This window comes from Lygodium microphyllum, chromosome 26 (genome assembly GCF_053477565.2).
Source record: "Lygodium microphyllum isolate KBCC chromosome 26, Lygodium_microphyllum_v1.1.10, whole genome shotgun sequence".
In the NCBI taxonomy this organism is placed as follows: domain Eukaryota; kingdom Viridiplantae; phylum Streptophyta; class Polypodiopsida; order Schizaeales; family Lygodiaceae; genus Lygodium; species Lygodium microphyllum.
This window is the reverse complement of record NC_141160.1, coordinates 74,266,578-74,338,666: the sequence shown is the minus strand read 5'-3', so window position 1 is coordinate 74,338,666 and position 72,089 is coordinate 74,266,578.

Here is a 72,089-nt window from a genome sequence, read left to right as displayed (position 1 = left end):
AGGGAGAGGGAGAGGGGGAGGAAATGGGAAAGGGAGAGAGAGGAAGGGAGAGGGAGGGAGAGAGAAAGAGAGGGGAAGGGAGAGGGAGATATTAAACATAATAGGAAAACGAGAGAGGGAGAGGAAATGAGAGAGGGAGAGGGGGGGGGGAGACGAAAACAAAATAGGAAAATGAGAGAGGGAGAGGGAGGGAGAAGAAATGAGAGAAGAAGAGGAAGAGAGAAAAAGGAAATGAAAGAGGGAGAGGAGAGAGAAAAAAGAGAAAATGAGAGGAGAGAGAAAAAGAGAGATGTTAAACATAATAGAAAAAGAGAGAAAGAGAGGGTGTGGGTGAGGGAGGGAGAGAAATGAGAGAGGGAGAGGAAGAGAGAAAAGGAAATGAGAGAGAGAGAGAGAGGAGAGAGAAAAAGAGAGAAAAATCATTAAACCTAATGGGGAAAGAGAAAAAGAGAGGGTCAGGGTGAGGAAGGGAGAGGAAATGAGAGAGGGAGAGAAAGGGAAATGAGAGAGGGAGAGGAGAGAGAAAAAATGAGAGAGGGAGAGGCTCGGGGAGGGGGGGGGGGTCGCTCATGAATATATGTATATATAACGTGAGTTCAAAACAAGGGGTTTTTAAAATAGTATTTTATACATTTTTTACATACATAAGGGTGTCATATAAAGGGGTTACTTACAGATTGAATAGAAAAGGGTTGTGTTTTATTCAAGAAAAATTCACAGATTAGGATATTTATAAATAGGCCATTAACGCACGTTATATAGAGAATATATATATAGTGAAGCCCCCGAGGGGAGAGGAGAGAGAAAAAGAGAAAAAATCATTAAATCTAATAGAGAAAGAGAGAAAGAGAGGGTCAAGGTGAGGGAGGAAGAGGAAATGAGAGAGGAGAGAAAGAGAGAAATGGAAATGAGAGAGGAAGAGGAGAGAGAAAAAGAAATGAGAGAGAGAGAGGAGAGAGAAAAAGAGAGAAAAATCATTAAACCTAATAGGGAAAGAGAGAAAGAGAGGGTCAGGGTGAGGGAGGGAGAGGAAATGAGAGAGGGAGAGAAAGAGAGAAAGGGAAATGAGAGAGGGAGAGGAGAGAGAAAAATAAATGAGAGAGAGGAGAGAGAAAAATAGAAAAATCATTAAACCTAATAGGAAAAGAGAGAAAGAGAGGGTCAGGGTGAGGGAGGGAGAGGAAATGAGAAAGCGAGAGAAAGAGAGAAAGGGAGAGAAAGAGAGAAAGGGAAATGAGAGAGGGAGAGGAGAGAGAAAAAGAGAAAAAAATTATTAAACCTAATAGAGAAAGAGAGGAGGGTGAGGAAATGAGAGAGAAAGAGAAAGAGAGAAAGGGAAATGAGAGAGGAAGAGGAGAGAGAAAAAGAAATGAGAGAGAGAGAGAGGAGAGAGAAAAAGAGAAAAATCATTAAACTTAATAGGGAAAGAGAGAAAGAGAGGGTCAAGGTGAGGGAGGGAGAGGAAATGAGAGAGGGATAGGAGAGAGAAAAAGTGAAAAAAATCATTAAACCTAATAGAGAAAGAGAGAAAGAGAGGGTGAGGGTGAGAGAGGGAGAGAGAGAGAAAGGGAAATGAGAGATGGAGAGGAGAGAGAAAAAGAAATATGAGAGAGAGAGAGGAGAGAGAAAAAGAAATATGAGAGAGAGAGAGGAGAGAGAAAAAGAGAAAAATCATTAAACCTAATAGGGAAAGAGAGAAAGAGAGGGTCAGGGTGAGGGAGGGAGAGGAAATGAGAGAGGAAGAGAAAGAGATAAAAGTAAATAGGACCTTACAATAAGCTCATCCTAAGCTCATAAGGGTTAGGCCGATCCTCAACAAACCTAAGGGATATCTGGCTAGAGAGCCCTAGCATACTTGTGCCTCCCAGCATAATGTTCTTCTTGCAAAGAGACCTCTCATACATGGGGCTTGTCCTAGCCTCCACCACGCAAATATACAACGAAGGCAATCAGCCTATTAGTATGAAAAACATTCATTTTTCATAACGTAATCCAAAAAATAACTTTGGATATTCCATAAAAATCAATCTCTTCTTAAAAAGACATATAGAAAACTAAATAACATCATTCATATATATGCTTCGCAAAACTAAAATAGCATCACCACAAGATCTCTTAAGAAACTCATATTTAACTATCAATTTTAATTAATAAATATAATATAAAATCACTTATAAGGAATGACACTCTTTTATTATTAACCCTCTTTCTTCCTCAGAATAGTCTTAGGAACAAATTTATGCTCTAACAAGCATATATTTGAGCATAATAACTATTTTAAGGTTTATTCCATGAGTATTAATAGTATATATGTAACCATCAAGCTAGAGATCATGCTTTGGTATCTGTGGAGATCCCAATCTCATGCCCTCATAGAGATTGTAGTGTGCAATAGTGTGGAGAGAAGATGGGTGAGTTGTAAATGGTAAAGGAGAATTCTATTGATGATGGAGAGAAGATGAGGTGAATCGCCAATCCTATTCTTAGTGAGTGCAACCTACCCATAGTCATGATCGTCGTGGTTATGGTCGTGGTCGTGGTCGTGGTCATGGACATGGTTGTAGTCATGGTCGTGGTCGTAGTCATAGTCGTATTCATAGTCCTGGTCGTAGTGGCCGTGGTCGTGGTTGTGGTCATGGTTGTGGTCGTAGTCATGGTCGTGGTCATCGTAGTCATAGTCGTGGTCATGGTTGTGGTCATGGTTGTGGTCATGGTCATGGTCATGGTTGTAGTCGTGGTTGTGATCGTCATAGTCGTAGTCGTAGTTGTGGTTGTGGTCGTGGCCGTGGTCGTAGTCGTAGTCATAGTCGTGGTCATAGTCATCATCGTAGTCATAGTCGTGGTCGTGGTCATGGTGGTGGTGGTCGTGATCATAGTCGTAGCCGTGGTTGTGGTTGTGGTCATAGTCGTCATGGTCATGGTTGTGGTCGTGGTCGTGGTCGTGGTCGTGGTCATAGTCGTGGTCGTGGTCGTGGTCGTGGTCGTAGTCGTAACGTAGAAAAAGAGAGAGAGATCATGGAAGGAGAGGATAACAGTTTAAGAAAAAGAAAGAATGATAACAAAAAAAAATTGTTTGTTGTAATGTAGACAAAATGGAAAATGATGAAGCTCTTGTTGTTCAAGGTCGCGAGGCATATCTTAATCAGCGTGTTCCATGTCCTTGCTCTCAATGCAAGCTGGCCATTAGACGAAATGTCAATTGTCTATAGACCACATACGACGATTTGGTGAGTTTCAATTTGAGATCATTGATCAGGCGATTGCGAATTTTCAGCAAATGGTAAGAAAAGTTAATATCAATCATGCATTATACTCACAAGCTAATTGAATACCATATACAATAAGATTGGGTCTCGCTGGTAAATTTTCTATCCAGGGAGGTGATGTCTCATCCCAAGGAGGAGTGCATTCTTTGCGGCCAATCAGAAGAGTTCGTGGGTGTGCGATGAATGGAGTGCATGAGCCAATCCACCAATTGCAAGGTCAATCTATACCATAAATGCCAGAGGAGACATGCAACCTTCCAGACCTACCTACAATCCTGGAGCCTAAGATGGAGGCAATGATTGATGCATTAATTCCCATGGATGTCGAGACTTCTGATCCGCTTAGAGAGGAAGCATCCATATCACTATATGATGAGTGCCGAGTATCTCGCGTGAAGACACTGCTTGCACTCTTAAGTGTGCAAGCAAAATACGGGTGGAGTGATACGAGTGTGACCAAGTTGTTCAGGTACCTTGTACATACGCTTCGTTGATTTTTTTTCAGCACTATTATTAAAAATATTTGTTCTTTTTTAAGGTGTTTATGATTTTTTTCAAGTTATTGAAATATGAAGAGCACCTTGCCACGACACAATATCAACCACGAACCGGCTAAGAGAGGCTGCAAATACATTTGCTGGCCACAAAAACCTGCAAGAAAACTCTCCTTCTCACTAAGAATCCATGCTCTCCAAACACACAAGAGGAAGGCACACAAAAAAGTGGAAAATTCTTCCATCCTCACCCTCACTACAACGAAACGAGGCATAGACGTGCATGTTAGACGCACAAAGTCAGACGCATCTATCATTGCGTCTATATGTGCGTGTAAAAGAGCGTGTAAATAGACACGAATTTTGCGTCTATATATCCACGTAAATAGACACTAATATAGATGCACCTTGAGAGGCGTAATTATTTAACCACCTGAATTGGACTTAATATAATAAAAAACCAGAGTTAATAATTATTTAACCACCTGAAATTGATTCTTGAGTATGCACATGTGCGCATGATAAAAACCATAGAATTAAGAATACACATTGAATCATTGAATAAAAAAACAAGAGTCAATAATTATTTTTGCATTGCTCTCTAATGAATGGCAGTTCCTCCAGTTGACAAGCCTAATATAAGTAATTAGCGGCAAGCGACAGAAACCTTATTATACAATTAGTAGCAAGCATTGCAATATGTATCTCATAATTTCTCTACTTGAAGATGATAAAAAATACTTTCTCTTTATTATGAAAAATTCAATTTAGCTTTAAACTTGACTATTGATTATTGAGTATGCACGTGTGCGCATGATAAAAACCATAGAATTAAGAATACACATTGAATAATTAAGCAAATTAAGTATGCTACAGTGAATGATCCATCTCATCTTCAATGAGATCAGCCCTTGCTAAACTATCTACTTCTAGGTCTATGTTACCAAGAGGTAACGAAACAAATACGTCTATCCCACTATCAGATGTGTTGCTATATTGCTCAATAACTTCATCAATATCATCGAAAATCACATTATTATCTTTTTCTACATTTCCTTGAACATCCTCGCGAGGTTCATCTTGTACTATATCACGCATATAATCCATTATGGTGTCATCATGTACATCATCATTAATTGTTGGATTGTCATCTACTATCTCTATGTCGGTAATATTACCATATATTGGTTTTGAACGATTAGATATAGGGATGACATACTACCATCGGTTATTGTTTACCATTGGATGATGCACAACCTATATTTGAAGAACAAAAGCAAGAAACTTAAATACTTATTATATTGTGTATATGTATCACATGTATACATATAAAAAAAATAGCTTTTGCATATATACCTGCTCGCATTGTTGAGGTAGTACTAATGTGTCATTCTTGTTTTGGTGAAATTTTGTAGAGTGAATGATTACAAAATCACTTGGATGACGTCTAATTGTGCAATGCTCACCATTTGTTACGACTTCTTTAAACCACTTCACATCCAGTAAATATATAAAGAATCGTCTGAAGTCAAGCTTTAGAATATCTTGGATCAAGCCACAATAACCTTCCATGGTACCATTGGCATCCTCGAAGTGAGCAAGGATACCACAATCTTGGGTATTTCTCTTTTCATCTATACGTTGAATTCGAAGATGTTTATCCTCACACCAAATAGCATTAAATAATGTGCACTAGTAGTAAAAGATTAAGATCAAACATGTCAATTATTTATATAAAATAAAACTTATAGAAACAAATTAATTGATAGTATGTCTCACCTTTGATAAGCAATCTCATACGTATTTCCACTCTTCTTGAGATATATTAATTTCCTCCTCTTTTTCCATTCTCTCCATTTCCTCATGTAACCAATCTATATCAATATGACGTGGGAGCACATTTAAATGATCTGAAAATGAGACATTACGTCCATATCTGGTGCGAAATGCTTGTCTTTAGCTTTTTCTTCTTGCCCTTGTTTCATTATAAAGTGTAACCCATTTGCTCATTACATCACTATTGAGCACACAAAAACTATTTAACTTACGAAGTTCTTCTTTTGTTAGCACTTTACTCATTCCTTTTCCTTGAGGTATTATAGAGGTCATCCTCAAGTCTTTATCATCTTTCCATAGTCATGGTTGAGAGGGGTCCACTTCAGCAAGATATTCAGAGATATAAACAAGGGATGATTGCACTAACCAACCCTCAGCCATGCTTCTCTCAGGCCGTGCTTTTTGCCTCACAAAATCTTTCAAGGTTTTCATGAAGCGCTCAAGAAAAAACATCCACCTTAAATGAACTGCCCCACAAAGTGCGATCTCATCAATCAAATGTACGAGTAAATGTAATTGAGTAGTCAAAATGGATCGAGGAAAAATTTCCTCCACCAAAGAAACCACCTCAACAGATAATACTCGAGCATCTTGCAATGTGTTTGGATCAATTTCCTTCGAGCTCACGTATCTGTCAAGATGTATTTGAGAATTGTTTATTTTTGTGTAGAAATTCAAAGATATATAATGAAAAAATACAATGTATACACACCTCACAAGCTCTCCCATCTTGTAAATGATATCACATACATCTTTGGAGGCACAATGGGACATGCTAGTAGGAAGTACGAACTGAATGTAAACAATATTCATAGATCAAATGATTAGTTGAGGAAAAAGTCATCATACCCCAAAGTTTACACATAGTTACTCCACTAATTACTATATTCATGGTTAGAGATACCCTTACTTGAATCATTTTGTTCCAATTGTGGGACTTCAAACCAGATAGTTGCTCCACACCTCTTTTCTTTATCTTTATGAAGGCTCCCTTGAGATATCTCATACATCCTGTGGGTGTTTGAAAGCTACATATTTGTTCCTTCACTATTTTTTCCTCGTTTTTTGACAACATCCAAGGTGCATGGGGTAGCTCAATCTTTCCTCTGGGTCCAATGCGTGGCCAAGCTCGTCTCATGCGACCAATGTTATGTAAATCCTCCCTTATATTGACTGAATCACGAGCCCCTATCTAGTGATCCCATAATGTAGATACAACATTTTTGAATATGTGCATGGGGTCCAACAATGATAACAATGATCTTGAGTTTAGTCCAGTATGAAAGATGAAAAAATATAGAGAACCTAACAAACAAACAATATATTATGTAAACAATTCATCATGCTAAATACTTTAAAGTCAATCGAGAGAAATGCACTTTTTACCGACTCATGCCGAGTGGAGGGTGGGTGTCGGCATTAATCCATCTCTCCTTCCAATCTCGAATGGTTAGAGATTGTGGAGTCATTCCATTAGTAGAGAGAACATATTTGGGATGGTCAATAGGAAGAAATCGATGATGATTGTCGTAGATAACCTTCTTTAAACGTGTTGGCCTAGAGGAAACTAGAGAGGGACCACAAATAGGACATGCATGATATCCTGATGTGGTTAAACCTGAACAAACAAAAGAATTAATAAAATGCAATTGATTCAAGTCTTGAATTTAAAATATAGAGTTATATATATGTACCTGAACACTCTCCGTATCCTGGAAAAACATGCATGGTCCACAACAACATGGCCTTCAATGTGAAATCTTTAGAGGATGCAGATGCGCTTGTATCTTGCACCTCAATACCTTCCCATAACATTTCTAACTCTTCAATCAAAGGCTCTAAGTAAATGTCCATGTTTTTTACCTTGTGCTTTCTAGGAATCAGAAGGGACAACATTACATGCCCCTTTTTAATTGCCATGGATGGAGGAATATTATAGTTCACCAATATCACTGGCCATACATTGTATGATGTGCTTTTGATGCCAAATGGATTGATTCCATCCATACCTAAACCAAATCTCAAATTTCTTGGCTTTTCTTTGAAAACGGGCCACAAATTATCTATATGTTGCCATGTCGGTGTATCTGCAAGGATCTTCCATTTTCCATCACTTGAACGATGATTAGCATGCCATGACATGAGCTTTCCAATAGACTACACTTGAACATAAGTTTTATACGTGGAACAATCAGAAAATGTCGCAAAACCTTACGAGGCACATCCATTGACTTCATCTCCACTTCGTATCTTGATTTGCCACAAATAGGACACTCTCGTGCGAACTCATGAATCCCACGAAATAAGACACAATCATTGACACATGCATGGATCTTGACATAATCGAGGCCTCCCAGAGATGTCAAGTAATGTCTTGCTTGCTCTCTCTTAGTTGGCAATTTGTTTCCTTTTGAAAGAATTTGTGATAATAACCTACATATATTTTTAAAAGTGAGTTAAAAAACCACCAACATATATTTCTGTCTGATTTCAAAATAGAACAATTAATATTATGATTCATAAGCCAAACTGAATTGATACCTACTTCAATAATGCATCCAAACTGACATTACTCCATCCATAAATTGTTTGCAAGTTAAGTATCTCGAGGGACGCACGAAGAACAGAGTACGTACAACCTTCATACAACGGAGTAGATGACGGTACGTATAGTGGATCATCTGGCTTTGTAGAGTGACTTTCTCCCTGAACCGGTTGTGAAAATAGATGGTGTACCATGTTGTCCAAAATCTCATCCTCTATGACTTGATGGGGCATTTCATGAGGGCTACTATCATGGTCGTGAGTCTCCACTCTTCTTGAAGACTCAGCCTCCTCGAGTCGACGTTTTGCAGCCTCTTGACGCCCAGGAGGGAGCATCTGAGGATGTGGTGCCGCATCTTGCTCAACCACAAAAGGGAGTTTCATGTACGCTGATATATATTGAGTAACATAGACTAGCAATCTTAGTGTTTAAGAAACAATGAATACCGGTGATTTTTCTCGGTCCCATTCTCCATACATGTTGAGGTGTGACATTGCAACTCGACGTGCTCGAAAAATACACCCTCGACAACGATCACACATGCATTTAATTTTTCGTCGTAGCCATGCATCTCGATTATGAAGACGTAATGTTTTATCCTCACTTGAGGATGTGCTTGTTGACTCTTCAGCATGCACCGCACTAGGTGATGACGACGACATGATTAAACCTAATTCATGACAATATCAAAATATTTGTCATGCATATGTTTACATAAAAACTTCAAGCTGGCGTATTAATTATTCTAAGATCTCAATTTTAAATGCACAAAACTCATCATAAATACATTAAAACTTATGATAAGAATTCACTATCAAAACTTATCTTAAAAATAAAAAATTATGATAAAACCTAAATGTGCGTCTATATCTGTGTTTACATACGCGTCTAAATTAACGTCTATTTGTGCTCTAAGTTTGCATCTATACACGCGTTTACATAAACTTATACGTACATATACACACCAAAATAGACGCATACGTCAAAATTCAAAAGATACTTAAATCATTTCTTTTCAAACTGCGCCTTTTCTTTCCTGCGTTTTTTGCACTTTTGAAGCTCGAGTTTAGTCAACATGCAGTCTCTTCATGCCTCACCTAGTCTCTTCACGCCTCACCTCCTCATGACTCACCTCTTCTTTCATTTCAAACACACAAGAGGGGAAAAAGGAAAGCTAAGAAGAGAAAGAAAGAGAGAACAAGAGGAAGAATAAGCAAAGGGAAGAGACAACAAGTAGCAAGCAAGCATCAAGGGAGAGTAACTCACCAAGGAGAGGAAGAAGGAGAAGGAAGAAGTGCCACCACCCGCCACACCAAACACCCAAGGTGAGTTCTCTCTCTCTCTCTCTCTCTCTCTCTCTCTCTCTCTCTCTCTCTCTCTTTGTGTATTAGGATTTATGATTGCATTTTGTATAGCACAAATAAATCATGAATGGCAGTCGCCGAGCCGAAATCAGCCGACTGAGTGCGTTTGCCAGCGCACCTACATTTCAGTGCAGACGCAGGGATAGACGTGAAGCAATGTTTTCTCTCATTGCGTCTGAGGCCGCGTCTCAGAGCACGTGTATTCTGCGTCAGAGACGCGAGAATACACGCGCTCTGCATAGAAGAGGCATTGACTTCAGAATCGCGTCACCAGGCGGGTGTATCCTACATGTGGGACGCACGAATACACACGCCCAGCCCAGAAGTATTGACTTTAGGGTCGCGTCTCCAGGAGCATGTATTTTGCAGTCGACACGTGAGGACCCACGCACGCGACAGAAGCATTGATCTAGAAATCGCATCTGATAGCACATCTATACTGCATCTCAAATGCGGATATACACACGCTCTGAACAGAGGGTTGACTTTCGAGACGCATCTGAGAGCGCGTCTATCCTGCATTTTAGATGCGATTATACACGCGCCAGCCAGCTCTGATAAAAAAAATTTCATTACCTAAACAATATACTTTTGCAATGATAAATGTGACCAATCCCATGTTTGTGTTTATAAAATTTCTTGATTCATGATCAAATTTTTAGAAGCTTTAGCCTTTCAACGTAGTGAATTAGGTAGCATTATACTTTCGATACCATATTAGAGATTTTGGGAATCTTCCAAGCTCCACTTTTAAATAAGGAGTAAAGATTTGACCAAGTGGCTAAATCTTAACCCCATATTTGAGAGTGGGACTCCTAGAGATTTCTTATTTATGAGAAGCATTAGCACTTAAGTTTTATGCTCAATGTCTAAAGAAAGCTAGATTATTAGCACTTTCAAGTGCCATGAGCATCCATGTATTTTTTCTATGGGATTTTCACACCTTTGTTTCACTTAAATGGACCTTAGTAAGTGCTTGCAAAATACACTTGAAGAAAATGAAAATGTGTGAGCATCAAAAGCCTTCTCTTACATAATGATTTTAGGCTCACTGAATGATTTTTTATAATTAATGTTGGATTGGATCAAGGATTATGGCTCTTTGAAAATGTTTAGGTGTGAATGAAGGTAATATATGATTTTTTGTATGCAAACAAATTTGTCTTTTTCCTGTGTTTTTTTGCAGATGTCGCATCCTGGTTCATCTAGCAATGACCCGGATTTGGATCGCATGAATGATACATTGGGCTTGTTCGACAGGGGGGTCAATGCATTTTTTGGAGGTTTTCCTAGTAGAAAAGACTTCATGGGATAGATGACTAGACATCTTGGCCGCTCTCCCTCCCACAGCAGATGAGGTGTTCAGCGTCATGTCTGGAACGCCTCTGACATCTTTGTCTGGCACTACTTTCCAAACTTCAATTGCAGGTACTCCACGTGCAGCACCTGTACATGCATCGACTGAAGCACAAGCGTCAACCGACGCACATGCATCTGCAGAAGCACATGCATCCAGCGAGGCAGAGGGTAGTCGACAGAGAGGGAGGAGGGAGAGTCAAGGGGGAGGACGAGGCTTGTGTGGGGGTTGCCTAGGAGATGGGAGCGATCACCCTCACCAGTAGATCACGTAGAGGAGCCAGTACGCCAGTACTATAGAGTTACAGATACTGGTGGCATCTTCCATGATGATGAAGGAAGCGATGTAATAGCGTACATGATGACCGTCGTGCATGTGACGTATAAAGATTATTTCGTCTACTTCAAAAATCAGAAAAGCGGCTTGTGGCAGGAGGTGTTGAGGGCAGTCCATAGGAGGTACCCAAATCCTGAGGGTCAGTAATTCTCGGATGATTGGGGACGCACAAAAGTGAGGGATTTTCTTCAGAACAAAAGATCCCACCTTATGACACGTGCCAGAGACTTACTGCGGAGACAGGAGGAGGGGCGTGGAGCCTATAGCCAACCACCTATGTGCCACCGCATAGAGTGGAAGAAAGCCAAGAAAAAAGCAGCAGAGAAAGTGAAGAGTCACCAACACGCAGAGGTGCGATGCATCCAAATGGAAACCATGGGATCGTCACATTACGGTCATCGCATTACGGATCAAGCGGGAGAGAGTCGTGGGAGGCCGAGTTTGTAAGTATATTTTGATTTCTAGTTTTTTAAAATTTATATTTCTTTCAATTATTTATATAATTTATTCTAATGCATTGTGTCTCATAATTATTTGTATATATCATAATTGTTTTGCAAACTACTATCGTTGGTAGGATATCCACTCCTAGAGAGGTAGGTTACTATCGAGGCCATAACTGCGCAGCCACATGGCTTCACTTCTATGAGGAGGGTCTCATCACTGAGGACCAATACAACCAGGCTATGAGGATTCGACAGCCAGAGGAGGTATGTTTTTCTTACTTTCCTATTAAAAGTATAGCTAATTATAACTTTTTCTCCACCATGTGTACGTAAGCAACCTTGATCTTTTGTGTGTGTAGGCGAACCCGGATGTGGAGCATAGTGAGGAGGGGGATAACGACGCTAGTAGCCATGGTGGTGCTAGCGAAGATGTTTCTTCTGTAGATTCGTAGACATACAAGATATAGGCCTTATACCGACGTTTAAAGCAATGAAAATACAAACAACAAAATTTTCCCCTGTCGTCGCAAAAAGCGTCGTTATTAATGACGCCATAGAAACATCGGTATTGGCGTCGCTATTGGCATCGCTATGCGTGGTATCACCCATCGCTATCAGCGTCGGTATTGGCATCGCTATCATTACCGACGCTGATAGCGACGCTAATACGGACGCTGATAGCGACGGATTGCGACACACATAGCGACGCCAATACCGACGCTGTTAGCGACGGTTTGCGATGTACATAGCGATGCCAATACTGACACAAGAAGTCAAATTTGCGACCCTAATAGCAATGGTAACAGGGATAAATTTTTTTTTGTGGCAGGGCAGCAAGCTGCCCTGCCGCATATAGCACTGTGTGCTTTATGAGAGCCATACAAAATAGTTTTTGCACTACTATGTACAATGCGCTTGCAAACAAAAAGAATATATACTGAAATCATAAAATTGATACATGAAATAAATACATGATGCAATAAAAAGCGATTGGTACAATCATGACAGGATATCACTAATACATAGAACATGTCTACATAGAGATCAGGCGACTCAAAAATAAAGGTGTGTGAGCTCCAGGGATCCAAGGGCGAGCTACGCATCCTCGTCCCTCGAAAGCTCGTCCCGTCGCAAAGGAGCATCGAATGGACTCTGCAGAAAAAGAAACAACACATCAGTCCACCATACAATAATGCATTCAAATATCTCATGGTAACTATGGACAAGAAAGATGAGTGACTTACAGGGCTGCCGTGTCTATACAATCGGTCGATCAATGTATTGAGACCGTGCTTCTCTGCATATCGAGTCTCAAGGCCAGACGGATCGCGATTTGTAATGGAGTGCTACAAAGAAAATAAAATGCTAACTATTAGAAACATGATTGCCATTACAAAGAATATTTCAAAAAAACAAACAAGCAAAACAAAATAAAAACTTACAAAGTCCTCCAAATATGTCCTGTGGCCGCCACTCCCAAGATGATGGACCACTTCGGCCTCGAGTCATGCCCTCGCCGCCTCGCACTGCTGACTCCAACGTCGTGGAGAATCTATAGCCTCCTCCCTCAGTCGGTGCCAGTCGTCTGCATCTAACCACTTGGGCTTTGCAGCCCCACTCTTGATTGCCTTACGTGCGTCGGATTGTCTATGTGACATGTATGCACGCATGCAATCCATCATCCAGCCCGTAGAGAATCTATCTACTGCAGCTAGCACCGGAAACTCCTCGTGCAAGGATGCTACTATGTAGTCCTTGCTCCCCTTCAGTATGTTCTTCCAATGATCCAAGACGTTGTGCCGAAAAACTTGTTGGCACAACTCTCTCATGCAAGCCATCACCCTCCTCCCCTCATCATTCATGATGATGGCTCCTGACCTACTATCAACCAGATATCCATAACCCCTAAAAGTCTGCCTAAGATGGATCCTCTCCCATGTGCATCCACACTCCTGGGCATATCCAGGAGACCCCTCTATATCCGGTGTACCGACATGGGTAATCTCTCTCGGAGTGGCACCCAAAGGGGTGCCACCTGTTGACGGCTGTGCAAATGCCGGAGTAACTGGAGTAGACGTCCTCACAGGTGTGACAAATCATGGAGGTGATGCAGCTCCAGCTGAATGACGAGACAGAGACACCACATCCGTGTCTCCACAGCATCCATATGAGCCACGAGAGCGAGGAGTCACACCTGTATTCTGTGTCGACCGTGGGCTCACTGTCTCTGTATCTCTACAACATGCCCCTGATCCCGATGCACTCCCTCCCTCTGGCCCAAGTCATGAGCGTCGAGATCGTCTGCTCGAAGAAAAAGCATTCGATCGCGCTGAAGCAGATCTAGCAGAGCGCTCTGACGAAGAACGAGACAGCTCCTGGTCTGCCATCTCTCTGAATCTGGCGATCTGGTCTGGAGATATGCGTGCGAAGATGTCCTGTAACTCCTCATCGCTCATCCCTCGACTTATCCTGAAAATATCACCTGCACAGACAAAAAATGATGCTAGAATAATCAATTTTAAATCATACAAAGCACAGTAATATAAATCATTTAAAAAAATCTCACTTAAAATGTATATCTTATGTATCCTTGTAAGCGATTGGTCAACGAATTGAGTAAGTGGATGCTCCAACTATGAAGTATCCTATGGTCCCATGTTAATCTCCTAACACAACTCCGTATACACTGGAAGGTCGATAGACATGTCACCACAAAAGAATGAGTCCACCTCGTTCTCAAAGAATTCTTGGACTCCTGTATTTCCATCATTGTTAGCCGATGCTGGCTCCAAGCTTTCGATAGCCTCCACCCCTTGCAATATCGACCCCTCTATTTGCATATTATCTTCATCTATGCTCAGAACATCGCTTTGATTATATACTCTCGCACTTCGCGGAGTTGAAGGTATAACATACCACCATCGAGGTTTTCGAGGGTTTGGATAGAAGATTACCTGTTCACAAACACGTACAAGAGAGTTCAAACCATTGTGACATAAACCATGTCGTAATACAATTAGCAAGAAAATGACTCCATGCACTTGTTCACAATGGGTCGGCAACACAAAGGTGTTGCGCAAATCCGTCCATTTTTTTTCGGAATCTATTTGGAGAAATCCAGATGGACCTCATCAAACTGTTGCTCCAGCTCCTCCAAGTATCACTTTGAACCACTGCACATCAAATAGTATCATGGAGAAGCTACGGTAATCCACCGTAATAATACTTTGCAAGTTTCCAAAATACTCCATCTCATCCAAAACCGTGTTTGGATCTGTTGCTCGTCGCCAGCTCTCTTGCTCAAACCTTGCCATGACACCATAGTCCATTGTGGAGCGCATTTTGTCAATACACTCCATGCGAAAATGCCATCTGGGTGACCACGCTGCACTATATATTTTGTACTGTACATTGAAACACTCAAATTAGATGTCGCATATAAAATTTAGATACGACAGATTCTAAACCCCTCATCAACTTTGGACTACATCCCCTCGAGAATTCCCACTCCTCCATTGAGACCTCTGTCCCTTTGCGAGATGCTGCAGTCAAGGCTCCATGCAACCATCGCGTTGACATAAACCGCGGCATCTCCTCCATGCCTTCGGGATATCGAATCAGTTGATGATGCGTACTACGTCAGAATTTAGCTCGCGCTTTCTCTCGATCTTGCCTAGCGATCTGGTACTTGGCGAGCCACGTCTCCATAGAGGCATGGTACAACATACAAAAGTGATTCACCTTCTCTTTCATTGAGGCATCCATTCTTTTTTCTACCCCATTTCCAACCACCACATCTCCAGTCAGTCTATCATCGTCCTTCAACGACCATAGCATTTCATTGTCTGGTTCCACCGTTGGTAGCCATTGTGAAATATGCACTAGCGCCTCAGACACCAACCAACCTTCGGCCATGCTACCTTCTAGCCGAGCTCGTTGTTGCACAAAGCCTTTCACGGTTTTCATGAAGCGCTCCAAGAAGAACATCTATCGTGTATGGATAGGTCCAGCAATCTTCACTTCGTCCACAAGATGCACAATAAGGTGGATTTGTATCGTGAGCATGCTGGTGGGTAGGTATTTCTCAAAGAGATAGACTGTCTCCACTGCTCCCCACCTCGCGGATTCAATAGAGGACATCTTAATCTCCTTCTGTGAGATCCATTGCACCAAAGTTGACAACTTGTAAATGGCCCCGCGAATTTTTGGAGTAAGACATCCTGCGATCGCGATTGGTAGTACAAATTGCCACAAATGAGAAAGCATTATGAATAATGGCCACATTCCAAATAGCAAAATGCCCACGCTAATTACAATCCATTCATAGTACAAACCTGACATATCTTATGCCAATCATGGGATTTTAGCCCTAATAATTGGTCATCTTTAGAAAATGCAGACCTGAGAGAACGCATCATACCCGTCAGAGTGCAGATAGACTTGATTACTTGCTTCACAATGCGCTCTTCTTTAGTGGACAAAACCCAAGGAGCACGAGGAAGATGCACGCGACTATCAGCACTCGACTGCGGCCAAAGCGCCTCCATCTTACCTACCTCCTTCAAATCCATTCGTGCCCCTATAGTGTCTCTCTTTCCTGTGATGTGGTCCCATAGCAAGTTGCCCACATTCTTGAAAAGTGGGTCCAATATGGCAACTCGTAGAAAACTAAGAACCACCGCATTCCATTTGGATGTGATTCCACGTGGACCATTTTCAGCTCGTACCAGCTGTGGCGTTCATACGTGTTGGAGCTCGTCCAAGGAAACCTTCCCTAAGTTTGTGATCCTCCGGCAAGAAAGCAGCGTATCCTTGATATACCATCTTCTTCATGGTTCGTGACCTTTGGGAGTCTAATTGTGGCCCGTACAATGGACATGCATGATAACTTGAGGTAACCAGACTTGTTCCAACACCACGACCTAGTGAATACTTGATTGAATGAGATAAAATATAGATATTACCAGCGAGAACAGAGGCCTGCTCACCTGAGCACTCTCCCAATCCCGAAAAGTCATGCATCGTCCACATGAGAATGGCTCGAATATTGGTTGACCACCGACCATCGCGCCTACTCATATCTTGCACACTGACCCCCTCCTCCCACAAAATCTTAAGCTCATCGACTAATGGACGAAGATACACGTCCATAATTTTTACTTTGTAGCGGCCTGGGACGAGCAAGCTAAGGATGAGATGTCCTTTTTTCGTAGAAAGCCATGGAGGGATGTTGTAGTTGACAAGGGCAATAGGCCACACATTGTAAGAAGTTGAGCGCAGACCGAATGGGTTCACGCCATCCATTGCGAGACCGAGCCGAAGATTCCTTGGGTCTTGCACAAAGCCTGGGAAGGTAGAGTCAATGTGGCTCCATGCGTGCGAATCCACTGACATTTGTTGAACTCCATCCGTGGACCTATTCTGCACATGCCACGTTGTCAAGCTCACCATGTGGGACGTATGAAACATGTGGTTTATGCGGGGGATGAGCGAAAAGTGTCTGAGAATTTTTTGAGAGATGGTTTGCCCTTGCAAGTCTTGTCGATACCTGTGAGCACCACACTTTGGACATGTCTCCATAGTCTCGTATTCTCCTCGAAACAGACAACAATCATTAGTACATGCATGGATGTTATTGTAGTCCATGCCAAGCTTCCGTAAAACATGTCGTGCATCATCACGAGACTCAGGCATGGTATTTGCAGGTGGTAATATATGATATTTCAATAACCTGAAAAAAATCATAAAACACCTTGAAAAAGCACAAATGTTTGTAATAATAGTGTCAAGAAAAAAAATCAATGAAGCGTATGTACAAGGTACTTGAACAACTCGGTCACACTCGCATCGCTCCACCCATATTTTGCTTACACACTTAGGAGTGCAAGCATTGTCTTTAGGCGAGATACTCCGCACCCATCATATAATGGTATGGATGCTTCCTCTCTAAGCGGATCAGAAGTCTCGACATCCATGGGAATCAATGCATCGATCGTTGCCTCCATCTCAAGCTCCAAGATTGTAGGTTGGTCTGGAAGGTTGCCTGTCTCCTCTGGCATTGACGGTATAGATTGGCCTTCCGAGTGGTGGATTTTATCTTGCACTCCATCCATCGCACGCCCACAAACTCTTCTAATTGGCCGGAAAGGGTGCACTCCCCCTTGGGATGAGACATCACCTCCCTGGATAGAAAATTTGCCACCAAGACCCAATCTTATTGTATATGGTATTCAATTAGCTTGCGAGTACAATGCATGATTGATATTAACTTCAAATTACCATTTGCTGAAAATCCGCAATCGCCTGATCAATGATCTCAGATTGAAACTCGCCAAATCGTCGTATGTGTTCTATAGACAATCGGCGTTTTTGTCTAATTGCCAACTTGGATTGAGAGCAAGGACATGGGACACGCTGATTAAGATATGCCTCGCGATCTTGAACAACAGGACCTTCTTCGTTTTCCATCTTGTCTACGTTACAACAAACAATTTAATGACTTGTAATACAATTTGGAAAAACGAGGCTCAAATGGATAGCTTTATGGAGATGTATGTCAAGTTGCAAGTTGACCATAAGCTCTTGCTTGAGAGGTTTTAGCCTCTGCAAGAGGTCGAAAAGAAAATTTTGAAAAACATTGAGGTTGATATTGATGCATCCATGGTGTTGAAATATAAACTTCAAGATATAAGAAATGCTTTACTGATTGATGTAAAAAATGCATGGGACATAGTAGTTGAGAGATTTATTGATGTTATATCTCAGCCATATACCATGCTCAAGGATTTGTTTGTCCGGGTAGATAATTATTCATTATTGTAGAAAAAAAAAGCATTGGCTCATAAGGTTCATGAGTTGGAGACTAAATGTTTGGACTTGATTAAAAGATTGGATAATGCCTTAGATGCTAAAAGGAAAAGTGATGAATATGTTACTTCATCATTGCAACAAAAAGATTGGTGACAAGGATGCTATGATTAATGAAGTTCTTCACGAGGTGAATATAGAGTTGAAGGGGATGGAACACGATTCTTCTTTGGGACTTAGTGGTGATCAATCAATTATTGAGGTGTCTTCTTGTATGACCATTATACCTTATATACCTAGCTATGGTCTCTAGGTTATGTACTTTGAGTATCTTAGAGGGGCTCTACTAGGATTACTTATACAACTACACTAGAGGCTTTGAGTATAAATAATCCTAGTCAACAAAATACAACTTTGTTAACAAATCCTAGTTGTATAAGTAATCCTAGGTGCCATTGATGAATATCACTTTCCACTTTGTTTCATCATAGTTCTTTCTTAGTCTCATTTTGTTGACACCTAGGATTACTTATACAACTACACTAGAGGGCTTTTTAGTCATGAAATCAATATAAGCATCTTTTCAGTCATGACGAATGAAAGATCTTTAGGGTAATGCCTGTATAGGGTCGATGATGCTTGATTCTACTACTCTGTTCTTGTTTCCTAGAAATTAGTTCTATCTATAATAAGTTATTTGTTCAAGAATGATCGTGCTGAGAGTATTTTGATTCATAATTTTTAGGTGAGCAGTACTTTGTAAATGATTATGATGTATATCTTATGTCTGCATATTAGTCCTAAAGAATTAATGATCAATATGTATGTAAATCAATTCAAGAAGTTATATGCAGTAGTAGAAATATTTTAGGCAAAACTAGTGTTTCTGTGTTTCTATTATGGTCTATTGAGGCCATAAAATAAACTAAAGAAAATAATCATCAATTAAAGAGAAATGCAATAGGGAACATTCATACTCATCCCTCAAATGTTACATATATATCATATCATAATATGCATTAATCATGCATGTGTGTGTGTGTGTGCATGTGCGTGTGCGTGTGCGTATGCGTGTGTGTGTGCGTGTGCATGTGTGAAGTAATATCATGAAGTAGCAATATGTGTCAGCGTACACCCTAGCTATGGGATATCAAGATGTCAAGTAAATTCTATATGCTTATGTACACTTACCCATATATTCATATATTCTTTCTAGCACAACATCAACATTGATGGTATAGAAAATTTATGAGTATCATTGAGGATTTGCAAAACATTCCTTTAACAAAACATCTCTCTCTCTCTCTACCCCTAGCACTAGCACTATCACTCTCACTACCACTACCACTACAATAAACAAGAAAAGAAGAAGAAGAAAAAAAAGAACAACAACAACAACAACAACAACAACAACAACAACAACAACTACTACTACTACTACTACTACTACTACTACTACTACTACTACTACTACTACTACTACTACTACTACTACTACTACTACTACTACTACTACTACTACTACTACTACTACTACTACTACTACTACTACTACTACTACTACTACTACTACTACTACTACTACTACTACTACTACTACTACTACTACTACTACTACTACTACTACTACTACTACTACTACTACTACTACTACTACTACTACTACTACTACTACAAACAAGAAAAAAAGAAAAAACAACAACAACAACAACAACAAAAACAAACAAGAAAACCACTAATACTACTACAACCACGACTACGATGACTACATTTACGTCTATGACCATGACTACGACAACGACAAAGCACTATTACTACCACTACGAGTGCCACTATAATAAACAAGAAAATAAGGAAAAAAAAAACAACAACAACTATTGCTACAACTACAAAAAACAAGAAAAATAAACAACAATAAACAAGAAAAGAAAAAAACTACTACTACTATAATAACAACAAATAAGAAAACTACTATTACTACTACTAGCACTACTACTACAATCACGACTACCACGACTACGACCACGACTACGACTACCACAACAACTCTCTCTCTCTACCACTACCACTACCACTACAATAAACAAGAATAGAAGAAAAATCAACAACAACAACTATTACAATAACAACAACAACAATAAACAAGAAAAGAAGAAAAAAGTACTACTACTACCACTACTACAACAACAACAAACAAGAAAACTAAACAACAATAAACATGAAAAGGAAAAAAACTACTACTTCAATAATAACAAAAACAAATAAGAAAACCACCACCACCACCACTATTACTACAACCACGACTACGACGACTACAACTACGACTAGGATTACCACAACAACAAATCACTACCACTACAATAAACAAGAAAAGAAGGGAAAAAAAAACAACAACTACTACTACAATAACAACAAACAAGAAAAGAATTTAAAAAAAAAAAACAACAACAAATAAGAAATCTAAACAACAATAAACAAGAAAAGAAAAAAACTACTACTACTACAACAATAAACAAGAAAACTACTATTACTACTACTAGTACTACTACTACAATAATGACTATGACGGCTACAACCACGACTACAACTACCACAACAACAACAACAAACTAGAAGAGAAGAAATTAAATAACAACTACTACTATCACTACCACTACCACTACTACTACTACGACTACCACAACAACAACAATCAAGAAAATAAGAAATTAAAAAACAACTACTGCTACCACTACCATTAGCACTACCACTACCACTACTACTACTATGACAACCACAAAAACAACAAACAAGAAAATAAGAAATTAAACAAAAACTACCACTACCACTACCACTACTACTACTATGACTACCACAACAACAACAACAAACAATAAAAATTGAAAAGAATAAATAAAACAACAACAATAATAACAACCTCTCACTCGCTCTCCCTCTCCCTCCCTCTCCCTCTCCCTCTCTTTCTCTCTTTCCCTATTATGTTTAATGTTCTCTCTCTCTCTCTCTCTCGTTCCTTTTTTCCTTTTCTCTCTTCCTCTCCCTCTCTCAATACACATGATTTTTAACAAAAAAAAGTAAAAGAAAAAGAGAAAAAATAAAAACAAAGCAAGAAGGAACAATGCACTCACCGTAAAGGCCCGAGGATGGATTCGGCGGCTCCTCTTTGCCCTCTGTACACTTCCTCCTCTTCTTCACGAACAGTGGCAGTGGCGATGAGAAGCTTTCATTCTCCCTTTCCCTCTCAAATGCAAGATGGAGTTCGCTCTCCCTTTCACTCTCCCTTTCGCTCTCTCTTTCGTTTGTTCGTGCAAAATAACACGCTCGGGTTTCGGCCCCCGTTTTTTCGTCTAAGCACCGTCGCTATTTGCGTCGCATTTGCGACGCAAATAGAGACACCGCTATTTTGTGTCGAAAAGCGCTATCTCTATGCCTCCGTATCCTTGGTGTGAATCTGAATGCAATGTACAAGTGTTTTTGCACATGGACTAGTTGCCCTTGATAGCTAGCATGGCACCTTTTAGTTATATGGTCTCTCTTGTTAGTTGTTATGTGTGGGCTTCCTTGTATTAGAATATTTCTTGGCCCTTTTTGTTCCATCTAGTTGGAACTTCCCAATCTAGCTAGTAGGACTTCTCTTATTTGACTCATTCTCACTGTGTGTTCTTGATGGTGCCTTGATGTCTCTTGTAACTATATAGGTTTTGGCATAGTTTGTTATTCCCTTATCATTGTTTTGTAGTTGTGGCTCCTACTTTTCCTTGTTTGTTTTATTTAATGTGGTGATAAGTTGTTTTCTTTTGTGCTATATAATGTTTTCTCTCCTAAGACAAGTGATATTCATAATGCCTTCCCCTCAAATCTTGTGATAAATGAGTACATGTGCATAGCCTAGCTTCTACTTTTCTTAATCAATTTGTTGAGTTTTAGTTCAAGTGTCCCAGGTGCAACTCATGCTCAATTAGACTTTGTACTTTTTAATAAATGTGTCATGAACAAACAAATTCTCCACATTGAATGTTGTGGTAGTTATCCTCAATTACATGTAGAATATTATTCTCACTTGATTGTGGTCTCTTCCACAAGTTTGCTTGATGCAAAAAAGGCTTGTGGTAATCCCATTCACCATATGATTTTTATATTTACTAGAATTCCCTTTTGGAATGATAACATGACTCCCATTTGACCAGTTTCTCCAAGGTTCATTCTAGGATCTAGTTATTCCCTATCTAATGATGTTTCCAATGATGTATGCTTGCTCAAATATGTCTTGGGTTTGTAATGAGTTTGGAGTGATTATGATTGCTTAGAGAGTTTATACCCTAGGTCAGCAAGGTGCTATGCCATCATAACCACAATCTCTATATCAAGGGTTCTTGCTTGGTGTTGGATGGAGTTTATCCCTTAAAACCAGGATCGTGCATCAATGGTCAATCAGCTTGGCCCCCTAGAGCCATTGTTCACAGATTGGCTCAAATGTGAAAGAAATTCAATTGTGTGAGTGCCTTCACACAATCCCTTTAAGCTTCGAGGAGTTCAACACAACACGTCCCTATAATGAGGGTTCTTGGTCTTGCAATATTTCAGGTGCATGAATCCCATGACACTCAACATCTTTTAATGCAATGCATCAAGTCCTATAGAATAATACTTGCACAATTGTTTTTACATGAGACCAAATGGGTAGGGGACATAGCGTGAAGCTCGACATGCTCTCAAGTATCTTTAGTGATGTTTTGAGTGCCTTTGAGCATTGGCGGTCCCTATATTGGTGGAACTCAACTCATTGATGTGCCTAATCCATTCAGTGAGATTTTCTACTAGCATGAGTCCAAAGAATTATATTTTTGAGGTATAGCACTACAAGGATAGAGAGGCATAGCGACGATGCTTTCTGACACAAATAGCGATGGTACTCAGACGAAAAAACGCGAGCCAAAACTCAAGTGCGTTATTTTACATGAACGAACGAAAGAGATAGCAAAAGAGAGAGCGAACTCCATCTTGAATTTGAGAGGGAGAGGGAGAGAAAGAGGAAAAAAGGGAGAAGGAAAGCTTCTCACCATTAACACCGCCGTTTGCGAAGAAGAGCAGGAAGTATACAGAGGGCAAAGAGGAGCCGTCGTCGCAGAGAGGAGCTGCCGAATCCATCCTCAGGCCTTTACATTAAGTGTATTGTTCCCTCTTGGTTTTTTTTGTTTTACTCATTTTCTTTTACTTGTTTTTGTTAAAAATAATGTGTATTGAGAGAGAAAGAGAGGAAATGAGAGAGGGAGAGGAAATGAGAGAGGGAAAGGAAGAGAGAAAAGGAAAGAAGGAATGAGAGAGAGAGGGAGAAAACATTAAACATAATAGGGAAAGAGAGAACGAGAGGGAGATGGAGGAAGGGAGGGAGAGAGGAGGGAGGGAGAGGTTGTTGTTATTGTTGTTGTTGTTGTTTTATTTCTTCTTTTCTTTTTTTCTTGTTTGTTGTTGTTGTGGTAGCCGTAGTAGTAGTAGTAGTAATAGTAATAGTAGTAGTAGTAACAGTGGCAGTGGCAGTGGTAGTGGCAGTGGCAGTGGCAGTGGCAGGGGTAGTGGTAGTGGTAGTGGTAGTGGTAGTGGTAGTGGTAGTGGTAGTGGTAGTGGTAGTGGTAGTGGTAGTGGTAGTGGTAGTGGCAGTGGCAGTGGCAGTGGTAGTTGTTTAATTTCTTATTTTCTTGTTTGTTCTTGTTGTGGTAGTCATAGTAGTAGTAGTGGTAGTGGTAGTGAGAGTAGTAGTAGTTGTTGTTGTTTAATTTCTTATTTTCTTGTTTGTTGTAGTAGTAGTAGTAGTAGTTTATCGTCTTTTCTTGTTTATTGTTGTTTAGTTTTCTTGTTTGTTGCAGTAGTAGTAGTAGTTTTTTCTTTTTTTCTTGTTTGTTGTTGTAGTAGTAGTTGTTGTTGTTTCTTCTTTTTTTGTTTATTGTAGTGGTAGTGGTGTTAGCTATATATAGTTTGTCTATATATAGCGCCCCAGGTTCCCTCTATATATTCCTATCATGTGTGCTCAGTTGACACACTTTTGGGGTTCCACTTCTGGTGTCTCTTATCTCTCTTCTCTCCTCTCTTCCTTTCGTCTCTCGTCTTCCTTGCAGTTTCCAACATGGTATCAAAGCGAGGTTCTACAACATCACAAAGATAATTTTTCTTTATTGTTTTATTTCTTTGCTCATTAGCAGACCTCTGTTTCATGACATTTTGTCAATTTCGTTGGTGGGGTGTGCCACTTTCGATCATGGTAATTGTTTTCAAGCTGAGGTAATTTTTTTAAAGCTCATCATGGTATTAGGCTTGAGTTATGCTTCATGCAGCTCGTGTTGCATATCGCTTGTCAAGCTATTAAAAGGATTTCTCTACCCACACCATCTGATTGTTCAGATGTTTTATGCCTCATGGTTTAAATTGTGGAAGAGCGAGAGATTGTTAAGATGTTTTATGCCTCATGGTTTGCTTTGTGGAATAGAGAGATGTTTTATACCTCACGACCGGAAGACAATGATTCCTTTGCAGAGGCGTAAAAGGACCTGTGAAATAGCCGCTCCCCCCTTGAAAAGCTTTGAGGCTTGCAGTAGAAACTGGGAGGATCCTGGACTATAGTCGAGCCTCTACGCACACGAGAGGGGCTTGGCTATAGTCGCTTGGCCAGGTGACCGGCAGGCACGGCGTGCTGCATGCTAGAGGGGAGGGGAATGACAGGCCCGATAGGGGAGGAGGAGGAGATAGGAACGTATTGAAGAGCAAACAAATAAAAGCTGGAGGGGGAGAGGCAACGAGAGCGAGACCCGTGAGAGAAGGTGCCCGACGGTAGGCACAAGCTGCAGATAAGCTGGGCATTACGCGAGAGAGAGAGAGACAGAGACAGAGAGGGTGCTGGAGAAACTTGACGTGGGAGGTGGAGAGGACATGAGTCTTTCCTCTCCAATTAGCGTTTCATGAAAAATCATGCACGCTATTCCTGGATACAATGCGAAGCCTACTGCTATCGCCTTCTGATTCTCTATTACATGCTATTCCTATTCCTCGATATACTGACATTGATAAGCAAGATGATGTTGATGTTGAAATGTAGAGAGAGAGAGAGAGAGAGAGAGGAAGCTTCTTGCAGAGCATGACAATGCTTTTATAAGTTTCTTTATTTCTAAAGCTTAGCTTTATATAGAGCGTTAATTATATCTATCATGCTTTACATCAATGCATTACCAAAGTGATTATAATTATGGTTTTGTCTTTCTACGTATAAACTACCTAGATTCGAAAGGATACTCCTTGTCAGGTGATAATGTTAAATATCCAAGTTATTGTTAATTAGCTTCAGTATCAATAGCATCGACATTACAAAAAGAACCAACAATAGCAATGTTATGTCTTATGTTATGGATTCTTGGTCATGTCATTGTTTCATAAGTTTCATAGCTTATATTTTTCATTCAATCAATGTTTTTCAATTACTATTTCATTCAATGCTTTGGTATGTTAGTATTGCAATGCTTCATGATGCTTGCCCTCGTTCGTTATTCCATTGATGCTTCCTTCCCTATTTTTGGATGTTGATATTGCCATGCTTCATGATGATCGTCCTCGTTCATTATTCCATTAATGAGCGTCTATATTGTAGCTGATGATACATTGTTTCGTTTATATTCTTTCCAGCTGATGAGGGTCTATATTCTAGCTGATGACAAATTGTTTCGTTTATATTCTTTCCTAATGAGTGTCTAAATTCCAGCTGATGACACATTATTTCGTTTATATTCTTTCCAACTGATGAGCGTCTATATTCTAGTTGATGAATTTTTTTTAAATTTATATTCTGTTCATGTGGCCTCACATGTATTATGTTGTCTATAGAGCGGCGTCGCGAACCGTCTCTATAGACCTTGTGTTGTTCTAATGTCACTGTAACGTTTTTCTTTAAATTTTGATGTGATAGATATACTGCTTACATCCCAAGTTCAGTTGAAGGAATTTCTTGGAGATTTTATCTTTTGCAGTGATGTTGTTTATCCTTATTTTACATGTTGTATATTTAGGAGTGATAAAGCTTTTTGGATGCCTCTGAATAGGATGTTGTAATTCAGGAGTGATGTAGCTCCTTCTCCGTTGATGTTGTAATTCACGAGTGATGTAGCTCCTTTGACACCTATGAATAGGCTCTTGTCAGTTCAATTTTGTAATTTTATATTTTGAATATTAATATAACGGTAGGCCTATATAGAGTTGTGGGTTTTTTCCTTGAGCCCCCAAGGGTTTTTTCATCCATAGTAAGGGACCTTTATTTGAGTGGGGGTGTTAGCTATATATAGTCTCTCTATATATAGTGCCCCAGGTTCCCTCTATATATTCCTCACTTTTGGTGTCTCATATCTCTCTTTTCTTCTCTCTTCCTTTCGTCTCTTGTCTTCCTCATAGTTTCCAACATGAGGCACGGCGTGCTGCATGCTAGAGGGAAGGGGAACGGCAGGCCCGATAGGGGAGGAGGAGGAGGAGATAGGAACATATTGAAGAGCAAACAAATAAAAGCTGGAGGGGCGAGAGGCAACGGGAGTGAGACCCGTGAGAGAAGGTGCCCGATGGTAGGCACAAGCTGCTGCAGATGGGCATTACGCGAGAGAGAGAGAGAGAGAGAGAGAGAGAGAGAGAGAGAGAGAGAGAGAGAGAGAGAGAGAGAGAGAGAGAGAGAGAGAGAGAGAGAGAGAGAGAGAGAGAGAGAGAGAGAGAGAGAGAGAGAGGAAGCTTCTTGCAGAGCACGACAGTGCTTTTATTAGTTGCTTTATTTCTAAAGGCGCTATATATAATCTATATATATATAGCACCCTAGGTCCCCTCTATATATTGCTATCATGTGTGCTCAGTTGACACACTTCTGGGGTTCCTCTTCTAGTGTCTCATATCTCTCTTCTCTCCTCTCTTCCTTTCGTCTCTCGTCTTCCTCGCAGTTTCCAACAATGCTATCATGTGTGCTCAGTTGACACACTTCTAGGGTTCCACTTCTAGTGTCTCATATCTCTCTTCTCTCCTCTCTTCCTTTCGTCTCTCGTCTTCCTCGCAGTTTCCAACAATGCTATCATGTGTGCTCAGTTGACATACTTTTGGGGTTCCACTTCTAGTGTCTCATATCTCTCTTCTCTCCTCTCTTCCTTTCGTCTCTCGTCTTCCTCGCAGTTTCCAACAAGTAGTGGTAGTGGTAGTGGTAGTGGTAGTGGTAGTGGTAGTAGTCTTGTTTGTTGTTGTTGTTTTTTTTTTTCCCCTTTTCTTTTCTTGTTTATTGTTGTTTACTTTTCTTTTTTGTTGTGGTAGTGGTAGTGGTAGTGGTAGTAGTAGTAGTTGTTGTTGTTTTTTCTTCTTTTCTTGTTTATTGTAGTGGTAGTGGTAGTGGTGGTAGTAGTAGTAGTAGAGAGAGATGTTTTGTTAAAGGAAATTGATAGTAGAGAGAGAGAGACGTTTTGTTAAAGGAAATGAGAGAGGGAGAGGAAGAGAAAGAAAGAAGGAACGAGAGAGAGGGAATAAACATATAACATAATAAAGAAAGAGAAAGAGAGAGAGAGAGATGGAAGGAGAGAAGAGAATGAAGGGATAAAAAACAAAGAGAGAGTGGTGGCAAGGTCCGGTACAATAACACGAGACGGAAAACACTCCGACATACGTTAATTTGTGGGTGGATGGAGAATTTGCATACGTTAATTTTGTTGAGTTACAAGAGAAGAAATCCCTTCTCAAACAATTTAAGAAAGAAAAAAAGAATAATAACAAAAACAAATTGTTTGTCGTTACGTAGACCAAATGGAAAACGATGAAGGTTGTGATGTTCAAGTTCGCGAGGCATATCTTAATCAACGTGTCCCATGTCCTTGCTCTCAATGTAAGCTGGCAATTAGATGAAAACATCGATTGACTATATAACACGTATGATGCTTCGTCGAGTTTCAATCTAAGATCATTAATCAGACGATCTCAGATTTTGGGCAAACTGTAAGAAAAGTGTATATCAATCATGCATTGTATTCGCAAGCTAATTGAATAGCATATACAAAAACATTGGGTGTGGCTAGCAAATTTTCTATCTAGGGAGGTGATGTCTCATCCCAAGGAGGAGTGCACCCTTTGTGGCCAGTTATAGAAGAGTTCGTAGGCGTGCGATGGATGGAGTACCTGAGCCAATCCACCACTTGGAAGGTACTACCCATTCTATATTGTCATTATCAGAGGAGACATGCAACCTTCCAAACTTAACTACAATCTTGGAGCGTGAGATGGAGGCAATGATTGATGCATTGATACCCATGGATGTCGAGACTTATGATCCGCTTAGAGAGGAGGCATCCATACCATTATATGATGGGTGTTGAGTATCTCACCTGCAGACATTGCTTGCACTCCTAAGTGTGCAAGCAAAATACGGGTGGAGTGATGCGAGTGTGACCGAGCTATTCAGGTACCTTATACGTACGCTTCGTTGATTTCTTTTTGGCACTATCATAAAAAACATTTGTGCTTTTTCAAGGTGTTTTATGATTTTTTTCAAGTTGCTGAAGTATCATATATTACCACTTGCAAATACCATGCCTGAATCTCGTGATGATGCACGACATGTTTTACAAAAGCTTGGTATGGACTACAACAGCATCCATGCATGTATCAACGATTGCATACTATTTCAAGGAGAATATGAGACTATGGAGACATGTCAAAAGTGTGGTGCTCACAGTATCGACAGGACTTGCAAGGGCAAACCATCCCTCAAAATGTTCTTAGACACTTTTCGCTTATCTCCCGCATAAATCACATGTTAGCCACATTGAGTGTACCTTCCCACGCTTTGCCTGAGAGCTAAGGAATCTTCAGCTCGGTCTTGCTATGTATGGCGTGAACCCATTTGGTCTACGCTCAACTTCTTACAGTGTGTGGCCTATAGTCCTTGTCAACTACAATATCCCTCTATGGCTTTCTACAAAGAAAGGACATCTCATCCTTAGCTTGCTCGTTCCCAACTGCTACAAAGTCAAAAACATGGATGTGTATCTTCGTCCATTAGTCGATGAGCTTAAGATTTTGTGGGAGGAGGGGGTCACAACAAGCATGATGGTCGATGGTCTTCCAATATTCGAGCCATTCTCATGTGGACCATGTATGACTTTTCATGATTCAAAAAGTGCTTAGGTAAGTAGACTTCCGTTCTTGTTGGTAATATCTATCATAGCTCGTTCAAGTTTGTATTCACTGAATAGAGGTGTTGGTAGAAGTCTAGTTATCTCAGGTTATCATGCATGTCCATTGTGTGGGCCACAGTTAGACTCCCGAAGGTCACGAACCATGAATAAGATGGTATATCAAGGACACGCCCCTTTCTTGCTAGAGGGTCATGAACTCAGGGAAGGCTTTATTGGACGACCTCTAGCACATATGAATTCCCAAAGATGGTACGAGCTGAAAATGGTCCACACGGAGTCACATCCAAGCGGAATACGATGGTTCTCAATTTTCTACGAGCTACCATATTGGACCCACTTACAGATCAACCACTTGTTGGATCCCATGCATATTTTTAAGAATGTAGGCAGCTTGCTATGGGACCACATCACAAGAAAGAGAGACACTATACGGGCACGAATGAATTTGAAGCATGTAAATTTGAATAAATTCGACTGTGGTCCCATAGCTTCTCTATGATTCTATTCGATGTGCACTCGACTGTGGCTAAATTCGACAACCTGTAAATTTGCAAAGTATTATCACAGTGGATTACTGTAGCTTCTCTATGATTCTATTCGATGTGCAATGGTTCAAGGTGCTACTTGAAGGAGTTGGAGCAACAGTTCGATGACGTCCATCTGGATTTCTCGATATAGATTTCGAAAAGAAATGGATGGATTTGTGCGACAAGTTTGTGTTGCCGGTCCATTGTGAACATGTACATGAACTCATGTGTTTTTTAATTGTATTATGACATAGTACATGTCACAATAGTTAGATCTCTCTTGTATGTGATTTTGAACATGTAATTTTCTATCCAAACCCCTGACAACCTCGATGGTGGTACGTTATACTAAGTTTCATTATTATGGCATGAGCAATACATGTTTAATCGTTCCAGAAATTCAGATTATCATCATTCTAGAAATTCAGAACATGATGCATCATTGCAGAAATATGATTATGGCACGATTATCATGATGCAGATTTAATCATTCGAGAAATTCGGAAGTTTATAGGTTACAGAGATTTAGAACATCATGCTCCTTATCATGATGCATCATGGTGTAGGTTTATAGGTTCTAGACATTTAAATTTACAGGTTACATTCCATTGATGAATGATGCATGATTTATTGCTCTCTTGTGTAGAAGAGAGAGAGAGAGAGAGACATCGTTGATGCATGATGCATGTGCACGAGAGAGAGAGAGAGAGAGCATACCTCTAATCATAGGAAGTTTGTTCACAAATAGGCATGGCGAGTCCATTCTCTTTTATACAGCAACCGCAAAGAGACAATAGCAGTGATCACCAACGGCTCATGCAATGGGAAAGAGAGGGACCAACGGCTCGTGTAGCATGATTGGTGAGTGCAGACGGAGGAGCCCACAATTTCATCTACAAATGGGATTGGACAGGGGATCTCCCTTGCCTTGTGGAATGCCAAAATAGGGCAGGGGGAGCATTCAATACCCCCCACGACTGTTTCTACCGGGCACCCCCAATGTGTAAGGGGGAGGCACCCTTTTTCCCCCTTTGGCCCTTCCCATTGGCCAAAACGTGAAGACATGGGTGACCCTGTTTGGGTGTATAACGGGCCTAAGGCCAAGGAGCCTAAATAAATGCCTCTCAGCCTAATTGAGACCTTTGGACTGAATCAAAGGTTCTAAGAAATTAAGGCCTTCAAGAAGCCATGGCTATCTAAATGTAGTTTATGACATTTGGCCTTCATCTATTTCCCTTTCATCTACCATATTGACAAAGGCCTTATGGCCTTTAGCCAACGATCTCATGTTAACATGGTTTTTTTTTTCAAATTTCAAATCTATGTCCCTTTTCAATCAAACAAGACAATTGAGGCCTTATGACATGGCCTTCGGCTATCCAAATCCACCAAGTTGTATGGTTTTAAATGAAGGACTTTTACCATTTGAGTAAACAAAGTCCTTTGCAATTCTTGTATCCCAAAGCGAAAAGAAAATTAGACATCCAAAGGTTTAGCTTTCTATTCAATTCTCAAAAGCTAGAGACAAAGTTACAAAAGGATGACTCAAACCCCCCACTTGGACTTGGAAGTAGACCCTTTAAAAATCTCACAAGATGCAAAAAAGAGATTGAATTTAAGATTAGATTTTTCAATAAATTTTTTTATCTAAGGTTTATTCCTAAGGTTACATTAACTCTTAATCTACTTCAAATTCAAAATTTCAATCCCAAACTCATCTAATATCTGCTACTTTGTTCATCCCACACTATCTCACACTTGTTTTGAGCTCTGATCCTAATCCGTTTCGGAGTAAATGCTTATATTTTGTTTCAAAGAAGTGCTTCTATTTTGATGCATGATAAAGATAATGTTTTCCTTCACGGATGATTCCGCCGTGTCCCATTAACAATGAAACCAAAATGTTAGAGCTTTTGCAATCTCAATTGTTAGAACTTGATGGAATGCTTGTTGTTTCAAGGGTTTCATCTAATTTGATTGTTGCTACTTCTCACATAGCTTGTACATCCTCCAAAGTCATCGATCTATCCATTCTTCTCCCAAACCACACAGTAGTAAGAACGAATGAATTGACAAGGGTGTAGTGAATTCATTGTCTTACCTTCTCCTCAATGTCAAAAAGTGAAGGTTCGATGGTGGCTCCACAATTTGTGTGATGGTACTCAATCCACAACCTAGACTACTCCATTATAGCTCTTGATTTGATTTGCAAGTACTAGATCTACAAGAGAAAAATTTGCAAAGAAAAAGAAAGACTAAATCTCTCCTCAGTCCACCTCTTACCCAAGAAGAAAGAAAATAGAAGAGTGCATGTAAGGAAAAAGCTTCACCTCTTAAGTCCCTCACTCTCTCCCTCACTCTCACATTTTACCTCTCCCTCACTTTCAAGATAGTGCACAAGTAGATAGACTAGAAGCAACAAGAAAAAGCATGCCCTCAAGTTTGTACACCACAAGTATGAGTTTATCTATTCATTTTTTGGCTTTTATACATGGGGTTTGGAGTTTTGGAATCCACTTAAGTTGGGTGTCTACCACCCCTATTTGGCTCTTGACCAGTCTTTCTTGGTTTATGCATACATATTAGATTACACTTATACCAACTACCACAAAAGTGAGTGAAAGTTGGTGCTTGTCACCCTTGATAAGCTATGGGTTTTTCTATCAGATGAAAAATATTACAACTTGCATGGGCACTACATCTAGCTTTCAAAATAATATTGAAATCATTACAAGATACAAGCCTCATACTAACGTTCAAAGTGACACAAATGTTTATAATAAAAATTATTTGAATCATCGCTAAAAGCGGCAGTATAAGTGTCTCTACAAAATTGTCATAGAAAGCATAACTATCTACGTCTAGCGATGCAAATAACGATCCTTTGCGAATGAAAATAACGACGATAATAGTGACACATACAATAAATTAGTGACACAAATAACGACTGTTATAGAGGGAAAAAAACTTTTGTGGTAGGGCAGTTATGTTGGATATGCAATGGTCATTAAGATGAGCACAAAAACTACTTAAACACACAAGACTGATAACTCATAGAATAAGTATAAGACTAGTGATGACAACTCATGACATTACATGGACCCATGGAGAAGAGAGCCAAAACAAACATGAAAATCTATATTTAAATATCACAAAGTGCGATTTTATACAAGGGATGATTAGTACATCTAAGGAATACTAAATGGAAGAGGCCTACATAGATCCCATGACCAAAAAAGAAGATAATGTGCACTGCAAAAATCCAAATGTGTACTATAGATCCTCGCCATCTAAAATCTTGTCCCAACGCAAAGGAGAATCGAGCAGACTCTGCAAAATGAACAACTAGACATTAGTCCACCATATATAATGCATTAAAAAAAACTAATGACTACAGACAAGAAAGATGATTGATTTACTGGGCCCTCACTTGCATACAATCTATGGATAAAAGTGTAGTGAGACTGTGTCTTTGTGCATATCGAATCTCCAAATTTGTGGGATCATAGTTTGTGATGGAGTGCTACAAAGAAAAATAAAATACAATTGTTAGAAATAGGATTGTTAGTACAAGTGATATTCCAAATAAGAAAGCGAGAAGAACCAAAAGAAAACTTACAAAGTCCTCCAGATAAGTCCTGCGGCCGCTGTCACTCTCCAGATGATGCATGACCCTTGCCTCCAATTGTGCCCTTGTTTCCTCTTGCTACTGCTGCCATCATCCTAGAGAATCTATGGTATTCTTCATGAGTCTTTACCAATCCTCTGCATCTAGCCACTTGAGCTTTGAGGTGCCACTCTTGAGTGCCTTGTTGTATATCTAATCGTCTGTGTCATGTATGCACACATACACTCCATCATCCACCCAGTGGAAAATCTCTTTGCTTTTGCGTAGGTATAAAAAACTCCTCATGCAAATATTGTTAAATATACGGGATCTAGAGCATGGCATATGCGGAAGCTATGGAGGTTGAAAGAGGAAGAAGAAAGTCATGAAGACATTGACCCCCTAACAAGACAAATTGTCACGCAAGTGAATTACGTTCCAAGATTGAGACTTGGACTCATAAACGCAATCTTGTGTGTAGACAGTGACATAGACACTTTATTGAAAAGAAAAGAGTACTATCATTGCATTAGAAAATAGTGCAAGTACAATGCTTTGTAGAAATTTAATGGTAGCACTTCTCCTACTGTACATATGGGATTCTGGTCATGAGCCCTCACTGCTCCTTACAAAGGGACTGAAGTAGGTGTGATTACAAATATCTCAACAAAGGTGCCATGATATAGTCCTTGCTCCCCTCTAGTATATTCTTTCAATGGTCTAGAATGTTGTGCTTAAATACTTGTTGGCACAAATCTCTCATGCGAGACATCGCCCTCCTCCCCTCATCATTCATGATCATAGTATTTGTCTTGTCATCTAGATATATCTATACCCTACTGGGGTATGTCTAAGGTATGTCCTTTTCCATCATGACCACACTCATGGACATAACCAGGAGACCCATGTATATCTCACATACCTATGAGGGTAGTATCTTTTAGAGTATCATCCGTAAGGGTGCCACATGCGAACAACGCAACAAAACCCGAAGTCACTAGAGTAGATGTCCCTACAAGTGTGACAAATCCTAGAAGTGACAAGTATCCACTAGATTGATGAGAGGGAGACAATGTATTGGTGCCTCTGCAGCACCCACGTGAGCCACTCTATCTAGAACATATATGAGAGCTAGGAGTAGCACCCCTCTCTAGAACCGTCACAATATCCACATCTTTGCAGCACCCCCTAGAACCACTCCCTCTATCCATGGTAGTCTAGAGTGTCAACCCTGTCTAGTGGAAATCAAAGCATCAGAGCATGCCTAAGTAGACCTCAGAGAATGGCCTCATGATGTATGTGACAACTCCTGGTCTATCACATCTCTAAATCGGGCCATTTGATCCAGAGACATACGTGTGAATATCTCCTGCAACTCCTCATCATTCATCCCTCGACTTATCCTGCTCTCTAGGTATCGTCAAAGGTGACTTGCATGGACAAAAAATGATGTTAGCATAATCAACATAAGGATAAAGCACGACAATATAACTTTGAAAAAATGATGCTAATTAAAATGCATATTCTAAGTACCCTTAAAAGTGAGTCATCAACCACTACAACAAAAAAGCCTCATACACGCACATTTAGACACGATTTTTGAATACAGAGAAAAACTTATGGGCGCGTCTATCCGCCCGTCTATTTGCGCGTCTATAATTCCGTGTCTATAATTGCATGTATCGACGACTTTACACGCACAAATAGACGCGCAATAGACGCACATATACACGTGCATATAGACACTATTTTAGACGCGCTTTTACAAGCACTGATAGACGCAAATGAAAAACAAAAAATAATCTTTTTAAAAAAATTCATTTCCTTTTTTAATTTGAATTATGCAGGGCGTGTATAAGTGCATGTAGTCTGCATTAAAGACGCGCGAATAAACGTGAATTACCTGCAATTTAGAGACGCTGATAGACGCACAAAACAGAACTGGAAAAAAAAACCAGAGAGCATGTGGTTGCTTTGCAACCACATGCTCTCTGGTTTTTTTTCCCCCCTCCCATACATCAGATTGTGTATTTGGAAAAAAGACAATGTATCTTACGGGCACGAGAATTGAAAGTGAAAGTCCATGTATTCATTATATATCAAAGCATTTACAAGGGAAGTTTTGAGTGCTTGCGACCTAAAGCGTGGCCGCAAGAAGTAGGCTCAAAGAGATATCATACATATACAAGAAAAGAAGGCCTCATGAGGAGGTATGGTGCTCCTCTACGGATCTGAAGAGGAAACATCCTCGCTAGTACCACCATGGCTACTAGTGTCGCTATCCCCCTCCTCGCTGTGCTCCACATCCGGGTTCGCCTACACACACAAAAGATCAGGGTTGCTTACATAGACAAGGTGGAGAAAAAGTTATAATTAGTTATACTTTTAATAGGAAAGTAAGAAAAACATACCTCCTCTGGCTGTTGAATCCTCATGGCCCGGTTGTATTAGTCCTCAGTGATGAGACCCTCCTCATAAAAGTGAAGCCATGTCGCTGCGCAGTTATAGCCTCGATGGCAAGCTACCTCTCTAGGTGTATTTGTCCTACCAACGATGGTAGTCTGTAAAACATTTAGAGATATACAAACAATTAGACGTCACAATATATTAGACTAAAATATATAAAGAATTTAAAGAAATATACATTTAAAAAACTAGAAATCAAAATATACTTACAAACTCTGCTTCCCACGACTCTCTGCCGCCCGATCCGTAATGCGACGATCCCATTGTTTCCATTTGGATCCGTCGCGCCTCTGCGTGCTGGCGACTCTTCACTTTCTCAGCTGCTTTCTTCTTGGCTTTCTTCCATTCTACGCGGTGGCACACAGATGGTTGGCTGTAGGCTCCACGCCCCTCCTCCAGCCTCCGCAGTGAGTCCCTGGCCCGTGTCATGAGGTGGGACCTTTTGTTGTGAAGCATATCCCTCACTTTTGTACATCCCCAATCATCCGAGAATCATTGACCTTTAGGATTTGGGTACCTCCTATGGACTGCCCTCAACACCTCCTGCCACAAGCCGCTTTTCTGATTTTTGAAGGCAATGAAACAATCTTTATACGTCGCATGCATGACGCTCCTCATGTACGCCATTACATCCCTTCCCTCATCATCATGAAAGATGCCACCGGCATCTGTAACTCTATAGTAATGGCGTACAACCTCCTCTACATGATCTATTGGTGAGGGTGATCACTCGCCACCTCCTAGGCAACCCCCACACAACCCTCGTCCTCCCCCTCGACTCTCCCTCCTCCCTCTCTGTCGACTGCTCTCTGCCTCGCTGGATGCACAAGCTTCTGCAGATGCACGTGCTTCTGCAGATGCTTGTGCTTCAGCCGATGCATATGGAGTACGTGGAGTACCTGCAAATGGAGTACCTGCATATGGAGTACCTACATATGGGGTACCTGTATGTGGAGTACCTGCATGTGGATTCTGGGAAGTAGTGCCAGGCAAAGACGCTAGAGGCATCCCAGACATGACATTGAACACCTCGTCCGCTGTGGGAGAGCGGCCAAGGTGTCTGGTCATCTCTCCCATGAAGTCTTCCCTACTAGGAAAACCTTCAAAAAATGCATTGACCCCCCTGCCAAAGGAGGCCAATGTATCATTCATGCGATCCACATCTGGGTCATTGCTAGATGAACCAGGATACGACATCTGCAAAAAAAAACACAGGAAAAAGATAAATTTATTTGCATACAAAAAACATAGGAGGATATTGTGCAGTACAAGCAACTCATGGATGAGGGGTGGAGGTGACTATCCATAGACTAGAGGGCACATTGAGGTCTATATGCGTAGGTGAGGGCTCTAATTCATGAGATCCACATGTAGAACACACAAGTTTCAATCTCACTTTATGTAAAGAATGTAATGTTTGTATAAATGTGTATAAAAGTATACCATTTCCTAATTTTTCACTTTTAGATCTAACTAGACTTCTATTTAGGAGTTAATCAATACCACGCAACAAGATTCTACTCTAGGTGATGTCACACAATAGGACCTTGCAGTTTTTAATGTGTATAAAAGTATAACATTGCAATTTTTAAGCCTTTGACATAACATTGCTGTTCATCTTCTGTCCAGCGCGTCTATTTGTGCATCTAACGTGCAGACAGACGTGCTTCCAGACGTGCATCCCACGTCAATGTGCATCTATTTGCGCATCTAATCTGCAGCACAGATGCGCTACCAGACGCGCATCCCAGGTCAATATGCGTCTATTTGCGCATCTAATCTACAGCACAGACGCGCTGCCAGACGCGCTTCCCAGGTCAATCTGCGTCTAAAATTGCATGTAGAATGCATGGCTACGATTCTGTGCAGCGCGTGTATCATCGCGTGTGCATTGCAGAGCACATGCGCCAGCACACACGCTGTAAGACGCCCTCTCAGACGCACTAAGAGGAGATAGTTTTTGCGCGTCTATGTCCACGTCTACACTGAGATGTAGACGCGCTAGCAGACGCGCTGGGTCGGCCGATTTTGGGCCGATGACAGCCATTGACGATTTACATAATGCAATACATTATAATGGAATCACAAATGAGCAATACACAGACAGAGCAGAGAGAGGAAGAGAGAAACAAAGAGAGAGAGAGAGAGAGAGAGAGAGAGAGAGAGAGAGACTCACCTTGGGTGTTTGGTGTGGCGGATGGTGGCGTTTCTCCTTTTCCTTCTTCCTCTCCTTGGTAAGTTACCTTCCCTTGATGCTTGTTTGCTTGCTTGCTGCTTCTTCTTGTTCTCCTCTTTCTTGTTCTCTCTTTCTTCCTCTCCTTGGATTTCCTTTTTCCCTTCTTGTGTGTTTGAAATAAAAGAAGAGGTGAGTCATGAGGAGGTGAGGCATAAAGAGACTAGGTGCGGCATGAAGAGACTGCACGTCGGCTAAACTCAAGCTTCAGAACCGCAAAAAATGCAGGAAAGGAAAGGCGCAGTTTGAAAAGAAATGATTTAAATATGGTTTGAATTTTGATGTGTGCATCTATTTTCGCGTGTATATGTGCGTCTATTTTTCAGATAGACGCGAGTATAGACGCGAATATAGACGTGATTGTAGACGTGAAAATAGACATGTAGGCAGACACGGATTTAGATGCGCATTTGGGATTTATCATGATATTTTGTTTTTAAGATAAGTTTTGATAGTGAATTCTTCTTAAGTTTTGATAAGTTAAGATAAGTTTTAAGATGATGATTTTTGTGTATTTAAAATTAAGATCTTATGTAAATATATGAATGACAAATATTTTGATGTTGTCATGAATTAGGTTTAATCATGTCGACGTCGTCATCACCTAGTGCGGTGCAAGCTGGTGATGTTGAGATATCGAGCTCCACTCGTGATACGCCAGGGTGACCGTTGTGTATTTATGTCACCAACTTGTCAGTTGCAGACGCGGTTGGTACACCGCCCATGAATACTAGCTACATGATAGCTATCCTTATCTACTCTAGTTCGTGGCTCAGTTAGTATGCCACCTTAGTTAGTTGAGTTTAGTTTGAGACCCATATCTAGGGTTCTTCTATTTCTTTGTACTTGAGTTCTTTTGGCTTCCACAACTAAGAAGAGGAAAACTGTTTTCAGCCTCCACCCTTGTGTGTATTCCCCCATTGTGCAAGCAAGAAAGCTACAAGTGAGACTCCTTCCTTCTCTCCCACAATCTTGACATGGTATCAGAGCCTTGTTCATGGTAAGGAGCTCAAGAAAGCAAGCCAAGCTCGCGGTGATCTGGTAAGAGGAGCAGTGTTGCTTTCATTTTCTGTTTTGGGAGCAGATCTCTACAGGTAGCAGAGCCGGAAATTGCAGGAGTGCATTGTCTCAGGTTGAGACGCCCTTTGCGGTGAAGCAAGAGGACAGTATATGTTGTGGGAAAAGGGCTTTAGCCCTAGGCGACCCTGTTTTTTTGATTTGAGGCCATTTCGGGGCCTGTTTTGGAGGCGGAAGTTTTCTGCACGCACTCAGGAAAAGGCCCAGTTTTATGCTGTGCAGCCACTGTTCTACAGGTCGGTGAAAAGTTTCTGTAGAAATTGCATCGTATGCTTGTGCGCAGAGACATTGGGAGTTACAGAATCATCCCTGTTGCCTGTTGATGAAAAATCGTCACTAGGAAGTGACTGTGTGGTCAAATACCACTTTCACCAGTTTTGCAGATTTGCCCTTGTGAGGGTGAAGCTGTGTTTTTTGCAGTGACAGAATTTTTTGCAGTCTTCTGTAATGGCATCTGATTCTCTTTCACAAATTGTCACTGAAAATCTTGACAAAAACAACTTCCAAGCATGGAAGTTTAGAATGACGAATTTCCTTATGGGAAAAGGATATTGGGAATTTGTTGCAGGAAATGAAGAAGAACCAGTTCTTCCTGATGTTCCCAATCAACAGAAAATGCAGGCATTCGAAGCATGGCATGAGAGAGCCAGGAAAGTTATGTACTGGCTGTCTATCAGCATTTCAGACTCTATGATTGTGCATATTCAGGATGCAAGTATGCCAAAGGAGGCATGGGATACTCTGTCAAAGATGTATAGCACAAATACGCAAGCCAGGAAAATGCAGCTCAAGCAAGAGTTGCACAATGTGCAAAGAGAAAATATGAGCATCAATGACTACCACATGAAGGTGAAGAAGATTGCAGATGCACTTGCTTCCATTGGGTCGCCAGTGGAAGATGATGATTTAGTTTCTGTGACCTTGAATGGTCTAGGAAAGGATTATGCACAGTTTCGGACATCCATTTCCGTCCGTGAAAGATTTCCTGATTTTGAGGAGTTGATTGCTCTTCTAATTTCTGAGGAGCAGAGAAATGGTGGTGCATCTTCTTCAGGAGGAACTTCAAAAGAAACTGTCTTCTACTCAAATGCTGGAAGAGGTAGAGGCAGAGGTAGAGGAGGCCGATTTGGAGGCCGTGGTAGAAATCAGAATATGCAGCAAACTCAAGAAAACCAGTCCTATGGAGGAGGACGTGGTAACTCTAGAGGCAGGGGGAGCCAAAGAGGCCAAAATGCAAACAGTAATGTTGAATGCTACTATTGTGGTAAAATGGGTCATATGGCTAAAGACTGCTATAAAAAGCAGAATGACATCATGAATGGAAAACTGCAACAAGGAAATTATGCATCTTCTAGTAGACAGGGTGATGACAGAAATGAGCATTTGTTTATGGTGCAGCACATGAACAATTCTGTGACAAGTGCAGAAGAAAGCAACAATGTGTGGTATGTTGACTCAGGTGCATCAAACCACATGATAGGTCATGCAGAATGGATGGAGGATGCAAGGAAAATGGAAGAACCAGGATTTGTGGAGACTGGTGATGATACTGCACATCCGATTGTGCAGATTGGAAAAATTCCCTTGTCTATGCAGGGTGGGAAAAAGAAATACCTATCCGATGTATTTCATGTCCTGAATATCACCAAGAATTTGGTTTCTGTTGGTCAAATGGTTGAACAGGGCTTGCAGGTCAGATTTAATCCTCATGGATGCTTTGTTGAGGATATGAAAAATAAAGGTCACTTGATAGCAAAAGGAAAGAAGAAGGGCAGAATGTTTACATTGGATGCAGACATGTCTGAATTGAGTGCAGCAATGTTTGCACATGGGACCGGTGTAGTTGCAGATATTCATATCTGGCATAAACGCATTGGTCATGTTAATGTACAGCGACTTAAATCAATGCAGGCCCAAAATATTGTTGCAGGATTGCCTAAATTCAGGGTTGCAGAAATGGATAAGGTATGTGAAGCCTGTCAGTTTGGAAAACAGGCAAGGAAACCATTTCCTAGACATGTTCAAGAGAGTAAGAAGCCATTGGAATTAATCCACTCTGATGTGTGGACTACTAAAGCTGCATCTCTTGGAGGCTGTCATTATTTTGTCACTTTTATTGATGACTATAGCAGAAAAGTTTGGGTGTATTTTATGAAAAAGAAAAGTGAAGTTTTGGGCATTTCAAAACCCTTAAAGCTATGGCTGAAAAAGAAACAGGTCTGCAAATAAAATGCCTGAGGTCAGATGGAGGGGGAGAGTACCTCTCAAATGAGTTTGCAAAGTTCTTGCAGGAGCATGGCATAAAGCAGCAATATTCATGCAGTTATACCCCACAACAAAATGGAATTGCAGAAAGGAAAAACAGGCATATTGGAGAGGTATCTCGTGCCATGCTCAATGAAAAAGACTTGCCAGATTTTTATTGGGCTGAAGCAGTTGCTACAGTAGTCTACATAATGAACAGGACTCCCATTGCAGCAATACATGGAATGACTCCAGAGGAGAGGTATACTGGTAGGAAACCAGATATTTCTCATTTGAAAATTTTTGGTTGCATTGCCTATGTACATGTGCCAGATGAGCTGAGATCCAAGTTGGATCCAAAAGCTGAGAAGTGCATCTTTATTGGTTACTCTCTGCAGCAAAAAGGGTATAGATGCTATAACCCTTCTACTCGTAAGTTTACAGTGAGCAGAGATGTTGTTTTTGATGAGATCAATAGCTGGTATAAACCAGTAAATGTGATTGATGATGTAGATGCACAAAATGGTAATGCTGCACATAATTCACAGCAGCAGTCACAAAATATTAGTGGACCTGGAGCGTCCTCTAGTAGTGGTTCACATTCTTCGCCATGGACAGGCAGATTGAGATCAGGAGAATCTTCTCAAAGTAATGCAGATAGTGGTATGCAGGTATCACGAAAAGGAAAAGAGAAGGTTGATCAACCCATGTTTGATGTGAATGCAGGTCACTCTTATGTGGATGGTGAATCCAGTGGCTCAGAACAGAGCATTGATGATGAGTTGGGTATTCCTTCTATTGTTACACCTGGAGTAAGGAAGACTAGGGATGTTTTGAGAGCACCTGGGAGTGAACCCACTTTGCGCAGGTCTACCAGAGTTAGGTATCCTGTGGATAGGCTGAAATATGATGGATTTACAACCATTCACTATGCATATATGGTCAAGGTGATACAGGAACTAGAACCCACTTCTTTTGAGCAAGCCATGGGAAAAGAAAATTGGGAGAAAGCCATGGATGAAGAAATGGATGCCTTGGAAGCAAACGCTACATGGGAATTGGTACCTTTGCCTAAAGGTAAGAATGCAATTGGCTGTAAGTGGGTTTATAAGGTGAAGCACAATGCAGATGGTTCTGTGAACAGATAAAAGGCAAGATTAGTAGTCAAGGGGTATGCACAAACATATGGCATTGACTATGAAGAAACATTCAGTCCGGTTGCAAGGATGGCAACCGTAAGAGCAGTCATTGCTATGGCTGCATCAAAGGGATGGTCTTTACATCAGATGGATGTAAAGAATGCCTTCTTGCATGGTGATTTGCAAGAAGAGGTCTATATGGAGCAGCCACCAGGTTATGTGCATGCTATTCATCCTGAGTTTGTTTGCAGGTTGAAGAAAGCTTTGTATGGCTTGAAGCAAGCACCTAGAGCATGGTCTGACAAGATAGGACGGTATCTTGTCACTATTGACTTTCACATTTCCAAGGCAGATTTCTCACTTTATGTGAGAAAAATAGAGAACGGTATTATGCTACTTGTCATTTATGTTGATGATTTGATTATGACAGGTGACAGTGATGAAGATATCCTTCATGTGAAAATGCTATTAAAGCAGAAGTTTGAGATGAAGGATTTGGGAGAGCTGCGTTATTTCTTGGGCATTGAGGTGATTAGATCACCAAGTGGGATACAGCTCTTGCAGAGGCAGTATGGATTGGACATGCTGTCCAAATATGGGATGACAGGCTGTAAGCCTATTTCAGTTCCTTTGGAGCAGAATGTGAAGCTAAGCGCAGATGCAGGTGAGCTTCTGGAAGACCCTACTATGTACAGACGCATAGTAGGAAGCTTGATTTATATGACTATTACCAGGCCAGATTTGAGCTATGTTGTTGGATTGGTAAGTCAGTTTATGCAGGCTCCAAGGAAACCGCATTTGGATGCGGCTAGACGCATACTCAGGTATGTGAAGTCCACATTGCAGTATGGACTATTTTATGAGACTGGGGTTCACATACAGTTGCATGGATACACTGATGCTGATTGGGCTGGTAGTATTTCTGATAGACGATCTACCAGTGGATATGTGTTCTCTTTTGGGAGTGCTGCAATCACTTGGAGCAGCAAGAAACAGCCTACAGTTGCCTTGTCGAGCACAGAGGCTGAGTACAGGGGTGCAGCAATGGCTGCATGTGAGGTAGCTTGGTTGCATAAGCTACTTTATGATATGCATCAGTCTACAGATGGGCCAGTTGTCATTTATTGTGACAACATGAGTAGTATACACTTGGCAAATAACCCAGTCTATCATGCTAGAACAAAGCACATTGAGGTGCATTATCACTATGTGCGGGAGAGGGTTTTACTAGGTCTTATTGATCTAGTTTATGTCAGCACAGAGGATTAGGTAGCTGACATATTTACGAAGGCATTGGGCGTAGAGAAGCTGCACAAGTTCAGAGACCTGCTTGGTGTGTAGGAATTGGGATTGAGCTCGAGGGGGAGTATTGAGATATCGAGCTCCACTCGTGATACGCCAGGGTGACCGTTGTGTATTTATGTCACCAACTTGTCAGTTGCAGACGCGGTTGGTACACCGCCCATGAATAATAGCTACATGATAGCTATCCTTATCTACTCTAGTTCGTGGCTCAGTTAGTATGCCACCTTAGTTAGTTGAGTTTGGTTTGAGACCCATATCTAGGGTTCTTCTATTTCTTTGTACTTGAGTTCTTTTGGCTTCCACAACTAAGAAGAGGAAAACTGTTTTCAGCCTCCACCCTTGTGTGTATTCCCCCATTGTGCAAGCAAGAAAGCTACAAGTGAGACTCCTTCCTTCTCTCCCACAATCTTGACAGGTGAGTCAATGAGCACATCCTTAAGTGAGGATGAAACATTGCGTCTTCATAATCGAGATGCATGGCTACGACAAAAAATTAGATGCATGTGTGATCGTTGTCGAGGGTGTATTTTTTGAGCATGTCGAATTGCAATGTCACACCTCAGCTTGTATGGAGAATGGGACCAAGAAAAATCACCGGTATTCATTGTTTTTTTTACCACTAAGATTGCTAGTCTATGTTACGGGAATTATATATCAACATACATGAAACTCCCTTTTGTGGTTGAGCAGGATGCGGTGCCACATCCTCAGATGCTCCCTCCCGGGCGTCGAGAGGCTGCAAAACATCGACGCGAGGAGGCAGAGTCTTCAAGAAGAGTAGAGACTGACGACCATGATAGTAGCCCTCATGAAATGCCCCATCAAGTCGTAGAGGATGAGATTTTGGACAACATGGTACACCATCTATTTTCACAACCGATTCAGGGAGAACGTCACTCTACGAAGCTAGATGATCCACTATATGTAGCATCATCTACTCTGTTGTATGTAGGTTGTACATACTCCGTTCTTCGTGCGTCCCTCGAGATACTTAACTTGCAAACAATTTATGGATGGAGTAATGTCAGTTTGGATGCGTTATTGAAGTAGGTATCAATTCAGTTTGGCTTATATATGTATCATAATATTAATTGTTAACCTCTCTATTTTGAAATTAGACAGAAATATATGTTGGTGGTTTTTTAACTCACTTTTAAAATATATGTAGGTTATTATCACAAATGCTTCCAAAAGGAAACAAATTACCAGCTAAGAGAGAGCAAGCAAGACATTACTTGACATCTCTGGGAGGCCTCAATTATGTCAAGATCCATGCATGTGTCAATGATTGTGTCTTATTTCGTGGGATTCATGAGTTCGCACGAGAGTGTCCTGTTTGTGGCGAATCAAGATACGCAGTGGAGATGAAGTCAATGGATGTGCCTCGTAAGGTTTTGCGACATTTTCCGATTGTTCCACGTATAAAACTTATGTTCAAGTGTAAGTCTATTGGAAAGCTCATGTCATGGCATGCTAGTCATCGTTCACGTGATGGAAAATGGAGGATCCCTGCAGACACACCCACATGGCAACATATAGATAATTTGTGGCCCATTTTCAAAGAAGAGCCAAGAAATTTGAGATTTGGTTTAGGTATGGATGGAATCAATCCATTTGGCATCGAAAGCACATCATACAGTGTATGGCCAGTGGTATTGGTGAACTATAATATTCCTCCATCCATGGCAATTAAAAAGGGACATGTGATATTGTCCCTTCTGATTCCTGGAAAGCACAAGGTAAAAAACATGGACATTTACTTAGAGCCTTTGATTGAAGAGTTAGAAATGTTATGGGAAGGTATTGAGGTGCAAGATACAAGTGCATCTGCATCCTCTAGAGATTTCACATTGAAGGCCATGTTGTTGTGGACCATGCACAACTTTCCAGGATTCGAAGAGTGTTCAGGTACATGTATATAACTCTATATTTTAAATTCAAGACTTGAATCAATTGCATTAAGGCCTATTCACTTGTTTTTTCAGGTTTAACCACATCAGGATATCATGCATGTCCTATTTGCGGTCCCTCTCTAGTTTCCTCTAGGCCGGCACGTTTAAAGAAGGTTATCTATGACAATCATCATCGATTTCTTCCTATTGACCATCCCAAATATGTTCTCCCTACTAATGGAATGACTCCACAATCTCTAACCATTCGAGATTGGAAGGAGAGATGGATTAATGCCGACAGCCACCCTCCACTCGGCATGAGTCGGTAAGAAGTATAATTCTCTCGATTTGACTTTAAAGTATTTAGCATGATGAAATGTTTATATAATATATTGTTTGTTTGTTAGGTTCTCTATATTCTTTCGTCTTCCGTACTGGACTGAACTCAAGATCAATCACCTGTTGGACCCCATGCACATATTCAAAAATGTTGTATCTACATTATGGGATCACTTGATAGGGGCTCGCGATTCAGTTAATGTAAGGGAGGATTTACGTAACATTGGTCGCATGAGACGAGCCTGGCCACGAATTGGACCCAGAGGAAAGATTGAGCTACCCCATGCACCTTGGATATTGTCAAAGAACGAGAAAAAATTTGTGAAGGAACAAATATATAGCTTTCAAACACCCACAGGATGTATGAGATGTCTCAAGGGAGCCTTCATAAAGAAAAAGAAAAGAGGTGTGGAGTAACTATCTGGTTTGAAATCCCACGATTGGTACAAAATGATTCAAGTAAGGGTATCTCTAACCATGAATATAGTAATTAGTGGCGTAACTATGTGTAAACTTTGGGGTATGATGACTTTTTCCTCTACTGACAATTTGCATCTATGAATATTGTTTACATTCAGTTCCTACTTCCTACTAGCATATCCCATTGTGCCTCCAAAGATGTATGTGATATCATTTACAAGATGGGAGAGCTTGTGAGGTGTGTATACATTGTATTTTTTCATTATATATCTTTGAATTTCTACACAAAAATAAACAATTCTCAAATACATCTTGACAGATAGGTGAGCTCGAAGGAAATTGATCCAAACACATTGCAAGATGCTCGAGTATTATCTCTTGAGGTGGTTTGTTTGGTGGAGGAAATTTTTTCTCGATCCATTTTGACTACTCGATTACATTTACTCGTACATTTGATTGATGAGATCACACTTTGTGGGGCAGTTCATGTAAGGTGGATGTTTTTTCTTGAGCGCTTCATGAAAACCTTGAAAGATTTTGTGAGGCAAAAAGCACGGCTTGAGGGAAGCATGGCTGAGGGTTGGTTAGTGCAATCATCCCTTGTTTATATCTCTGAATATCTTATTGAAGTGGATCCCTCTCAACCACGACTATAGAAAGATGATGAAGACTTGAGGATGACCTCTATAGTACCTCAAGGAAAAGGAATGAGTAAAGTGCTAACAAAAGAAGAACTTCGTAAGTCAAATAGTTTTTGTGTGCTCGATAGTGATGTTATGAGCAAATGGGTGACACTATATAATGAAGCAAGGGCAAGAAGAAAAAGCGAAAGACAAGAATTTTGCACTAGATATGGACGTAATGTCTCATTTCCAGATCATCTAAATGCGCTCCCACGTCATGTTGACATAGATTGGTTACATGAGGAAATGGAGAGAATGGAAAAAGGGGAGGAAATTAATATATCTCAAGAAGAGTGGGAATACACACGAGGTTGCTTATCAAAGGTGAGACATACTATCAATTAATTTGTTTCTATAAGTTTTATTTTATATAAATAATTGACACGTTTGATATTTTATCTTTTACTACTAGTGCACATTATTCAATGCACTTTGGTGTGAGGGTAAACATCTTCGAACTCAACGTATAGATGAAAAGAGAAATACCCAAGATTGTGGTGTCCTTGCTCACTTCGAGGCTGCCAATGGTACCATGGAAGGTTATTGTGGCTTGATCCAAGATATTCTGAAGCTTCACTTCAGACGATTCTTTATATATGTACTGGATGTGAAGTGGTTTAAAGAAGTTGTAAAAAATGGTGAGCATTGCACAATCAGACGTCATCCAAGTGGTTTTGTAATCATTGACTCTACAAAATTTCACCGAAACAAGAATGACACATTAGTACTACCTCAACAATGCGAGCAGGTATATATGCAAAGGCTAATTTTTTTATATGTATACATGTGATACATATACACAATATAATAAGTACTTAAGTTTTTTGCTTTTGTTTTTCAAATACAGGTTGTGTATCATCCAATGGTAAACAATAACCGATGGTGGTATGTCATCCCTATATCTAATCGTTCAAAATCAATATATGGTAATATTACCGACATGGAGATAGCAGATGACAATCCAAAAAATAATGATGATGTGCATGATGACACCATAATGGATTATATGCATGATATAGTACAAGATGAACCTTGCGATGATGTTCAAGGAAACACAGAAGAAGACAATAATGTGATTGTCGATGATATTGATGACATTATTGAGCAATATAGCAACACATCTGATAATGGGATAGACTTATTTGTTTCGTTACCTCTTGGTAATATAGACATAGAAGTAGATAGTTTAGCAAGGGCTGATCTCATTGAAGATGAGATGGATCATTCACTGTAACATACTTAATTTGCTTATTGATTCAATATATGTGTATTCCTAATTCTATGCTTTTTATCATGCGCACAGGTGTATATTCAAGAATCAATAGTCAATTCTAAAGCAAGCATTGAATTTTCCATAATAAAAAGGAAGTATCTTTTATCATCTTCAAGTACATAGAGAAATTACGAGATACATATATTGCAATGATTGCTACTAATTGTAAGGTTTCTGTCGCTTGCCGTTAATTACTTATATCATGCTTGTCAACTGGAGGAACTGCCATTCATTAGAGAGCAATGAAAAAGTAATTATTAACTCTATTTTTTTAATTCAATGATTCAATGTGTATTCTTAATTCTATGGTTTTTATCATGTGCACATGTGCATGCTCAAGAATCAATTTCAGGTGGTTAAATAATTATTAACTTTGGTTTTTCAATTATGTGAATTGCTAATTTTAGGTGGTTAAATAATTGTACGTCTGATAGCGCGTCTATATTAGTGTCTATTTGTGCGGATATATAGACACAAAATTAGTGTCTATTTACACACATGTTTACACGCATTTATAGATGCTCGGATAGAAGCGCCTGACTTTGCGCATCTAACATGCACGTCTATACCTCGTTTCTATTGTAGTGAACGAATTGAACAAGCAGATGCAAATAAGACCCGGCCTATGGCCCCATGTCAAACTCTTGGCACGAATCGAGGTGCACTGGAAGGTCTATGAAGGTCTATAGATAGGTCACCATAGAAGGAGGAGTCCACTTCATTTTGAAAAAATTGTTGGCCTTCTATCTCTTTATCTACATTACCCGTGCATGTCGTCTCTACACACTTCAAGCCCTCTTCGCCCTCTACCCTCCACAATATCGACCCCTCCACCTACATACTCTCCTCGTCTATGTTGGAAACATTGCTTTCATCATACGTCGTGCACTCCAAGGAGTTGACAACACAACATACCACCATCGAGGTTGTTAGGGATTTGGATAGAAGATTACCTACTCAATATCATATATAAGAGTGAATCAACACTTGTGACTATTTTGTGTTGTGGAGAAATTAAAAAAATAAATCGTGTGCTTGTTCTTCACAATGGCCCAACAGGACAAATGTGTCACACAGATCCGTCCATCTTTTCTCAGAATATATTTTCAAAAAACTAGTTAGTGGACCTCACCAAACAGTTGCCCTAGCTCCTTCAAATACCACTTTAAACTAGTGTACATGGAATATGTTCATGGAGAAGCTACGGTAATCCACTAATCAGATAACACTTTGCAAGTATCCAAATACCCCATCTCATTTACAATGGTATTTGGAGCTGTGGCCCACTTCAGCTCTCTTGCTTAAACTTTTCCATGACACCACAATCCATTGTGGAGTGCATTTTGTTAATGTGCTCAATACGAAAATGTTACCCGTGCAACCATGCCACAGGACTGTAGATTTTGTAATGTACAATGAAATCGTTAGATTAGTTGTTGCATATAAAATCTTGATACGATAGCTTATAAAGCATGCGATCACCTTTGGATTACATCCCCCTGAGAATTTCCACTCCTCGATAGAGACCTCTACCCCTTCACGAGAAGCTGCAGATCAAAGCTCCATGTAATCACCGAATAGACATAAATTGTGACATCTCCTCCATGCCCTCAGGATATCAAATTGGTCAATGGCGTGTACAACGTCAAAATTCCGATTAGCTTCTTCCCGATCTTTTTTGGCCTACCCATACCTAGCGAGCCACTTCTCCATGGATGCATGGTGCAACATACAAAAATGATTCACTTTCTCCCCCATGGCAATATCCATCCTTTTTTCTACTCCATTTTCAATCACCACATCTTTGGTCAGTCTATCATCGTTCTTCACTGACCATAGCATATTGTTCTTTGAATCCATCATTAGTAGCTACTCTGAAATATGCACTAATTCCTCGGACACTCGGAAACCTTTAGCCATGCTACCTTTTGGCCACTCATTGTCACACAAAGCCCTTCATAGTTTTCATGAAGCGCTCTGTAATATGTTCAACGATTAAAAATTTAGGGGAAAATTTTTTATCCGTCTCCCCCTCGGCGACGGTCATGTTGGAGGACGGAGAGGGAATTAGAAGGCCAGCAAGCTTCTCACTGGAGCTTCCTCGACCTCATGGCCATGCATGACGACATGAGGAGAGGGAGGATTCCCTTCCCTCTCCCTATAAGAAAACCCCCACTCAAGGGAGATGAGAGGAGGATGGCTGAAATAGGACGTTGCCCAGAAAACATGACGTCGTCTGCTGCCGTGGAAGTAAGGGGAGTCGCCGCCAGGCTGAAGGGTGTGGAGGATTCTGCACGCCGCCATGCTACTTAAGGGAGCCATCTCCCTTGACGTGGTGCCACAAAGGCTCCTACCCTTTTCCCCAGAAGCTTTTAAGAAGCTTCTTAGAAGCTTCTAAGGGTCTCCTCCAAGCCCCCCTTCCTGTGGGCTTGGGAATTTCACCCCGTGTCCTAAAATCCCTCCAAGACCCCCTTCTTATGCCTTTTGGAAACACAACTCCCCCCTGGTTTTTAGACTTCCCTTAAGCCCTTTCTGTGACATATTGAAACCCCCCTCCCCCCTCGTGTTTTAAAGGATCATAAGCCCCTTTTTTCCCTATAAAGAGTAGGCTTAGAGGTCCTATTATTACACCCCCGTGCTTTTAAAAGTCACTTAGCCCCCTTTCCTTAAGCCCCTTTTTTGTATTTTATAAATCCTCAACCACACCCCCGTGTATTAACCCTTAAACCCTTTCCTTGGGAATCCTGAAACCACACCCCCCGTGTTAATCCCTTAAACCCCTATCCCTTGGCTTTGGAACCACCCCTCTTTCCTCCGTGTTAAAACCTTCCCTAGCCCCTCCCCTTGTGGCGTATTGAAACCCTTTTCTCCAAGTTTGACCTAAGGGTCCTTCGACCTTATTTATAACCTTTATGGTTACTATATTCCCTTGGAGTTCTCTCCCACATCTTGTGTCTTTTCCATCCCTTTTCATTCCTCATTTGATCGAGTCATTAAAAGGCCATTAAGCCTTTCCCATGGCTTCAATGGGTCTTAGTCGTAAAAGATTCTGAAACACCCTTTCGAATCCTCAACTTCAAGGAGAGAGTCTTCCAAAAACTACTTTCGACGGGTGGTGCAAAGGGAGCAACAGTGAATTACAAAGAAGAGTTGTAAATCTGCTTCCACGTTTGAACGACTACAATTGCGATGCCTCCTAGGAAAGTCCAAGGCCCAACCGCGGGAGGGTCATCTCCCAGTATCCATGTGGATATCTCACCCCAAACCTAGGTTTTCCTTCTTAATTTTTATTTGATATTGTTGTAATTCAAACATGCAAGGTTAATTATTAGAAATAGGATATATTTTCGTCCTAGTTGTTCACGACGAAGAAACTTAGACATCAATACTTTTAAATGAAACATGCAAATTAAGAAAGTATAAACACATTTCTAGCGAATAGTTTGTGCTTTGAAATGAATTATAAGATTAGATTATTATCAATTGAAATAGTATACTTCGATTAGGCCTAGAAGTATAAGCTGTATCTTGTAATATTAATCCATATCCTCTTTGCAATGAATCATCATGGAAAGTGCAAGCATGAAATGATTCTTACGATGCATAAACTCTAGGAAAATATCGTTTGTCAACAGCATAAATTATCAAGTAAAAGGTTGCTTATTTAGCACGAATTTTGTTCACAAAGTGTAGGAAGATTATTGGAATTAACCTAACCTCAACTCGATAAAGTTTAGAATTGAAGAATCAATTTACGCATAGACAACAAATCATGTGGAAGTAATCTCGAAATTATCTTCTAGAGTTAACCAAATTGACATAAACTTAAAATACCTAAGCTGCGAAATACTCATTGGGAATGAGTTAAATTCCAAGAAACGCCTATACCTTAAATACTTGCCCACATTCAGTGAATGTAGGGACAGCGAATTGTAATCTTAAAAGGAACTAGGGTTTGTCCCTGAGAATCTTACAAAGATGAAGCTTGGAAACCCTAGGTCTAACGACATCAGCTTAAAGAACCTGAAACAGATTGTTTCGTGACTCCATAGTCTCATAGCTCGATGTAGCACTTGCGCAACAAGTGCAGAATTATATGATCTTGTGATTGGATCACAAGGGAATGGACAACTTCTCGCAATGAAGTTGGCATGTCCTTACACAAGTTATCTTGCAAGAGGACGAATAATCATCCTAATTTAATATCCTTCTTGAGTAAGGACGACTGTTTGGAAACTAATAACCAACCGATAAACTTAAAGTTTGAGCAAGTCGGGTTAATAGGTCACGCCCTAACCCAGGATATAGGGGATTTTGCGAAGTTGCAAGTTATCCCGGATCGAGTGCGGGACGCATTTGAAAGGAAGGATTCATTCCTTAGTAGTTTGCTAACAACAAAAACGATCAATGGAAATGTTTGTGCTTGCTATAGATTTGAGAGCACTATTTGGCTTTGTTTGATCAATGAATTAAAAGATAAATGGATATCTATACTTCAGGTTGAAGTCCTGAAGGGAGAGGCAGCTTCAGTTACCCCCGACTGCCTGCATGACCCTAACCAAGGGGGTTGTTGACCACGCCAGGAAAGTGGACCAAACCCACCGTGAGAGGTCTCTCCGTTGAGTGCTACTTGGAGCAGGAGGATGCTTGGGTGCTAGGGGGGCTCTGGCCGTAAATCGCTCACCTTCCGGGTCCTGCACAAGAGGCTAACATGACTCGGGATTGGATCTCGAGGCCCGCATACTAGTCTACGGGTGGAAACTTGGATTAGTGATCCCTATGGATTACTGGATAGCCTTCGGGCAGATTGTGGATAAGCCTACGGGCTGGACTCTTTGTATTTCAAAAATAAATATGATAACTTGTTAATAAGGAACTTGTCTGATATTATTTTTCTATGTCAAGTGATAAGATTACGTGAAGGAACCAATGCCTAACGGGTTAATTAAAGAAGCTGACTATTACCTATCCAACTAATGTGTTAGGTAATTAAATGACTAAAAGCAACCCGAGGAAAGTGGGAGGATGGGCCATAGGTCCGTCCTACAGATGGGTGGTTCCGGTTGGCCATGAACTTTTCTCAAATCACGATGGACAACAAGAGGATCATCAAAGAACACGAACAACAAAAACGTTGACCTAGAGTAATGATTAAACCCGATTTATGCTGTTTTAGGGGAATGGAATGGGACGATGCCTTATGGCAGAGAGGTTGAGCTTTACATCCCTCTTGTTTCCCATTCTCCTTGATTCAAGTGCAGTGTGAACCCACTTCGGACCTGGCATTTCTACGTAAAGTAGTTCGCTTGGGTCCGACGCTAGTTGCTGTTAGGAAATGACCAACCAGGAAAACCCTAATTCAGGTCGATCCTAAGTGGGAACAGCTGGAATACTTTCGGTACATGGAAGACATGGAAAGACCTAGATTGCAAACCCCGTAACATTCCATGGGAGTGCCGGGCGGAGCTTTCTAGACACCCTTTCTAATGGACTGCTAAGACGTATCCTGGATGATACTAGTGGACACGTTATAGTTGGTATCAGAGCCAACCAACAACGGAATTGCTTTATGAAATCTTAATAAGAAGAAGTAAAGAAAATGTTGATGTTCCAAAAAAATTTCCTTACCCTCAATGCTGTCTTGCAGAATTACGAAGCGTGGAACAAGTTCTTAGCATTTCGAATCATGTTTATGACTGCAATGCATTCTCCGCATTATCGACAAAGGGTTGAGATGATGAACATCCTAGAGCAGATCTATAATCCATCACCTTTGTACATGGAACGAAGATGGACAGGTGATTTAGGAATCTACTATATAGCCGCCCACCGATTTGCTTATCTACAAACCAACCTAAAGAGGATCAAGTGGTTGGAAGACCTGAAAATTGTAAAGCTGTTCATTTTTGTGGAAGCTCACGTAAACTCAACTTTACATATTCGAGGTCGGAGGGTTGGGATGAACTCATATGTATATGAGGAAGTAACCCGTGTAATCCCCACCGACAGGATTAAAGTGTTGGGCCGCCATGAGAAGTATGGATTCCAATGGAAAGGATATCCTGAACTTCCAATGACTTATCGATTCCTGAAGATCCATGATCCAAAACCATACTATTATATAGTTTCTGTAGATAAATGTAATACAACGTTGTTCTCCCCAAACTAAATGTAACAGTTGGCTTATCATCGCAAGAAATGTTGTATTCGAAAGGGCTATGGCCATATAAATACAAATAAAGACTTCTTTTTATCAATGTCTGATTGTGCATAAGAGTTGATAAAAAGTTAAGTAGCTACATTGTTTACGTGATAGCTGAATTAAAGATGTAATATAAATCAATAAACGATTATCGTATGATAACGTTAAGAAACCTTTATCCAGGCACAACCCCAGGTATAGGTTTCTAGCTCGCCTCCTACATCAAGTATTGTTGTAATCCAGGAGAAGAAGTTTCTTCTCAAGTAGATTAAGCCACCCGAGTTTGACGAGAGAGGCAGATGCGCCCAAACTGATGCTGAAACTTGGATTGAATCCATGGAGGATTACTTTGAAGCAGCCGGTACTGCACCCGCCAATCAGGCTATGCTCGCCAAGTTAAAGCTCACCGGTGAAGCCAGACTTTGGTGGAAGCAATGGTGCAGGGATCAAGGGATCACAAAGGGATCCGTTACGTGGGAGAAGCTGAAGAAAGCCGTGCAGGGAAGATATTTACCACCTGCTTATCGCACAAAAAAAATAAATGAGTTCTACGGGCTAAAACAGCTGGGGCTCACGCTTGATGCATACTATTCTAAATTTGTCTCACTTCTTAAGTATGCATCGCAGATAGACATGACACAGCAGGTGTCCAAATTTTGTGTGGGTTTAAATCCACTAGGCAATACCCATCTCGAATCTATGCGCCCATCAGATCTTCAGGATGCACTCATTCAAGCGGCACCTATAATTCAGGAGGTGCAGGATAGACCAAGGGGTAACAAAACTTGGTCTTATAATGACCCGATCAGAGGAGCATTCATACCTCAAATGAAGAGAGTTCAAGGTCATAATCAGGGACAAAGAAAGAAAGAAAGGACTAACAATGTCAACAACTTTGTTCCTACTCAAAGCAATGGCCGAAACCTCTGTTGTTTCCACTGCAATGAACCCGGTCACTTCAAGAGGCAATGTCCCAAGCTTGGTGGAGGACATTGCCAAGCGCCTTTCCAAGGAACAAGCCGTGGTCAAGGAGCCGCTACCCGAGGAAGAGGAAGAACCGCCTGCATTGCCAATAGGAAAATGTGCAAAGAAGAAGAAGAGGAAGATCAGACCATGGAAGCAGAATTTGAAAGGGCGACAATCCATGCCACACTACACAAGAAAGGGCCGAATCGCTAGTTCTCGGTGATTCAGACACCGTCGGACTATCAAGGTAAAGGTTTCAAGACCTTGATTGATTGTGGCAGTACACATTCTGTTATCTCACCAGCATGTGCAAAAATATTAGGAATAGCCACAGTAGAAGCACCTACCCTGCTTGTGGAATGGGCGAATGGTCGTGAGGTTACTTGTACCAGGCAAAATGCTAAGGTGGAATTCTTCCTGGGAGGAAAGAAGACTTCGGTCAAATTCAAAGTCATGAATTTAGGTATCCATGAGTGTCTACTCGGAATGGATTGTCTTAAGCCTAACGACGCCCACATTCACTGTGGAAAGGGTCAAGTTTCCTTTCGAAACTCTGAAAGGGAATTAGTCACAACTCAAGGTGAGGCTGGAGTACCAAGAATCCAATTGGCCAAAGTATCTCGGATCATAAAAGGAGTCAGAAAAGGATTACCTATCTACTTGATTAAACGTAACAAGTTAGATTAGAAGCAAGAATCCCATGAAGGACCTTCTTGGCTAAAGGAATACGCGGATATATTTCCTGAAGAGTTGACAGAACTCCCGCCTCAAAGAGAAGTGGATCATGAAATTAGATTAGTACCAGGAGCTGCACCAATTGCAAAGAGACCTTATAGAATGTCCATACCAGAAGCAATTGAGCTAAAAGAACAACTCAAGCAACTGCTAGATCAGGGCTACATCCGTCCTAGCAGTTCACCGTGGGGAGCTCCAGTACTATTCCAAAAAAGGAAAGATGGGACACTTTGACTATGTATTGATTACTGAGGGTTGAATCAATCAACAGTCAAGAACAAGTACCCTATTCCTAGAATAGATGAGCTTCTTGATTGTCTTCAGGGTGGGAAGATCTTCTCCAAGATTGATCTCAGGTTAGGTTACGATCAGATAAGGATCAAGGAAGAAGATATCCCAAAGACGGCCTTCAATACAAGATATGGGCACTTTGAGTTCCTAGTTATGTCATTCGGGCTTACGAATGCACCTACCACCTTCAACAGGTTAATGCAGGATATCTTTAGGCCATATCTTGATGATTTCGTGCTCGTCTTCTTCAACGACACTCTAGTCTATTCAAAATAGGAAGAAGATCATGAACCCCAACTTTGGATTGTCCTTGAAACAATGAGGTCACATAAGCTGTATGCTAAGATGAAGAAGTGTGCATTCTTCAAATGCCAGATTGAATATCTGGGATTCATAGTATCAACGAAAGGAATCTTAGTGGACCCAGCCAAGGTCAGAGATGTGCTTGAATGGCGAATGCCAACATCTGTCAAAGAGATACACAGCTTTCTTGGATTGATAGGATGGTATAGGGTATTCATAAAAAACTATGCTTTGATTGCAGCACCTCTGACAGACTTACTGAAGAAGCAAACGGTCATTGCATGGTCAACTTCCGAACAAAATAGCTTCGACAGATTGAAGCAAAGTTTGGTATCAGCACCTATCCTAAAACTTCCAGACCTCAATAAAGAATTCGAGGTAGTAACTGATGCTAGCATACTTGCCTTGGGATGTGTACTTATGCAGGAAGGTCATCCAGTAGCATACTCTTCAAGGAAATTGAAGAGTCATGAAAAGAATTATGCTACGCATGATCTGGAATTGCTAGCTGTCATCCATGCTCTAAAGCTTTGGAGACACTACCCGTTGGGTAACATGTTTACTCTAGTAACTGACCATAAGAGTCTCAAATGGATCTTTACCCAGAATGAGCTCAACATGAGGCAACGTCGGTGGATTGAAGTGTTGGAGGAATATGACTTTGAAATCAAGTACTGACCACGGAAAGAGAATGTACTTGCCGATGCACTTAGTCGCAAGGCATTCCTAAATTCCCTAATCTTGCAGAATCCATCAACAGCCAGATCTCTGGCTACAAAAGTATCTATGCCAAACAACCCTATACTTGAGTTAGCTAGAGAGGATGCATGCCATGATCCAACCTACCAAACAATGCTAAGGGAGATCTCTATCAAGGATCAGAATCAAAAGTTGCAAGCTAAGTATCATGAATTTTCTATCAATAATGGGCTTGTCTACTATAGAACAAGGCTGTGTATACCAGCAAGCCAGTCACTTAAGCAGAAGATATTATGGGAAGCTCATGATTCCCCTTTTGCAGGACATCCTGGCTATGCCAAGACTCTCAATGCAGTTAGGAAGAGCTACCATTGGGAGAGGCTCAAAGGCGACGTTCTCAAATATGTCACCGAGTGTTTGTCTTGTCAACGTATCAAAGCCGAACATGTCATGATGCCAGGGAAACTGCAACCGCTTGACATCCCCCAAATGAAATGGGAATTCATCAGTATGGATTTTGTTGTAGGCCTACCCTAAGTCCAGGGAGGATACAACTCCATCATGCTTGTGGTTGACATGCTTACCAAGGTTGCACACCTTATTCCAGTAAAGAAAAACTATAAAGCCTCAGACATTGCAAGAATGTTTATCAAGGAGATATTCAAGCTACATGGTTTACCCAGAAGAATCATTAGTGATCGTGATTCTCTCTTCACATCACACTTCTGGAGAGCTATCTTTGAAGCTATTGGGACTCAAATCTGTTTTAGCACCGCTTACCATCCCCAAACTGATGGCCAAACAGAGTGAGTAAATCAAGTCATCGAGGATATACTTAGGGCATACTGCTGTCGTGAGCCAAAGAGGTGGATTCAATACTTCTTCCCACAATGCTTCTTACCAACAAAGCATTCAGATGACCCCTTTTCAAGCATTATATGGTCATGACTGCAGAAGTCCCCTAAACTTTTCTGATCCAACCCTAAGGGTTGAAGCTTCAAGGCAAATGTTGGAAGAGATGGATGACCAAATAAAGTCAATAAGATAGGACATACAAGCGGCCAAGGATAGGTAGAAGGCATACGTGGATTTAAAGCATCAAGAAAGAGTCTTCGAAGAAGGAGACATGGTCTTCATTTGCGTACGCCCTAAAAAGATTTCTCTATCCTTAGGAGATTGCAAGAAGCTAAGTCCAAGGTATTGTCGGCCATACAAGATCCTCAAATGCCTAGGACCTAATGCTTATAAATTGCAACTTCCTGAGAACCTAAAAGTTCACAATGTATTCCATATTAGCCTATTGAAGAAATATGTACCTAATCCTAACCATGTACTTGAAAATCAACAAGTTATAATGCCTAGTCAAGGAGTCCTTAAACTAAGGCCTGATAGGATCTTAGATGTTAGGGAGAGACAATTAAGATCCAGAACCCTGAGAGAATGGCTTGTCTAGTGGAAAGTTTATCTCGAAGAGGATGCCACTTGGATAGATGAAGGCACACTCAACCATCAATATCCCCAGTTTATCTCGAGATGAGGACATCTTGATTTCTCTAAAGGGGAGAGAATGCAATATGTCAAACAATTAAAAATTTAGGGGAAAATTTTTTATCTATCTCACCGTCGCGGACGGTCATGCTAGAGGACGGAGAGGGAATTAGAAGGCCAGCAAGCTCCTCACTGGAGCTTGCTCGGCCTCATGGCCATGCATGACAACACGAGAAGAGGGAGGATTCCCTTCCCTCTCCCTGTAAAAAAACCCCCACTCAAGGGAGATGAGAGGAGGACGGCCAAAATAGGACGCTGCCTAGAAAACATGACGTCATCTGCTGCCGTGGAAGTAAGGGGAGTCGCCGCCAGGCTGAAGGGTGTGGAGGATTCTGCACGCGGCCACACTACTTAAGGGAGCCATCTCCCTCCACGTGGTGCCACGAAGGCTCCTACCCTTTTCCCCATAAGCTTCTAAGAAGCTTCTTAGAAGCTTCTAAGGGTCTTCTCCAAGCCCCCCTTCCTGTGGGCTTGGGAATTTCACCCCGTGTCCTAAAATCCCTCCAAGACCCCCTTCTTATGCCTTTTGGAAACACAACTCCCCCCTGGTTTTTAGACTTCCCTTAAGCCCTTTCTGTGACATATTGAAACCCCCCTCCCCCCTCGTGTTTTAAAGGATCATAAGCCCCTTTTTCCCCTATAAAGAGTGGGCTTAGAGGTCCTATTATTACACCCCCGTGCTTTTAAAAGTCACTTAGCCCCCTTTCCTTAAGCCCCTTTTTCGTATTTTATAAATCCTCAACCACACCCCCGTGTATTAACCCTTAAACCCTTTCCTTGGGCATCCTGAAACCACACCCCCCGTGTTAATCCCTTAAACCCCTATCCCTTGGCTTTGGAACCACCCCTCTTTCCTCCATGTTAAAACCTTCCCTAGCCCCTCCCCTTGTGGCATATTGAAACCCTTTTCTCCAAGTTTGACCTAAGGGTCCTTCGACCTTATTTATAACCTTTACGGTTACTATATTCCCTTGGAGTTCTCTCCCGCATCTTGTGTCTTTTCCATCCCTTTTCATTCCTTGTTTGAACGAGTCATTAAAAGGCCATTAAGCCTTCCCCATGGATTTAATGGGTCTTAGTCGTAAAAGATTCTGAAACACCCTTTTGAATCCTCAACTTCAAGGAGGGAGTCTTCCAAAAACTACTTTCGATGGGCGGTGCAAGGGGAGCAACGGTGAATTCCAAAGAAGAGTTGTAAAGCTACTTTCATGTCCGAATGACTACAATTGCGATGCCTCCTAAGAAAGTCCAAGGCGCAACCGTGGGAGGGTCATCTACCGGTATCCATGTGGATATCTCACCCCAAACCCAGGTTTTCCTTCTTAATTTTTATTTGATATTGTTGTAATTCAAACATGCAAGGTTAATTATTAGAAGTAGGATATATTTTCATCCTAGTTGTTCACGAGGAAGGAACTTAGACATCAATACTTTTAAATGAAACATGCAAATTAAGAAAGTATAAACACATTTCTAGCGAATAGTTTGTGCTTTGAAATGAATTATAAGATTAGATTATTATCCATTGAAATAGTATACTTCGATTAGGCCTAGAAGTATAAGCTGTATCTTGTACTATTAATCCATGTCCTCTTTGCAATGAATCATCATGGAAAGTGCAAGCATGAAATGATTCTTACGATGCATAAACTCTAGGAAAACATCGTTTGTCAACAGCATAAATTATCAAGTAAAAGGTTGCTTATTTAGCATGAATTTTGTTCGCAAAGTGTAGGAAGATTATTGGAATTAACCTAACCTCAAATCGATAAAGTTTAGAATTGAAGAATCAATTTACGCATAGACAACAAATCATGTGGAAGTAATCTCGAAATTATCTTCTAGAGTTAACTAAATTGACATAAACTTAAAATACCTAAGCTGCGAAATACTCGTTGGGAATGAGTTAAATTCCAAGAAACGCCTATACCTTAAATACTTGCCCACATTCAGTGAATGTAGGGACAGTGAATTGTAATCGTAAAAGGAACTAGGGTTTGTCCCTAAGAATCTTACAAAGATAAAGCTTGGAAACCCTAGGTCTAACGACATCAGCTTAAAGAACCTGAAACAGATTGTTTCGTGACTCCATAGTCTCATAGCTCGATGCAGCACTTGCGCAACAAGTGCATAATTATATGATCTTGTGATTGGATCACAAGGGAATGGCCAAGTTCTCGCAATGAAGTTTGCATGTCCTTATGCAAGTTATCTTGCAAGAGGACGAATAATCATCCTAATTTAATATCCTTGTTGAGTAAGGAAGATTGTTTGGAAACTAATGACCAACCGATAAACTTAAAGTTGAGCAAGTCAGATTAATAGGGTACGCCCTAACCGAGGATATAGGGGATTTTGCCAAGTTGCAAGTTATCTCGGATCAAGTGCGGGACGCATTTGAAAGGAAGGATTCATTCCTTAGCAGTTTGCCAACAACAAAAATGATCAATGGAAATGTTTGTGCTTGCTATAGATTTTAGAGCACTGTTTGGCTTTGTTTGATCAATGAATTAAAAGATTAATGGATATCTATACTTCAGGTTGAAGTCCTGAAGAGAGAGGCAGCTTCAGTTACCCGTGACTGCCTGCCTAACCCTAACCAAGGGGGTTGTTGACCGTGCCGGGAAAGTGGACCGAACCCACCGTGAGAGGTCTCTCTGTTGAGTGCTACTTGGAGCACGAGGACGCTTGGTGCCAGGGGGGGCTCTGGCCGTAAATCCCTCGCCCTCTAGGTCCTGAACAAGAGGCTAACATGACTCGGGATTGGATCTCGAGGCCCGCATACTAGTCTACGAGCGGAAACTTGGATTAGTGATCCCCGTGGATTGCTGGATAGCCTTCGGGGGGATTGTGGATAAGCCTATGGGCTGGACTCTTTGTATTTCAAAAATAAATATTATAACTTGTTAATAAGGAACTTGTCTGATATTGTTTTTCTATGTCAAGTGATAAGATTACGTAAAGGAACCAATGCCTAACGGGTTAATGAAAGAAGCTGGCTGTTACCTGTCCAACTAATGTATTAGGTAATTAAATGACTAAAAACAACCTGAGGAAAGTGCGGAGGATGGGCCATAGGTCCGTCCTATGGATGGGTGGTCTCGGTTGGCCGGGAACTTTTCTCAAATCACGATGGACATCAAGAGGATCGTCAAAGAACACAAACAACAAAAGCGTTGACCTAGAGTTATGATTAAACCCGATTTACGTTGTTTTAGGGGAACCGAATGGGACTATGCCTTATGGCAGAGAGGTTGAGCTTTGCATCCCTCTTGTTTCCCATTCTCCTTGATCCAAGTGCAGCGTGAATCCGCTTCGGACCTGGCGTTTTTGCATAGAGTAGTTTGCTTGGGTCCAACGCTAGTTGTTGTTAGGAAATGACCAACCAGGGAAACCCTAATTCAAGTCGATCCTAAGTGGGAAGGGCTGGAATAGTTCTGCTACGTGGCAGACGCGAAAAGCCCTAGATCGCAAATCCCGTAACATTCCATGGGAGTGCCGGGCGAAGCTTTCTAGACACCCTTTCCGATGGACTGCTAAGAGGTGTCCTGGATGATACTAGTGGACACGTTACACGCTCCATGGAGCCCCGAGAGGAACACCAAGGAAAAGGGAATTCTCTTGCAAGAAAATCTATCTTGTAACATCAACAAGCTTGTTTATCATGTTTCATATGATCACAATGAAGAAAAGAACACCAGGCACAACAAATCTTCATGCAGCATCATGTAAATCTCCCACGGTTTTTAATAGAATCAATCATATTCTTCAATATCTTCACAAAATCCATCAATATCACAAAGAAAGCAAAGAAGTACACCATCTTTGAATGGAAATACATCACATAGTATTCATCTTCAATATCTTCATAGTCTTCTCTCTCAATCTCTCATATACAATCACTCTATTTTAGTAAAATTGGCTATCTCTGACTCTCTCTCTCTCACTCCATCAATAATACATCATATCCTCACTACAATCTCTCAAAAATTACTCTCAATAATCACTCTTAGGTCGTGGATACCCCTCCCAAGAGGTATGTCTGATATGAAGGGTCACCAGAGCCACTACAGTGTCTCTTCATAGCTCACTACTGTCACTTCACTCTAGTCTTCTCTTGAGTCTTCAACAGCTACTTCTTCCACTTCTTTCAGCTCTTTTGCACTTATATTCACCTCTTTCCAAGGCTAGAAAACTTTCCCAAAATCACACATACATTCCACAGAACACTTACAGAACAGTCTACAGAACAGTACCAGAACAGTTACAGTACAGAAGCAGAACAGAAACAGAACAGAAGCAGAAGCTCTACAGAAGACCTACAGAAGGTTACAGAAGGTCATCAAAACCTCATAACTCACTCTCAAACCATTCAAAACTCTCACAAACCATTCAATAAGCTTTCACAATATCTCATTCTTCATCAATCAATACTCCATCCCTCCTTACAGAAGACAATCAGATCAAAACAAACCAAAACAGAGCAAAACAGAAGGTATACAGAACCATTCAGAACCTATCAGAACATCACAAAACCATCAACAAACATCATGATCTTCCAAAACACAATCAATATCATCCAAAACACTCTCAATCCACTTCCAAATCAACCAATCATCCCATAAAATCAACCATTCAGCTCTCAAAAACAACAAAAATCAGCCAAAAAACAAGTCATTTCAACACTCAACATATCCCCACACTTAATAAGGAAGCGTCCTCGCGACCCAGGAAAAAGGGAATACAAGTTCATTGAAAAGCTCAACTTTGATCTTCAATATCTTTTCACAAAGAATCCCTCCACCACGACCCCAACTTATAACCTGTTTCTGATATAAAAATACAAAGAAAGGAAAACTCTTTGGAAATTAACACCTCTTATTAAACTAAAAATCACCACAAATTTGTAAAGGATATAAGAGTTTGCTTCTTCTTCATCATCTTCATTTGCTTCAACTCTCCAGCCACGACCCCATCTCAACAAATCTCCAAAACATAGCTCGTACACAAGATCCAATAGGAAACCACCACGTTCGTTTGACATAAATGAACTCACAACACTAATACACAACACAACCATCTGAATGACTTCTTCAAAAAGAAGAGTTTGGCATTAAAAAGCTTGCACCATACATTGGAAAGGCATCAATGAAGATGATCCCTCTTAAAAGATTAATGTTGTCGGAATCGATCCATAGATAAGGATTCATCTACAAAGTTTTTAGGAGGATTTTGAAAAAATTGGAGACAACACATCCTTTCCAACAGGACCAAGTATCTGCTAGGCAAACAGAGGGCATGAAAATACAGTATCTCCAACTGTTGGGAATCAATGCTAACATTGACATTCATGCACAACTTTGGGATAGGCTTTGAATCAGTATGAGAATGCCTATGCATATACGCCAGGTACCAAGCAAAGTGAGCAGTTAATCTCACTGAGGGATCTGCAGACTGTGAATATTGTTGGGCAAAATGAACATAGTTTTGATAAGCTTGACTTGAAACTGTCCATTCCCATGGAATTACTGGCCAATTAATCTGCGGTCCTGTAAGGCAATCATCCGAACTCCATCCCCTTCTTCTAGAAATCTGAGTATCAAAACCGGCACAGTCACTAACCAACTGAGGTGGTTGAGATATGGAAGTGTTAGGAGAGGGTAATGGAATAAGGGAAAGTGGATGTAGGGAAGGATAGGAAAAATCATAAAAGGAAGAAAAGGTTAAAGAAGGAGTGGCAGAAATTTGTAAGGAATCACTAAGGAACGGTGTTAACTGATAAATAGGAAATGTAGAGGGTACATTAATGAGGGGTGAAGGACAGGGTGGAGAAGGGAAAAATACCCTATCCTCAATAAAGGAACAGTAAGTGAAAATGGGAATTTGAGGAAAAGATGAAGGTTGGAAAAGAAGTGGTAAAATTACTGTGGAATTTTTTTGACAAAGGGAAAGATATATAGCATAACGGTGAGCCAATTGTTGGTAATAAAGGAGGGTAGGAACAGAAGGTCCCAAGAGAGATCGTCTCTGATAGGCATCAAAGAAGGTAGCATCAAATGGATTATGTTTGGAAAGATAGGTTAAGAGATCCATCCTTAGTTGGTTAGTACTCTGTACAAAGGTAGGAGCTGTGTTTTGTCTTTGATTGAGGACCACTGAATCAATCATAGGATGCCACGACTTATCCTAACAATCAGCCACTTTGGAGGAATAACTCTGAAACATATCAGCTATGCGCAACTCCAAATGATTGACATATAGAACAGCTTGTAAGACCACATCCCCCACATACCATGCCATATCTACCTCATCTGGAATTAACAAATCTCCTCGGAGATACATGTATGACATCAACATGGTGTCTGGCGTGACAGAATCTTCAAAGAGCATTCTGACTACCTCTGTCAACAACTCAGCAGACCAAGCCCCACTCCAGCCATCCTCTGGAAAAGGTAAATCCATCGTGGAAAGCTTCATATAGAAGACCAGCTTCTGCAAGTGGTAGTGGACAAAGAAAGAATGGTCAGGTAAGACATATTCCTGAAACTGTTCAAAGGTAGACCATAACAAGTCCATTCTGGACTGCAATCTTTCCACTTTGTCTTGGAATAGAGGGCACAAAGTAGCCTGTCTCTGTAGTGCAGCCAAGTCCTGCTGTGAAAGAGAAGGAATTAATGGAACAGGAGGGCTTGGAGGAACAGAGCGGGACTTTGCAAGCTGATCTTGCAACTGCTGGATTTGGGAGGCTTGGTTGGCCACTGTATCATTAGCCATTTGTAAAGCTGAAAGCTTGTCATCTAAAAGAACTTGGAATTCTTTCGCTTCACTGGACATCCTCTCCTTCTCTGCTGAAAGGTTAGTAACTTGTGACTGAGCCTTGAATAACTGGGTTTTCAATGAAGAAATCTCATCGCTTTGAGTGGCAACCAGTTGGGTTTGCTGTTCCATTTGCTTAAATAGATCTGCTAGGGTATCCTTAGCAGATGCTAACTCAGATGTTGCCTTATGCAACTGGTCTTTGGACTGCATGAGCTCCTCATAGAAAGATGCGTACAGCTGTTGAACACAGGCTGTCACTGACAACTCAATGGAACTTTGAATATCCTTGCAGAGGAAAGGAATGGCATCTCCTGAAACGAGACTGTTTAGGGAAGGAACTGAGATCTCCAAGGATCCTTCTCTATGTGCCCTGAATAGGTTATTGCAAGTGAGATACCCAGGGAGTTCACTGCCAGAAGTAGCAGGGATAGGCACTGAGGGAAGTACAGCAGGGGCTTTGTCCGCTACCCGCTTCAAGCGTTTACGCTGTATGACCAGGGGAGGCGGAGAATCATCATCCTCAATGTCAATAGGTGCTGACTCTTCTGAAGGTGGAGGAGGAGGTACTGGATCTAATGGAGGAGGTGGAGGCACAGTCTTCTGTAAACCTGAATAGGTCAAGAAGGCAGACAAATATGATCCATAGGTAACATTGGTAACATTACCCCTCGTGACTTTAACGAAATGCTGATCCATCTTAGTAAGGAGGTAGGTGCTCCAATCAATGGCAACTCCTTTTAGCACCATCCTGGAAGCTGTGAAAAGCTCTTTGGACAAATAATGGGATGGCGTTTTGGCAGGCATGAACCTGTCCTGAAGGAACTGACACATCGTCTTCCATACCGGATCAGTAATCATAGAAAACGAAACTCCTGAAGAGTTTATCACTTTCTTAACATCAAGGACTTCCCTTGTCTGCTTCTGCAACAGCTTGAGAATCTCTTCATTAGAGAAGAGCTGACGAGTGGTCACAAAAGGTTCTCCTTTGGAGGGAAGAGACAGAGCCTTCCCTAAGCCTCGAGACGTCAATGTCATAGACATGCCTTGGACTACTCCTGTCTTCTTGCTGTAAGAGGCCAGGAACTCATCACATACGGACGGATCCTCTGGAAGTAATGGAAAAGGAGTGGCCACAAAAGCAGCAAGTCCTGCCTTCGTGAGGGGCTCAAAAGTAAGTAGGGACGAGTAATCCCTACTAACTAGTGGGACGTACTGGATAGGGGGAGGAGCATGAGAAGGCGCCATTCAGATGGTTACACACACACCACAAACACAGACAATCAAGGAGAATGCCTACAAAGCAACAGACAAAAACCAAGGATAAGAGAATTACCAATCAAACGTAACTCGACCTACTAACCCCAAGCAAACCACATCCTAGAAAAAAATTGACATGACCTTGAGACAAATGCGACCGAAAGCTTCATGCGATGCATCAAACAAACACCCTGAACCCCGTATCAGGCAACAAAAGAAAAAAACTACATACCGTACACGTAACCGTAACCGTAACTAAAACAGGAAACCAAAACCATACCATATCCGACACATATCAATACGACATCTGTGATAGAACCAAGACTGGACCATGGAAAACAACACTAAGAACTGCGTAAACCCATCCCACGAAACGGTTTATTAAAAAGGGAATTAAGTGCAGTGAGGGGGGAGTTATTTAATGAAGGGTTGATTTGAATCAATTATTAAAAATGGGTGAATTTTTATTAGGTGATAAACCTTAATAAGAAAACGGCGGTTCCTTATTATAAATTTATTTACCAATTATTAGGTTAAACCGGTGCATTTATACGATTCCCGGACTTCGAGTCCCGACTGGGTCTCTAAATGCAATTCATTGATTATAATTAAGGTGATGTGGAGCGCTTTTTTGCCAGCGCGTGCTCATGTGACGGCTGGTTTATTTTAATTTAAAATTTAAAGTGCCTCTGTAGCGCACGTAGCGCGTGCTAAGTGAACGGCTGGTTTATTTTAATTAAAAAAAAATGTGTGTATAGCGCGAATGCGCGTGGAAACTGTGGGTGAATTAAAAGGTTTATTTTAACAATTAATTGAGATGAAGGGGGAAAATAAATAAATAAATAACAGAAAATAAATACCTGGAAGGGTGTGTATGAAATGCAGGAATGCGCACGGAAGAGTCCCAGGAAAGGAAAAGCAAAAAGCACTGATGAAACAACAATGAATACCTTAGCAGATGTGTTAAGGTGATTGATGTTGGTTTTTTATTTTTATTTATTTTATTTTATTTTTAGTTGTAATTTTTTTTATGTTGGAATAAATGGAAAATGAGCAAGGAAGGTGAGGGAAATTTTTTAGAATGTTGTTAGAATTTGTTAGAATTTTTTACAATTTTTTAAATGATTTTTCATTTTTTTTTGGCAATTTATGGGTAATTTAAGGAAAAATGGATTTTTCTGAAATTATAGGGAAGGCAATTCCTAGCAGACAAAGGTCCAAAAACTGGCAAAAGACAGAAGGAATTTTTAGAAAATTTTTGAAATTTTTTTAGGGAAAAATGAAGGTTGTGATTAATTAAGTCACATTAATCACATTAATCACATTAGTCATATTAGTCATAAGTCACTTAAGTCAGGTTAGTCAGGTTAGTCATGTAAATCCACCTAGGTTAGTTTAGTCTAACTAAGTTAGTTAATTAAGTCGAACTAAGTTAGTTTAGTTAAGTTGTGACTAAGTTAAGTAGGTTAGGTTTTTAACTAAGTTAGTTTAATTAAGTTGTAACTAAGTGAGTTTAGTTAGGTGTTAACTTAGGTTAGTTAGTGGCTAACCTAAGAGGAGGTGGAGGTTGGAGGTGGAGGTGAAGGAGAAGGGGGAGTCGGCGACGGGCGGCGCTGCGGCGGCGAGGTGGCAGCGAACGCGGGCGACCCGGGCGGCAACGGCACTCCGACAGGCGACGGCGCTGCGGCGCGGCGACGACGGCGACTGACGATCCGGCGGCGGGGCAGAACGCGACGGCGGCGAGCTTGGAAGGCGACGGCGGCGAGCTTGGAAGGCGACGGCGGCGAGCTTGGAAGGCGACGGCGGCGACTGACGGCAGACGGGGGGGAAAGAGGAGGAGTAGGACAGCGCTCGGGGGGCGCTCTCTGGAGGAGGAGGGGGAGAGGGAGAGGAGAGGTGGAACGCGCTGGGGGGGCGTGAGAAGAGGGAGAGGGAGAGGAGGAAGAAGAAGAGGGAAGGAGAGGAGGGAGAAGAAGAGGGAAGGAGAGGAGGAGGAAGAAGAGGGAGAAGGCGCAGAGAAAGAGAGAGAGAAGGAGAGGGAGAGAAAAGAAGGAGAGAGAAGGGAGAGGAGGTGGAGATGGAAGAAGAAGGGAGAGGGAGGAGAGAAGGTCGGGCGATCACAGAGAGGGAGAGAGAGAGAGAGAGAAAGAAAGAGAAAGAGAGAGAAGAGAGAGAAGAGAGAAGTTGGTTGAGAGTCGGGGGGGGGGGAAGGGTGTCCGTTGGTTGGGTTTTTTTTTTTTTTTTGAATTGTTTTTTTTTCAATAAAAGGTGGGCGGGCAGGGGTAAGGGAGGATGGGCGGGGTCAAAAGGGGGCGGATCCCCGTCCCGCGCTCGTGCGCGGGGCGGGGTAAAAAAATTTGCCGTGACGGGATTGAAACGACGCAGGGATGACGGTACGGGGTACGCGGACACGACCGGGGCGCGTGAAGACGCGTTAAATCGAAAACAGGCGCGTTGACGCGCAAAACGGGCGTGAGAAAAAACGTAAAAGGAAAGAAAAATTAATAACTCCCAATCCGGACGTCAAAACGAAATAGCCTAAAAACGAAAAGTGGGCAGGACGACAGGGGGAAAACAAGGAAAATACGGGACGGGGGTTCCGGGAGGGGGAAAGGACGTTCATGTGCAAAAAACACAAAAAATGAGCCAAAAACGTAATTTAAAAATTAATATCGAAAGATCCGTGCATCGGAATGAGGTACGGAAAAAAGGAAAACTGGGCAAAAAGATGTGCCCGACAATCCTATCTTGTCAAAACATAATTCCGACTGAGATAAGACGCGTTCACATGGGAAAAACCAAAAAAAAAACCCGAACAGGGGATCGGAAATTAATATCGGACGAACCGTTCACCGGAATGACATGCAATAAGAATAAAAAATGTCCGCAGGAAGGAGTGGCACAGGGTTATCACGTTAAACTGCAGTTCCGGCGGGAATAGGAGGGGTTCACATGTGAAAAACTCCAAAAATACTCCCGAAAACTCATTTAAAATTTAATAAGTAAAAATCCAGAAGTCGAAAAAGGGTGGAGGAAAAATGAAAAAGGTAGGGGAAGGCACAGGGGACACGGTTGTCAAATCAAATTGGAATTCTGATGCAAATAGGGCAGGTTCACATGGAAAGATGTCAAAAATACACACGAAAAAGTCGTGAAAACCCGGAAAATTAATAACGGACAAACCATGTATCGGAATGATGCAGAATAAAAAGGAAAAATGTCAGGGGAAAAGTGGTTGGTAGGACTATGATGTCAGATCACGGTTTGGAAGCAAGAAAAGCGCGTTCACATGGGAAAACCGTCTGAATTGTGTAAAATGCTTCAAAAATGAATAACTCAAAAACCGTGCACCGGAACAGGGGTATGTAAAAAGGAAAAATAATCAGTTCAATGGGAGAAACAGGGCTATGAGGTTGGATTTGGATTTAAGTGAACGTAGGGTGCATTCACATAGCAGGACCTCAAAATCAGGGAATGAAGGAAAACTGCAAGGGAACAGCCCCAAGGGTGGGTGGAACATAATCGAGTGGGTGGGAAGGGACCCTAGGAGGGTAAAAGCAAGGCAAGGCATTCATACATGAGCAAGATAAGGCATATGCAGATGGGTATGCAATGTAGACGCGCAGGGACGCGTCCCCACACTTAAGACCTTAACGGATAGGGTTAACCGAACATTAGGGACCTAGGACCACGCCACAGACCATCCACTAACTTCCCCACACTTAAAACATGACCGTCACTAAGAAACAGAAATGGGAGGGTTAGAAAAACTTGGCCCATTTCGTCAAAAATCAAGGTTGAATGTCGACGGCACGTCCAATGTTGTTGTCGGCGCTGGAGGGACCAAGGCATCTTCTCAGCACACGTCCGTCATGGAAGGGACCACGGGGCAGTACCCAGGGAGGTAGCTGATGGAAGGAATCACAGGAAATTCGTCGATGAGGAGGGATACTACACTCAACTCACAGTCACTCAATTGGAATGAAAGATCAGTCACTCGCCCCATGACTAATATCTCTTGAAGAAGAATGATTAAAACCCATATCTCATACCCGGTTGAGGAATCGACAAGGGGGAATGGTGCAGAAGGAGTATACCAGGATGCACAGTTGATGGTGCAGTAGTGCGTCCAACCCGTCTGGCATAGGTGCAAGGAGGAAGGCAAGGGAGCCTTACAGTGCCGTGTACAGAACAGGGTGATGTGTCTTGTATTGACGGTAAAAACCCATCCCATGGGTGCACAGGGAAACGGGAACATACCTGACTCCAAGTGTCGTAACATCCCTCAATCTCACCTCTCGGTAAATGATTGAAGAAACTCCAGTCACACTCAACCCACCCTCTGTCTCACGCTCGGTGGATAGATACAAGAGGGCAGCCTTTTCCTGAAACCCATTGATGTAATCCTCACAATCACTGGTGCAAAG